We start from the raw sequence: 67,489 nt of genomic DNA, 5'->3' as shown, positions 1-67,489 counted from the left end.
GGCGTTGTCGTAGAAACTTCAAAAAAGACTCATTCGATTGGAAATTCAAAGAGCTAGTGGCCTTTTTAATAGTCGAAAGTGATTGGATGCCAAACTAACCCCCCTCTCACGCCCGCCTTTTCCCCAAACACATTCAATCAAAATTTTGAGATATCCATTTTATTCAACGTAGTTTTAAGTTCTGAAAATTTGGTCTCTGAGGATGACAACCCCCCCCCCCCCTAGCCCTCGAGGCAAGGGTTGTAAGTTATGGCCTGGGGGTATATAAGGTTATTATAGCACGCTTTGTCGTAGAAACTTCAAAAAGGGCTCATTCGATTGGAAATTGAAAGACTAGTGCCTTTTTTAATAGTCGAAAGTGATTGGAAGGCAACAACACCCCTTCCACGCCCACCATTTGCCCAAACACATTCAATCAAAAATTGGAGATAGCCATTTTGTTCAGCGTAGTTGATATCTAGATGAAAATTATGTTTTTGAGGAGGAAACTCCCCCACAGCCCTAACGATGTTGGCACAATGTTTTATTTATTATTTTTTCCTTTAGACCAGGGCACTTTGTATCCAAGAAGTTGTCGTAGAAACTTCGGAAAGGGCTCATTCGATTATAAATTGGAGTGGCTTGTGCCCTTTTTAATAGTCGAAAGTGATCGGAAGGTAACTACACCCCCTTCTACGCCCACCATTTCCCGAAACGCGCATCCAATCAAAATTTTAAGATAGCCATTTTGTTCAGCGTAGTTAATTTCATGATAGAAATTACGTTTTTGAGGAGAACACTCCCCCACAGCCCTCAGGGCAAGGGTTGTAAGTTATGCCCTGGGGGCATATAAGGTTTTTATAGAAAGCGCTGTCGTAAAAACTTCAAAAAAGAATCATTCGATTTGAAATTCAAAGGGCTAGTGCCCTTTTAAATCTTCGAATTTGATTAGAGGGCAACTAACCCCCCTCTCACGCCCACCTTTTCCCCAAACACATCCAATCAAAATTTTGAGGTAGCCATTTCGTTCAACGTCGTTGAAAGTTCTGGAAATTAGGTCTTTGAGGATGGACCCCCCCCCACAGCCCTCAGAGCAAGGGTTGTAAGATATGCCCTGGGGGCAAAAAAGATTTTTTAGAAAGAGTTCTCGTACAGACTTCAAAAAGGGCTCATTCGATTGAAAACTGAAATGGCTAGTGCCCTTTTAATAGTCGAAAATGATTGGAAGGCAACTAACACCCCTTCCACGTCCACCATTTCCAAAGACACGTCCATTCAAAATTTTGATAGCCATTTTGTTCAACGTAGTTGACAGTTCTAGCAATTATACCTTTGAGCAGGACAATCCCCCAACAGTCTTCAGGGCAAGGGTAATAAGTTATGCCTTGGAGGCATATAAGGTTTTCATTGAAATTTTTGTCGTAGAAACTTGAAAAAGGGCGCATTCGATTGGAAATTCAAAGGGCTAGTGCCCTTTTTAATAGTCAAAAGAGATTTGAGGGCAAGTAACCCCCTCTCAGGCCCACCGTTTATACAAACACATCCAATCAAAATTTTGAGATAGCCATTTTGTTCAACGTTGTTAAAAATTTAAAAAATTAGGTCTTTCAGAATGATAACCACTCAGAGCCCTAGGGGAAAGGGTTGTAAGTTATGCCCTGGGGGCAGATATGGTTTTTATAGATAGTGATGTTGTAGAAACTTCCAAAAGGGCTCATTTGATTGGAAATTCGAAAGACTTGTGCACTTTTTAATAGTTGAAAGTGATTGGAGGATAACTAAAACCCCTCTCACACACACCATTAACCCAAACGCATCCAATCAAAATTTTTAGATATCCGTTCCGTTTAATGTAGCTAAAGTCCAGAACTTGTGTCTTATAGGATGGCACAGACCTCACATCCCTCAGTGCAGGGGCTGGAAGTTATGCCCTTGGGGGCATATAAAGGATTTTTATAGAAAGCGTTGTTGTATAAAATTCAAACAGGAATCATTCGATTGGAAATTGAAACGGCTAGTGCTCTTTTTAATAGTCAAAATGGATTGAAGGGCAAGTAACCCCCCTCTCGCACCCACCATTTCCCCACCAACATCCAATAAAAATTTTGACATAACCATTTTGTTCAACGTAGTTGAAAGGTCCGAAAGTTGAGGATGAGAACCCCCTCACAGCCCTCAGGGCAAGGGTTGTAAGTTATGCCCTTGGGCATATAAGGTTTCTATAGAAAGCGTTGTCGTAGAAACTTCAAAAAGAGCTCATTCAATTGAAAATTGAAAGGGCTAGTGCCCTTTTTAATAGTTAGAAGTGATTGGAGTGCAACTAAACCTCCTCTCACACCCACCATTTCCCCAAACATATCAACTCGAAATTGGGAGATAGATATTTTCTTCAACTTAGTTCAAAGTTCTGCAAATTAGGTCTTTGAGGATGACAAACCCCTCACACCCCTCATGGGAAGTGTTGTAAGTTATGCCCTGGGGGAATATAAGGTTTTAATTGAAAGAGTTGTCGTAGAAACTTCAAAAGGGCTCATTTGATTGGAAATTGAAAGGGCTTTGCAGGAAAAAATATAGAGGAAAATGAAAAAGTTTGTGATACCTTGGATGTGAAGGAAGATTTGTCTTGTGAGGAGGAATTAGCACCTGTACTAAAAGGATTAAAGAATAATAAGGCTCCAGGTGCTGATAGGGTGGTAAATGAGTTTCTTAAATATGGTGGCTCTGAGGTTAGAAATAAGTTATTGAAGATTATGAATATGATTTTTGAAAAAAGGGAAGTACCTAACGATTTTAGGAAAACCTTAATTAAGACACTTTATAAGAAAGGTGATAAAAGTGAGTGTGGTAATTATCGAGCATTAGTCTGGCCTCTGTAGGTAGCAAATTGCTTAGTAATATGATACTTTTTAGACTGAGAGATGCCGTAGACAAAGTTTTAAGAGAAGAGCAGTGCGGTTTTAGAAAAGGTAGAGGATGTGTTGACCAAATTTTCACTCTTAGGTTAATAATTGAGAAGTGCCTAAGTTTTCAAACACCTTTGGTCCTCAGTTTTATAGATTATGAGCAAGCGTTCGATTCAGTTGAAAGAGGAGCTTTAGTAAAAGTTTTATCCTTGTATGGTATACCAGACAAATACATCAAAGTGATTAGTGCTATGTACGAGAATAGCACTGCTGCGGTTAAGGTAGGAAATGAGGTTAGCAGCTGGTTTTGTATTAAATCAGGAGTTAAGCAGGGTTGTGTTCTATCCCCCTTTATATGGATTATTTTGATGGACTTTGTCTTAAGGAGCACAGGAAAGGCAATGGGAGACCACGGAATCAAATGGGGAGGAAAAGTCTCCTGGACTTGGATTATGCTGATGATTTAAGCATCCTAGATGAAAGTGTGAGCAAAATGAATGAAGTTTTAGAGGTTTTGCGAGTTCAGGGTGCTAGTATTGGTTTGAAAATTAATGTTAGGAAGACTAAGTCACTAAGGCTAGGAATAAGTGAAGATGAAAAGGTGACGTTGGGTAATGAAAAGATTGATCAGGTGGGAAGCTTCACTTACCTTGGTAGTATTATTAGTAAAGATGGTGGGAGCAGTGAAGATGTTAAAAATAGAATAGCCAAGGCTCAGGGTGTTTTTTCACAGTTAAAAAAAGTCTGGAAGAATAGGAAGATAAGTCTGCAAACCAAGATTAGAATCTTAGAAGCTACAGTGATGACAGTGGTCAAATATGGCTCTGAAGCATGGACGCTCCGAAAAGCGGATGAATATTTGCTAGATGTTTTCCAGAGAAATTGCTTAAGGATTGTTCTGGGTACCCGGCTCACTGACCGTATTTCAAACAATAGGCTATACGAAAAATGTGGTTCAATACCGCTTTCTAGGTCTATAATGAAAGAAAGGGTGAGGTGGTTAGGGCACGTTGTGCGGATGAAGGATGACAGATTGCCGAAGATTGTTCTTTTCGGCCAACCATCTAGGGCTAAACGGAACGCAGGTCGTCCCCGTCTGGAGTGGGAGGCCGTCATAAAGAAAGATTTAAAGGAAATGGGAACTTCGTGGCGGGTGTAAAAAGGAGGCTTTGAATAGATTGGGGTGGAGGAGGAGCGTGCGTAGCTGTGTTGGCCTCAGGCGGCTTGGTGCTGCGATGAGTTGTTAGTAGTAGTAGTGCCCTTTTTAATAGTTAAAAGTGATTGGAGAGCAACTAGTGTTCCTCTCACGCCCACCATTTCCCCAAACACATCCAATCAAAATTTTGGGTTAGCCATTTTGTTTAACGTAGTTGAAAGTTCTAGAAATTAGGTCTTTGAGGCTGACAACTCCCTCATAGCCCTCAGGGCAAGAGTTTTAATTTATGCACTGGGGGCATATAAGGTGTTTACAGAAAGCTTTGTTGTAGAAGCTCAAAAAGGGCTCATTCGATTGGAAATTGAAAGGACTAGTGCCTTTTTTAATAGTCGAAAGTGATTGCAAGGCTTGACATTTTTATAGTAAAGATTGATGTGGGTACATTGTATTATTATTTTTTTTTGTTTTGTTTAGACCAGGGCACTTTTAATCGATAGAGCTGTCGTAGGAACTTCCAAAAGGGCTCATTCAATATTCTAATCGTGGTTCGTAGACTCATCTTTCTATTCTTCCAAACTTGTTTCAACTGTATAAACCCTGAGCCTTGGCTATTCTACTTTTAACTTCTTTGCTGCTTCCACCATCTTTACTAATAATACTACCAAGTTAAGTGAAGCTGCCCACTTGATTAATCTTTTCGTTACCCAACGTCACCTTTTCTTCTTCACTTATTCCTACACTTAACGACTTCGTCTTCTTAATATTAATTTTCATATCTATTCTAGCAGCCTTAACTCGCCAAACCTTTTAAAGCTCATTTATTTTGCTCACACTTTCATCTAGGATTCTTCAATCATCTGCAGTCCGAGAAATTTTTTCTCCCCCATTTGATTGCGAGTTCTCCCAGTGCCTTTCCTGTGCTCCTTAAGACACAGTCCATCAAAATGATCCATTTAAAGGACCCTGCTTAACTCATGATTTAATACCAAACCAGCTGCTAACCTCATTTCCTACCTTAACTGCAGCAGTTTTATTCTCGTATATAGCACTAATCACTTTAATGTATTGTATATTTTCTGCTATATCCTTTCCTGCAACTCTATCCGGTTTAGCACCTTCTCGAAATGTTCTGCCCGTCTCTCTTTAACTCTTTTTTTATCACTAAATGTGGCCGCGTTCCTATCTTTAACTGGTACAAATACCGATTGACTACTCCCTCTCAGTTTATTAACATGCCAGTACCATATTTTACTATTATATCGTCTAGCTGCATCCTCCAGATCCTCGACAATTTTATCCATGGTCTCCACTTCACACCTCCTTAGTTCATTTTTAATGCTTTCTCCAGTTTCTTTTATTTTCTTATTATTTTCACTCCTGTTTTCCTCTTATTTTCACTTTTTGTACAAGCCCCTTCCCCTCTCTATTAAACATAGTTTTTTCACTAATAATCCTAGCTGTGTTACGAACTTTCTTCCCTAAGACACCATCAGGAACTTCACAAATTATTTTACTAAAAGTATTCAATCCATCTTCTACATTGTCAAATTTTAAACTCTCTAGTTTATTATTCAACATTTCCAGGAAATTTCTCTTGAATTCTCATCCTGGAATCTACCAACGCCATAATTTTCCGGGAGGCTGTTTTCCTTCCAAAATTTCAGCGTTAAATCAACCCTCAGGCACTACTAGATGGTGATCTTTACTTTTAACTTCAATAGCGGCACTCCTATATACCCTAGTATCTTGTATTGATCCTGCCAGTCTTCGGTTTACAATTAGATAATCAATAGGGTTAGCTGTCTTACCATCACGTCAAAAGCATGTTAACTTATGGGCCATTTTATGACAAAATACTGTATTGGTTATAACTAGATCGTTATCCCTGTAGAATTGCTGCAGTCTGTAACCTGCATTACTGTTGCTGTAACCTGCATTGCTGCATTACTGTTTTCTTTTCTACACCTAGTTTACTTAGGCTAGGATACCCGCTATCCCTATTTCGACCAACCTAGGCGATAAAATCTCCTAATAAAAATAATATATTTCTACCTAGAATCCTGTTTATTTGTTCCTGTAGATGCAAGTAAAATTTATTTGAGTCACTACTATCTTCATCAGTCGGATCTACAGGGGCACATACTACTATAACTGATACCCTGCACTTTTTAGTCATAAAATGAGCGATTAGTATTTTTTTATTAATATCATTCCAGCATAAACAATATCTTGTTAAACTAGAGACCATCAGATTCGAAGTCTGATGCTCTCCCTACTGAGCTATTTTGGCTTGTATATACTCGTTTTTGAAACGGTATATCATAAAACAAATTTATAAGAAAAAAAATTGTTGTTAAGATACTATAATCATTTTTGCATTCAATATAAGCAGCTAAGTAAATCAAATATGGCACCATACCCCAAAAAAGCAACTTTTCAAAAGATGATTTTATTATATTAACTTTCAGTTACTACATGCCTTGGTTTGCTCTTTGCAAGTTCTCAGCTATGTCTAAAACCATGATAGCGATGAAACTTACATAATCCCCAATTTACCGTTAAATTGTCTGAAGAACTAAAGCCTGATTTCTCCTATATTAACATGTTGCTTATCATAACTAGGACCTTAATCCAACAAATGTACCTAGGAGTAATCTTCTCGGTTTTCCACACCCGGAATTAAAAAGCACCGTATAGCTGAATAGTCGTGCCGTAATTTTTTCTGTACACACTCATTTAAAGTTTAAATAAGACACCCCGTCCCTTGCACCACCATTACTTACCTCTCAGATCATTTTAAATCAACCATCGAGCCACTTATCCGGTAACTCAGTTGCTGCTGCTTTGTGATGTGATGGGGTGTACCAATATTTTGTGGCAGCCTCAAACTCATTTGCGACAATTTATTCCTAATGATATCGTTTGTTCTTAATTTAACAAGATGTTTATTATCTGCCAATCGGACAATTTTACGTGAACTTTTTTGGAAACAACGACTATTTTAGGGACCCCTGGGACTCTAGAGATCAATGCAAGGCCTTTGATATAAGCATGTATTTTAAAATGCAGATATATATGCATTTTATATATTGACTTTTAGCTTATATATTTTTGTGTAAAGTACACAATGGGATAAAACTCTTTAGTTTTAAGTCATGAGGTGGCAAATCAGCAAATTCAGTTGAATTAAGAATTTTGGCATGAATGCATCTTATAGGATTTGTATTCTCCTGAAGTTCATATTGCTTCTCGCTGTTGCTTCTCTTTTAACTTCAGATTTCGTTTACGATTCGATGTGATCCATGCTGTCGCTTTTCTTTTAACAGCTGATTTAGTCGTTTATCGTTTAAAACGCCAAATTTGCTGTTCATCATTTTTATTTGTGATGCTTATTATAGCATGTTTCCTAACCACATATCTCGCTGTGATTCATTTTCGTGCATCATTACTTCGGACGTTTTTTCTATGCTTTTTGCTTTAGCTGTTCGGACAAAGGATCATTTTGTATGACGTCATAAATACCAAAAATACTCAGCAACAACCAGGGATGTTCCATTGCACATACCTTCTGTATTGAGTAAACCTAAATTAGCAATTTATCGTGAAATTCTTCAGCTTTAGGTTATAGAGTGGCAAATCAGCAATTTCAATTGAATTAAGAAATTCCTATTTGCAAATCTCGTTGTCAATCACATTGCAACGACGATACTTGCCGAAAAACGGATGAAGATTTGCTAGATGTTTTCCAGAGAAATTGCCTACGGATTGTTCTGGGTACCCGGCTGACGGACCGGGTTTCCGTAAAGCCTACAGATATTAGGCTGTACGGAAAGTATGATTCAATCCCACTTTCTAGGGCTATAATGAGGGAAAGTTTGAGGTGGCTTGGACACGTTCTACGGATGAAGAATGACAGATTTCCAAATATTTTCTTTTTCGGCCAACCTTTTTGGGCTAAAAAGAAAGCTGGTGGTCTGCGGTTGGGGTGGGAGAATGTCATAAAGAAAGATGTAGGAGAGATGGGAACTTCCTGGGAGGGTTTGAAGAAGGAGGCTTTGAACAGATTGGGACAGAGGAGGAGCGTGGGTAGCTGTGTTGGCCTTAGGTGGCTTGAGGCTGTGGTGAGTCGTTAGCAATAGTAGTAGCTCCGATCTTAAATAAAGCTCAATATACCAAACCAGAGCAAAAAAAGGATTTGTGTGACTCCATATCTGTCGCTGATCTGTAGAGTCAATGTGATTTTATTTTTAAGAAAAAAGCAGTGCAAATGAAAGAAATCCACTGTTTTGTCCCATCCTGTCTATTTTTCCAATTTACTTTAAGACAGACCCACACACAAAGATGATGTAGAGGGGGTAATAGCCCAAAGATTGGTATGAAGGACGCTTCTCTTTAGAAAATTCTGGCATAAAATAACTATATTTGAGTTTTTGACCAGAGGGGGAAATTTTCTCTCTAACGCCATACGTATGCGCGCCTGTGATTAAAAGCTTTAAAAACAACTCAGTGTTTTTATTCGTTTAAAATTCGTCTAAATTTTTGTCAAAGTTTCCCTGCTTATAAAAGAATTCGAACAAGCGAACTCGTTTAAGTTAAAAAACACGTATAAAAGTTTAATCACGGGCGTAACGGTGCCATTCCAAGTTTTGCTCTGATCGCATTGGCTTCTGCAATTTCATCAGCAATATCTCTTCGTCGATTACTTCGGTCTTCTCGTCGATCTTCTCTGTTACGATCGCTTCTATCGCGTCTGTCACTGTGACGGTCTCGCCTCTCCTTTTCCTGTCGGTATTTATCCCGATCGGATCGATTCCTGGAAAAAGAAACATGTTTTATACGACAGAATAAAATCGGATAAATTAGTGGTAACAAAAACCCATACAAAATATTTTCATTGTAAATTTTTCTGTCATACAGTTTCAGTGGCAAGAATATTGATGACAATAGACAAAGGGGTTCTTTGGATCTCAAAGAAACTTCAGTAAGAATCTTCAATTTTTAATGATACTAGTGCCTGTATTTTTTTTCTTAGGTTTATCTAAAGCTTTTCTAAATTTTAATGTAATTACTAAATTACAAACCAAATAAAAATCAAATCGAAATAAAAATAAAGAAAATTTCACTTCATTAAATTAAATACAAAACAAAACTTTACAGGAATGTGAAATTTTTCGTGTTGGTCTAAGATTTTTTCTGAAAAAGAAATAACACGGAAATACTGTCCAAATATCCAGTATAATTAAAACAAAATCGAATAAATAACACAGTAAAAGCTAAACTTGCGAGGAATAACGAGAAAGAAAAACAAGGCAAAAATGTTTTTTTTTTAATTGTAATAGAATTCAAGATTTATGGAGTATGTAGAGCCATGTATTGAATTAAACGTATATGCAATCAAAACAAACATAGCATTACGTTTCCTGATCCTATGAACGATCCTAAGACCGGTGAGAGATAATTGTTATCACAATAGAAAAACTCAATTCGACTTACCTCTCTGAATAGTCTCGATCTCTTCTTTCATGTTGACTCCTGCTTCCTCGATCTTCCCTCCTTTCGTGCCTACTATCGCGATCTCTATCTCGAACTCTATCACGATCACGGTCCCGAACTCGATTACTTCGTTCCTCTCGGTATTCTCTGTAAGATAAGAAATAACAAATGTAAATAATGGTCAATAACAATAATAACCATGTAAATAATCAAAATACGAAAATGAAAAAAAAAAAAAATAAATTAAAAGGAGTGGAAATGGCTAAGAATCCAGCTTAGAGAACATATTCTTCTCTAAAACATTACGATTGGCCATATTTGTTTTATTGGCAAAATTCAACTATTTAACAGCAAATTTAACAACTCTTTTCAACTATTTTCAGTTGGTTTTTGGGAACGCACTTGATGAACAAAGCTATTGACAAACTGAAAATTATTGGCTAAATCATTACTTAGAACTGCACACGCACACCTGCTGCGTATTTTCTTTGTCCTGTTTTTCCAGTAGGCCTGAAAACAGAGTTAGTCAACTCAATGTTCTGAAAAGCTAACGGAAAACAGGTACATTAGCGGCTATATAAAATCCTCTCCTCTCTCTTGGACAAAGAAAAGAAAGTCGTTTCCTGGAAAAGTCACCAATTAGACGAGAAATAACCCCAGCAAGGCAATTAAAGATATAAAGTTAAAAATAAATATATAAACATATAGTAATGGATATTAGCCAGTAATGGAAATAGCCTTGAATATTTAGTTTTCGCATTAGAAACCTTTAAGAAAAAAAGGAGAAAAAAACGAGACCAAAAACAACTAAAAGATAAACACAAGTAAAATAACTAAACTAGAAACCAACCAAAAAATCAAAGAAGAAATTTCTATTTCACATCCAAGGCATTCAAAATTTTTAGATTGAACACTCAGCATTAATGTGGAACAAGTTCATATTTTGACAATTTCAGATAGCCGATACTCAAATACAGTGTAACTAACGTAGCAAAGTTAGCAGCTCATATTAAGCATTTTTAGCACTGCGATATACATTGACAAACTAAGTCCAAAATCGTATATTGAACAAGATATTTTTGAAGATACTAAAAAGGTGCTTAAGAGGGCCTATTATCGAAATTTGCTTCTCTACAAGGCTTACGATTTGCGGCTTCAAAAAGCACATTCGTATGCATGTTTTCACCTTTTTTTGCATGAGAAATTCGCTTCAATGCAATTGTATTGCACAAGAACAAAATTCCACGACAACTTGATGGGGAGGGGTCCACAGAAAAAAACAGACCTAAAATTTATTCCTGGCTGGTCATTTTTATCGGGTGATTTGGCTCTTGAAATTACTTCATTTTTTCTATCTTCTGAAGACCGATCTTCTTTCATTGATTTTACGGCATTTAGTTCCATAGCCTATTTACCCAAAAATCAGAGTTGAGCTAGGAAAATAGTAGTGTTTTGCGCCACTATTTTAAGGACTCATTTTTATACCGACTGGCTGAATAGCACGGACCTAAAATTTATTCCTGGCTGGGCTGGCCAGGAATAAATAAAATTTGTAGTTTCTTATATCTTATCTTATTTCGTTTTTTGTAGTCTAAAATTTATTCCTTATGTCGTTTTTTTTAGTTTTCTATAGTTGATGAATAAAAAAAACCAACATAATGCTGGAGCCAATTCATTTTCCACGGACCAGATTCGAAAATCTTAAATTTCGATGACTCCGACTCCAAGGCATTTATTCCCAACAGCTGACTCTTTTGGCCGTAAACACAGTATATAAATAATAGACAGTAGGATCACGCTCAGTAATTTTTGGCTACTACAGTCTTGGTGCGTATAAAAGCTCCACCCATATACTCGTACGTCCTCGTCCAATAAACCGCTGATGGCAGATCAATTGAGAACCCTGGAATACGTATTTTCGCATAAACTTTCTCAAAATGCCTTTGAAACCAACTCAAGACTTCGAAACCTACTTGCAATTTCTAAAAACATGTAATAATAACATTGCATTACTAATTACCAATTTTTATATATGTACTGGAATAAAATAATTAAAAATTTGATTCTTTAAAATTTAATGTTACAAAGGTGAAGCCTGATGTTTATACGTTCTCCGGAACACTTGCATCTCGGCCCGGCTTAGTATAATGGTTGAGATAGGGAATGATCCTACTGTCTACAATTTATATTGTGGCCGTATAGGTAATTTATATGTGGCCGTATAGGTAATTTATATAGTGGCCATAAATTACGACCAACTATGACTACATAGCCCTGCTTTTCTGGGGTCGAAAACATTAGAGAACGCCTGAAAACGTTAAACGTGTCAGAAAACGTTATTGGCAACAATTACTGCTTGGGGCAGTCATGCTGTAGATCAGACCCTAGTTCAACTATAATATTAAACCCTGCACATAGTCTCAAGGTAGACCACCACTGACCTTCTCTCCCTCTCTCTATGTTCTACTCTTAATATTGGTGGAGGAGGAACTATCTCTTGATCTGATTCTTCTTCAGTATCTTCGGCGTCCAAATCTTCCTCTAAAGCTGAAATCCTTGGAAATAACTCACTTGCCTCTTCTAACAACCAGCGTTTCTATAATAAAAACAAAAAAGTACTTTTATGATAAACGCCCTACCTAATGTTTTTCATTCATTGACGCATAATAGAACTGGTTTTTTTTTTTCGGTAGTTTCTTTCAGCGTAGTGTAAGAAAGACAAAAAGAAGTGACAGAATAGATGGAAAATACATAATTTGGGCTATATATTTGTACATTAGGGGGGGGGGGAAGTATTTGGCCAGTCTGAAGTTAGAAAACAATTATTACTAAAGAATAATTGTACCTAACACATTAGGCATGCAGACCCGATATACTTTACCACCCCCCCCCTCATGTCCACATCTGTAGCCCAAATTTGTTTCTAAAGTATTATATTTTTATATTAATTCGTTATATTTAATTATGAATGATAATCAGACAAACATGTTAGAAAAACATTAATAAGGGCGTATATAATACAAGTACCTAAAAATTCAGCATGATTATGAGTCACTTGCCTCTATGTTAATAGTTATCTTAATAATTCTCTTTTCTAAGAAAAATTGGTTCGTTAATTTTAAAATAAAAATTTAGCAAGCGTTAAAAATATCAATTTTAATCAATAATTATTAATTATTTGTTATTATTACACCCCCCCCCCTTCAAAAGTGATGGAAACAATAAAACAAACCCCTTTATATATAGTCTTTTCTGCTGAGAGACCAGTCTGTAAATTCTGGACCGTTCCACTGGCAATCTATATCACTAAAATGCTGTCATACTGACAATTAGGATTAACAGTTTATACTATAGGCTGTGAATTTAATATTTTTGTTGGTAGGCACGATTGTAATTATAGATTTTTGATTTTGGCGGATTGTAAGTTTATCAATTTTACTGCTCCAAACCTCGCAATTCGACAATCTATTCTTATAAATCGGTTTCATAAACTTATTAGTTACACTAATAATTTTTAATCTTGTTTTAAGAATATGGCCTGTCAGTGGAAAAGTGACAAATATTCTAGTCACTTCTGCACTCATGGATAACAACAAACATCACATCACTAATATTTCATTATTGTTGGGAATATATTACTCGAAGGTGTTATTTGTTAGTGACCTCCAACAATACTGTTACTGTTTGGTTTCAGTTTGATTTTTGTTTTCGTTTTTTGGAGTGGGTGTATCCAGAATAGGGTGGAGCTTGTTTAGTTTTCGCTGGTAGTTGTTGTTATATCCTAAGCCATTTGTGATCCATTTTTGTTGCGATCCATCATTGTTATTATCACAAACATCTTACTATCACAGGATAATAAGAATGAATCAAAATTATTTGTTATCTAATGTCTCTGGACAAAAATAATAATAATTATATAATTTAAGGACACTCAGCTTTTGGAACACATCCACAGATTTTTTTGAGGAAGACATCCAAAAATGAGATAACATAAACACTAATCTTAACGGAACAAGCACATAAACACAAACAACATAATATAAACACGAAACTTGACGCCATTGCTACCAACGCCATTGCTACTAACGCCATTGCTACTAACGCCATTGCTACCAACGCCATTGCTACTAACGCCATTGCTACCAACAACTCATTGACGCACCAAGCCATTTCAATCAAACATAGATGCGCACACCCCGCCCTCAATCTGTTCAAATTTTTCCTCTTTACCCCCTCCCACTATGTTCTAATTTCCTTTAAACCCATTCTTTTAACCATTTTCCGAAAACTTTTGATGGAAACTTATATTCCCCAAAAAAGTCACGGATGCTACGAAAAATTCAAGAAAACCCCAAACCAAGCAAGTTAATCGAGGTTTTAATAACTTTTCCTGAATTAAATAGAAAGTATGACAATATTTTAACCAGGCATATACAATTTTTCACATTGATCCTACTAATAATTCCTTATTTTGCAGACTTGGTGAAATTTGATCCTCATGAAATACATCAAAAGTTCTTGGACTATAGAAGCTTAATCACAGATAGCTTTAATCACAAAAATGTAGGGATTGGGATACCGTGAAATTACTCCCTATAGTCAAATTTCAACCTTCAAGTCCACTGTGGCCTACCACCTTTATTTGAAATTTAATCCATAAAAGGTAAAAGACTAAAAGGGATTTAGGTCCGGACAGTGGCCATAAACTTAACTCAAAAGAATTGTGGCATAGAGAGAGAAACAGAGAAGATAGGGAGTTGACTTGAGTTGAGAGAGAGAATAAAGAGAAAGAAAACAGGGGGAGAGGGATGGGAGAAAAGAGAAAAACTATTCCATTTTTCCCTTACGATCTGAGGCGTCCAAATGAGCCGTCATGAGGAGTTATATGAAACCTTTAATACCCTACCTTGAGGTTTAACATAAATATATTTGTGTTACAAGTTCTATTTTCGTCAAAACTCAAAATCAATCATCTGGCTTACCTGTATTCTAGGAAGAATAACGTCGCAATATCTTTCTTCACGTAGCAAGTTGTCAACAAATTCATCGATATGAAGCAATTCGTATTCTAGAAAAGAACAACAAAAATTATAATTACAAGAAAAGAAAAACTAACACTCGTGAAAAATAGGTAAAAATCAAAGGAGAAAGTGTGGTATTGGTTTCTAATATAATCCTGCTCAAAGCAGGTACAAACCGCATTAAGGCCCTTTGCAGTACCCGTTGCAGCACCGTTGGAGTGTGGTATTGGTTTCTTATTTAATTCTGCCAGAAGCAGGTACAAACTGCATTAAGGCCCGTTGAAATACCCAGTAGAGGAAGCAAAATCCCAGTCAAACGGTCACACAACAAATTTCTTTCTCGTCTTCTTGTGATTGAAGCAGGTTCAAGGCACATCGAGGCCGATGTTTGGCGCAAAAGATGTCAACAACTCTCCCTACAACGGCCACAAACACTCATGAATAATTGCAGCCTCCTGTTCTTCCCAAGCTTTCTCCACTCCGTAGGACAACATGGCTTCAAACCTAACCACTCTTCCACATATCTTGTGCTCATCCTTCAAGTACTAGCTGAAGAATCCTGTGAATTATGACCCAAAATTTACGTGATACTCATTGATTTTGAAAAGTATTCGACTTGCTCCATAGAGAAAGCCTCTGGAAGATACTTTCCCATAATGGTATCCAATCAAATATAATCAAAATTAATTCCACTATGCATCTGAATACTGAGACTTATGTTCCTATATCTGGAGACCTAACTTGACACTTCAGGATTCTCTCAGGAGTAAAGTGAAACTGAATCCTATCACCGTTGATTTTAATCATAGTAATTGACTATATATTGAGAAACGGAAAAAAAAATCAGGTGACCTTGACTTCAGAGTCAGAAGGTGGAGACATTTGGGCCGCGTCCTACGTATCGATGACCAGACTCCCAAAAGCCGCTTTACACTGGCAACCACCAGAAACTCGCAGCCGGGGAAGACCCAGAAACACACTGCGCCGGAACTACCAAAGAGATCTACGAATCCTGCACACCTCCGTTCTACCGGAATGGGAGGACATCACTGCAGCAGCAAACATGAAGGAAGATTGGTGGCTCCTCCTTGATGCCCTTGACGAAATCACCACGAGGGCAAAACAAGTAGGGATCAAAATAAATACCAACAAAACTAAATGTGTTGCGACTTCCCATTCCCCATTCAGATCAAGTGCAGTGGCGACTAGTTTGAACGAGTGGTAAAATTCATATTCCTTGTAAGCATAACTGAAAACTTTTTACTCATTGGAGAAACAAGTCACGTCCCGTATAAGCTATAGAGCTTTCAACAGAATGAAGAGAATCTGGCGATCGAAAGTTTTCTCACTCAGACTTCTCCATAGTAATGTTCCGTCGATTCTGACGCAAGTATCCGAATCATCGCATATTAATTCAGATCAAGGGAGTCCAATCCTGGTCTTTTAAAATATACATTTCCAAAGAATCTTGAACATACACTGGAAGGATTGACCAACAAGCACACAAACACCAGAAAAAATGACCAGCATGCATCTTATTTATGATATCATTCCCCAACGTCTATTCATCCTGGCTATGTCTTTAGAAAGTGGACCTTAGAACTTTCAAGGCAACCTAAAAGATCAAGGAGGAGGGGTCGTCCTAAGAACCCTGACATGCCAGTCAGATCTGCGCTCCACTGCAACCCAAGTGGGATTTGTACTGGCGGCAGCGGAATACCATGAAGACTCCTTGTTTATGCCCTAGGGGCCTCTGGAGGCCCTGAAGGACCTAAGGTAAGGGCAACCACGTTAAGGCCCTATTCTTTCCGTGCTTTCTATTCCGAGCCTCTAATTGGTTATAGTTAGAAATATGTTTCGCAAAAGGTTGGCTTTTTGAGGGAATTTGCCTTTTCATAATTATTGAAGATCTTTTACGCATGTTTTCGTATAGAAAAAAGAACCTTAGCCAAACTTCAAAAATTTCAGAATTTCAGAGTGGATCCCAAATGCTATCACTCCGAATAAGAAAAAAACAAGTTTTCCAAAAAAATCACGAGCAATAAATCATAAAAATTAACGTCTCAGTCCTTGGACAGTAAGGTATATGTCAGTCGGCACAAAAATAATAACGTATTAGGGACAAACAAAAGTTACTCCTTCAGCACCTCAATGAAACAACGAAAAAGATACTATATACAATAAAAAACGATAGGAAACTCATGGCCTCGTTTATTTTGGATTCGCATCTTCCTGCAGTCACTAAACAAAGGCTTCAAGTATTTACACTATTGAAGTATTAAACTATCTAAAGTGTTAAAGCATTAAAGTATTTATCACTCTTAAAGGCTCCAAGTATTTGGCCTTAACGGGCCAAAATTGGCGAGTCTAGGAGAATAGATACAATATTGACGCAATAAAAAGGCGAGAGCCAATATAAAACGTTGCTATAGAAAAAATAAATAAAACAGGGGAGAAGTCATAGCCTTGTTTGTTTTGGAATTGCATCTTCCTAGTCGTTCAACTGAAGCTCCAAGTATTTAAATTATTAAATAGTTTGAGCTATTTAAAGTACTAAAGCATTTAAGTAATTAAAGATTTAAAGTATCCAATTTATTGGATACTTTAAATATTTAAATATTGGTATTCAAATATTTAAAATATCTAAAGGCTCCAAGTATTTAAACTACTTAAAGTATTTAAATGCTCAAAGTGCTGAAGGATTTAAGGTTTTTTACAGCAATAGATACAATAGATACAATATTGACAAAAAAAAGAACAAAATATACAACGACAATATGTTTAATAAAAAACTGAATAAAACGAAGGGGACTCACGGCCTTATTTGTTTTGGAATCGTATCTTCCTGTAATCGTTCAACAACGGTTCCAAATATTTAAAGCAATCAACTGATGTGCCAGTGAGTCTCATATAGTATGCACCAAGGGCTCGAACATACCTATAAGATTAAATTCGTTACGAAACATATCTACACTTCTTCATTCAGAACATTCTAGTTGGGCAGCTTCACAGAAGAAAATATCTAAATAAAACAAAAGTAATTGGATATCATTAGATTCCCTAATTTTTGTTCTTGTCAAATATGACGTTCACGTTTCTGTCAATGCAACCCCGCCCCCCAGTCTGATTGTACGAAACATTGCAACATGCACCAGGCACTGATTGCACCAAACATTGAACTAGGATATTATACGAAATTGGTACTTGTATGATATACCCCCTACCGCACAAGAAGCCAAGTTAGTTTAATCCTAATAAAATATACCCAAGTATGATAAAAATATAACACTTTAGAAACAAATTTGCGCTATATATTTTCACATTAGGGGGGGGGGGTAAAGTACAGTGGGTTTGCATGCAAAAATGGGTTAGCCACAATTATTCTGATATTATGAAGTAAGAGTTGTTTTCTGAATTCATACTGTCTAAGTACTTTACACTTAAACCCCCCCCCCCCTAGTGTGCAAATATATAGCCCAAATCATATATTTCTCACATGTTCGGTCACTTCTCTTTGTCTTTTCTCACGCTAAGTTGAAAAAAAGTAGCAACAGAAACCGGTTTACAGTGTGTCAATGCATGAACAACTTGAGCGGTAGGGGGTAAGTCGTAAAAGTACCACGAAATTTATTATATGAAAATAAAAGAAAACACAACAACAACAATATTCCAACTTTATAATATGCACCATTTTCCTATTAATCAGATTATCATGTTTCCTTCCATTGTTTTCCATATTTTAAATCATTTTAAAAAATATTCGATATAAACAGATCTTAAATTCTTTTGTAACTGAGAGGAATAATGCTGTTTACCTGTTAGCCAAGAAATATAAAGGAGAAATACAAAGCATCAAGAAATTTAAAATAACGGAGAAATATAGTTTAAAAAAATTTTACGGCATGAGATACGGAAACGCGATCAAATTTATCAGTGACTTGATCAGCTCCCAAAGAGTAATTATGCCAAAAGCACAAAATATGAAATAGAACAAGAAAAAAGTCGTAAGTGCACTAGAGGACTCAAAAACCAAGTTCAAGAGTGAAGTAACCTACTTAGTATGGGAATAAATCATTTTCTCACCATCATCCTCTTTACAGTACTCCTGGTACGTGATTCCCTAACGACATCATTTTTAAAGCATTTTAAGAATAGACGGCGATACTGCATAAACTGAAATTCCGAATTTCCAAATTTCCAATGTGTAAACGTTACGACAGTATATGCTTCTTGAATTTAGTAAGCTACGATTCAAATAACCATTATTTTAATCGAAACAATGCTAGTAGGTGCTGTTAGCTGGTGCATTGACTTCGATTTTCTAGGGAAAGATAATGTTTTTTAAACATAACAGATAACAGAGCAATGACATAGCCCCTAATTAATAAATAAAAAAAAAAAAAAAACAGTTCTTTTTTAACTGAAAATAAGGAGCGACATTCAAACTTAAAACGAACAGAAATTATTCAGTATATGAAAGGGGCTGTCCCCTCCTCAACGCCTCGCTCTTTATGCTAAAGTTTTTAATTGTTTAAAAAAATTAAGTTGTGAGACAAAGTCAAACTTTAGCGTAAAGAGCGAGGCGTTGAGGAGGGGACAGTCCCTTCCATATACGGAATAATTTCTGTTCGTTTTAAGTTTTAATACGCTCCTTATTTTCAGTTAAAAAAAAATTTTTTTTTTATTTAATTTCTGAACGTTTTGAATTAATGCTGGTTTTGATTTAGACTCACCGTACATGAATGATTAAAACGAAATTTGCATATTAATTCGAAAGCTATTCAATTTTATTTATGAACGTTTTTATTAGTAATAAATATACGTAACTTACGAATTAACTTACGTAACGAACCTCTATATTCGTATATTTTTATTACGTACGTTAGGGGATTCGGCCCCTAGTCAATAACTTGCTCTTTACGCTAAAGTTCAAATTTTGTTCCAATTCTTTAAGAATGACCCCTTAAATCACAAAGGCTGTTAATTAGAATAAATAGCTATGGTGAAAGTAGAAAAGAAACATTAGCGTAAAGAGCGAGGTAATGACTAGGGGCCGAACCCAATCATATACGTAATAATTTCTGTTCGTTTTAAGTTTTGATGTTGCTCCTTACTTTCTGTTGAAAATTTTTTATTTTTTTTATTTAATTTCTCATGTTTTTTTTTTTTAATAATGCTGGGAAATCCGGCGCCAACTTCATAGCAATGTCCCTTCCCCCCTGGAAAGATCCTCCTACGTAACCCCCGACCCCCCATCCCCAACTACCAGACAAAGTCCCCCCTGAAAACTTCTGTATACTTCCAATATACTAACCAATATTATATGTAAACATTGGGCAAGGTTCATAACTTGCAGGCCTTCCCCCGGGGACTGTGGGGGATTGAGTCACCCTCAAAGACGTAGTTATTGTATTTTTTGACCATGCTGAACAAAATGGCTATCTCAAAATTTTGATCGGGTGACTTTGTGAAACAAATGACCGTGGGGACCTAGATACTCTCCATTTTTTTATCCCTTAAAAAAGTCACTAGAACTCTTAATTTCCGTTCGAATGAAACCTCCCGCGACATTCTAGGACCATTGGGTCGATACGATCCCCCCTGGAAAAAAAAACACATCCGTGATCTTTCCTCTAGCAAAAAATGCAAAATTCCACATGCAGATAGGAGCTTGAAACTTCTATAGTAGGGTTCTCTGATACGCTGAATCTGGCGGTGTGATTTTCATTAAAGTTCTATGACTTTTAAGGGTGTTTCCCCCTTTTTCGAAAATAAGGAAAATTTTCTCAGGCGTGTAAATTTTGATGGGTAAGACTAAACTTGATGAAACTTATATATTTGAAATGAGCATAAAAATCTGATCTTTTTATGTATCTATTGGTATAAAAATTCTGATTTTAGAGTTTCGGTTACTATTGAGCCGGGTCGCTCCTTACTTACAGTTCGTTACCACGAAATGTTTGATAATGTCATTGTGCCAAAACAGAATTTTCTGACCTCTTGTATATTTAAAGGTATTGATTTTTCGCCAGCTAACTATGCAGATGACATCCTTGATATTAGTAAAACAGCCTTTGGAATAGAGGAAAATTTTCGAATTCTCGAAAGGGAGTATGAACATATTGGTATTCGGTTTAATGAAAGTAAGACTGAGTTCCTGGTGTTGAATCACTGCTCAGATTGCCCGACAAATATTCAGTTAGGTAAACATGTTATTAAGGCACAAGATACACTGACGTGTCTTGGTGTACCGATTGGGTCAAATCTTCGCGCCCTGCGTCAACTTCTGAAAGATTTTTTTGCCAGAAAATCTAGGAATGCGTATGGTTTACTAGTTGCATTAAAGTTTAAATTTAACAACCGTATCGTAGCGAGCGTTTATAATGCATTTGTTGTTCCGCATCTGCTCGCCCTTGCACCATTTTGGTCTCTTCTTACTGCTTCAGATATTAAGGATATATGGAAGTGTTTCTACAAGTATGCGAAATATTTGCTACGGCTGCCTCTCTGGACTAACAACAGCTCCCTATCCTCACGGTACGGAGTTGCTAGTCCAGCGCCCGCGCTACAGAAAAGAAATAAGAGATAATGGAGGCAGATTATTGGTAAAAACACCTCTGAAATTGTCCTTCGTTGATCATGCGTTTTTTTTTATTTATGACTGCCCTCATTTGTATTTATTTTCTCCTCAGTTCTTCTTTGTTTCGGTTTTGTTTGTATTTGTCAGACTTTATTTGTTTCTTTTCCTTTTCTTTCTTTATTTACTCCATCAGTGCTGTATCTTACATTTATGATGGACAATAAATTTATATTATTACTAATAACACAGGAAATTAAAGAAAATTGGATTTCGGATGTTATAGCATGGCTAATGTACGCATTCCAGTCCCACAGATAGTGCAATCTATACAGTCAACACTAGGAATAAAAGATGAAACTTTGAATAAACTGATAAGACTATTCCAGGTGAATTTGCTTCAGGATTTAAAGGGATATTAAATTAACCCCGGAACACTGTCTCTTCGTAAATTTTACAACCGTAAAGCTGTTTTTTTTTGTGATTCCTTTGTAAAAGGTAGTAATAGGCATAATAAAAGGCATGTAAAAGGCATAATAAGACATGCCTTCAGGTAAATCCCTTTTTTGAGACGGGAGTTATCAGGCAAGTTCAAACTTGAACAAATACCTGCTCGTTTCTAAAATATCAAGGACAAGTAGTAAATTTTATAAAGCGACAGTAATAGTGCATTTTTTGTGAAAATCAAAATTTGGTACTGGTGCCGTATATGGACACTTCTAAAAAGTCAAGTTTGGTTAATGCTAATGAAATAAAATAGGATGAATATATAATAGTTTATAAACAAATTTGGGCTATATATTTGCACATTAGGGGGGAAGGGAGGTAAAGCATAGCATATATTAAATACGTAACCTAACTTAACCTAGGTACCTTGCCCCCCCCCTAAACCCCAAAAAACAAGTTTAGATATCGTAAACGCAATGAAAACCACGCTTTGCATTAAATTTCTATATAGCAGTCTCTAGCAGTTAACCCGTCTGGTTTTCTTGTACCTGACCATATAACGCACCAGTACCTAAGATTTTTATATTTAGTTTTTTCTTGGAATTGTGTCAGTTTTCTTCTGACAAAAATTGTTAAAATTCTAATTTCAACATCTACTTAGGTAGGAACGTGCATGTGTCCTCAGGAGCCTGAACGTTAAAGACACTACACCCTTTCGTCTCTTTTTCCTTTTGTTTTCTTTTTAGATGGCTTATAGAAGGCTTAAAGGAAAACAAATCCAAGAATTACTCTATACAATGGACGAAAAGGATAACATCTCATCTCTTAGTGACTCTGACGAAGATCTAATTGGGGAAAATCTGGAGGATTCGGATAAAAGCAGACTCCGATGAAGATTATGTAAGAAAGGCGTTCTGAAGGGCGTTCTATGTTTAGATTTGACCAGGAGCTTACCATGGTTTTATGCGTCCCAAAACGAAACAAAATGGTCTTTCTATTGTCTACAATGCACGAAAGACTTTCTTTAGCCTACCCAAGTCAAAAACCAGATGTCTTCGAACACCACAACTCGACTAAAGGTTGGGTTGTTACCTTTGACCAAATGCGTAGTGGCATGTCCTGTTCGAGGAAAACTAAAAGGTAGCCCTTATGTGTATTTTATGGGTTCCTAAACATCACTCCCATTAACTCTTGTGTGGTATACAGCTTCAACAGCAGAAAGACTAGATGGAAACCTTCTACAAGGAAAGCTACATGAAGGACCTTTACCAATAGGTAGTGCAACCTCACGTACAGAAAAGGCTCTTAGGTAAAAATTTGAGCCGCTCACTCCGAGAACAAAACTCTTTAGGATCCCTCAAAACTCTGTCGGATAACGACCGCCTTCAGTACCAAGTGTGGCGGGACCATCAGTCCACAATACCGAACGTAGATGTGCATCCCTTGTGGCAGCAAGTTATGGATTTTGACTAATTCTCCCATTTTTGTATTCTTTCATATGTAGTCGATGCACTGTTAAAAAAAAAACTATTTGGTAACTCTGTTCCTTGATTTTTTCAGACATTCAAGGGCAGTGTCGTAACATTCACGAAGCAACAGCGTTAATGCAATTTTTAGGATGCGACAGTGTTCTAGGGTTAAGAGGGAAAGCTGACATACTAAATTTTACCATAATAATTCTGTATAATTCTTATTTAAATCACCGAACATTTTTTTTTTTTTTACCAGGCTGCCGACCCGAAAAACAAAACTAAGGGCATGTCTCTGTTGCTTTGCTCACAGTTACGTAATTATTTTAAGTGAAATGAACGTTTAGCATCCCTTGTTGTTTACCATGTTTTCTCTTATAGTTTCATACAAACGCCTACTTCTCAATTTCCTCTTTGGAAAACAAGGTTATCAGAAATATTAGGATGAGTATGAATACAAAAACACTGTAATAAACACATATTATAATACCAAGTTTCAGCCTTAAATAATATTGGGGAGTAGAATAGAGATTCCAAAAACAAATTGCAATATCCGTGGCATGACTTAACCGGGGGTAAGGATCACATGCCTTAAGAATTTTTTTTTTACCAGCGTCTTTAAGACCTTCGACGTTTGAAGGTAATCATATGAATGTAGTCCTGTATAACACACCGTTCAGTTCTTTAATATACAGATACATATATACTATATGTAAATTATAAATCTATAATTTAAATATATATAATATAAACCTATATAGTGAAGAGACTTACTTGAAATCTTCATTCTTAATAAATTCTACAACAATATCTTTTTCAGGTTGAATTTGAAGCATCTTCAGGACAAGGCAGAGGAATGGTGCAGGTTTTATATTGCCACCAAAAGCACCACCAACAGCTTTTAGTTCCATTGCTTTGTCAACAAGGAGTTCAGCTAGGAAAAAAAAATTAATATTCAGCATTTATGTACCAAGGACATTAAAATAAAAACATTTAGTTGGTCCCAGAGACTTGACTTACGTTTTGTCTATTTATACCTGAAATTTTATTTTTCTAAGATTTAACAACCCTTTGGTTGTTTCAAAAATGATGAAGTTTTTAGGGCAGTACCACATTTCCGTCAGTGTTGCCACGTTGAGGTGTGAAAACAAATAAGCAAAACAAAACTACTAAAATTGAAATAATATTTTGTCTCAACTGACAATCTGTTGATTCCCATAGACAACTACACATTCTTAAGCTATTTGGTCCCAAAAGTTTTTAGCTCATTTTTTGCTGATTTTTCACCCACGTTTCATCTTTTTGTATTTGGCCCTACCTACTACTGAGAATTTTCATTAGAAATTAGAAACTTTCATTTTAAATTAGAATTCCAGATTTTTCATTTTTTTTCCAGATAAATATGGTTGTTAAGAAACAAATTCAACAATCATATTTTATTGTTATTGTCCTTAGTATTTGAAGGTCTTAGAATCTGTTGCCCAATCATAGAGAGGATTCCCCTGGTGCAAAACTATTATTCAATTTAAATAAACTTAGCGTTTTTCTGTTATCCGTTCTAAGAGAAAATTCGATAGTCCTTTACAGAACTAAAAGACAATATTTCCCTCTATAATTAGGTTGAAGATGGCATAACATCCTTCCCTGTAAGAATATACCATCAATGAAAAGATAAAATTAAAGCCCCATCATTTGTGTTTAAATCAAGAATAGGCTATTTCTTACATAATTTGACTCCTTGAATAAAAGAAAGAAAAATTTTACAGAACACCGAAACCACAAAACAAACAGGAAGAAGAAGAAAAACTGTGTCCCCCAAAAATTTGAATTCAAGAAGTTGACGTTGTAAAAAAAATACAGAGTCCAAAATTTGAAGGAATTATGCAAATTAGCAAGGTATTTCAAAATAAAATTTAATAGGAGTTTATAATGAATTATCTACTGTTTCGTCCAAATTCCAGATTTTTATTAATTAAATTCCAGATTTAAATTTCACATTTTTTTTATTTTTTTTACAGACATATATCGGTGTGTAAGTTCCCACTTACTAAATTCGACAATCAAGTTTTATTGTCATTGTCCCGAGTATTTTAAGGGCTCAGAATCTGTTGCCCAATCATAGTGGAGATTCCCCTGGTAGAAAACTATTTTTTCAAATCTGAATAAATCAAATCTTCAAAGATTTGAATTCAAGCACTTGATGTTGTAAAACAAGAATATAAAGAGTCCAAATTTGAAAGAATTATGCAAATTAGCAAGCTATTTTAAAATAAAATTTAGTAGGAGTTCATAATGAAATATCTTCTATTTGGTCCATGTCATTGAACATTAAACACAATTTTATTTAATGGCTTGCTTAATTTTATCCACAAAAAGGTAAACTAATTTTTTCCAATGAATTTTCCAATGAAATGTTGCAGTAATGAAATAAGACCAAAGAAGCAGTTAAAACAGGGTAACTTATAAGAAAAAAAATAATTTAAAACAGTCCGAACGCTGACAAATTAAAATTTATTGATGAATTAAAACTAATAACTGCACAAAGCTGTTAAGATCCTAAGCTGGGTCCAAGTACTCATAAAAGTTCAAAACAGCTGTCTGATGTACTGTATGGCAACTTTCAACCAATCATATTCAATACAATTTGTCATAATAAGACCCCATTTTTAATTCAATGCATTTGAACAAGTTCAAATTTCTTTCAATTTGCCGCAACTTGTTTTAATTTTTCTTAAAGCTGGGTTTTTAAATAGAAAAACTTTTATGTTGTGAAACAAAATGAAATCAGCACAAAGAATCAAATTAGTTATAGGGCTGATTGATAAGTCCATTAGTAGCTCAGATCCGTGGAGCCAAATTACCTTTGTCCGTGAATTTTAAGTGTCACATATTTTAGCTGACCCCCCCCCCCAAAGAAAAAGGATTTGGAACAATATGAACTTAAAAATACTATTCATTTTGCATTTGATTGCATGCATCAAAAACCCATGGTTCCTGTTCTTGTCTCTGCTAATGTGTTCTCAGACTTCTCTCCATAAAAACGGAGTTATCCCCAGGTCCAGGCTCCCCCCCCCCCCCTGATGGTTCCACTCCATTTTCCCCCAGAAAATTTCAGATGTTCATTAATGGACATCCTGTCCTTTTATTACCCCTGAGGACACCTGATCGACATTCTGAGGTAACTACTTCGTAATTTCTCAAGCTGCTCGATTTTGCGTGTGGGGGAATTTTCCAGGGGAAGGCGATACCTGTTGACACTATGGATGTAATCATCTCCATGAAGTTTCTTTTATCCGTCTATAATGACCATGCAACTGTCCAGAGCCAGTCCCTTCCACGACTTTTGGTTAACTTCAAACTGTAATTATGCATTGAAAGCTGACTTTACCCCCTCTTAGTCAGTCGAGATGCCTCCACAGTAGTCAGGATGCCTCTAAAGCAGTCAGAATACATCCACAGATGTTGTGCTATGACTTAAACATGACATGATTCCCAAAATAACAGCACTAGATCTACCTAACTTGCATTTATAAACATGCCAAATTTTTAGAAGGGGCAATGGGATTCATCCAATAACAAAGGGCAGAAACATGCTTAAAAGTGCGCTTGTAGCGCGTTTTTTAAGAGGTGTAAGGAGGAGGCTTTATAATAATCCCAGGAGAGGAGGGGCTTTTAAACAGATGTGGGAGGAGGCACTATTCTCCCCTATTTTCTGCATAACCATGATATACCAATCTGAACCATAAATTACCTGGATTTATATTACAACAGAGGGCAGAAACACAGTTAAAAATGCCCTTTTACCACGTTTCAGGGGGTGGGGTGAGGGCTTTAGATTAATCCCAGGAGATGAGACACTTCTTTCGACAAATGTAGGAAGAGACACTATTCCTCCCCTATCTTGTGCATATTCATGATATAAAAATCTGAGCAATAAATTACCTGTTAGGGCAAAGCACTCTTCTTTCCAATATTTTGAGTCATATATACGAGATCTAATTATCTTTTCCACTAAATATTGGGGATTTGTTCCTTTGACAGACACTGCATCTTTTACTGTCCTGTTTGCCATTTCTTACCTAAAAAAGGACATATATTTCTAGCATATTATGAGCACCTTTCTTGCACAATAATCTAATAACCTGCTGTTAGAGATGTACACATATAGGGTAGTAGTACTACCCACAAGAGGTGAGAGGGAGACTAGAAAGGCCTTAAAAGTCAACTTGAATTTTATGTTGAAGATTTGAAACCATTATGCCTATTTTTGTAATGAACTAATGCTTCTGAATTGGCGCCTCCTGAGATAGAATTAGTGGACATTATTTTACCTTGTTCAAAAATTAAATGTAAAAAAACAGATTTTTTTCTGAATTGGCACCTCCTGAGATTGAATTAGTGGATATTATTTTACCTTGTTCAAAAGATTAAACATAAAAGAAACAAGTTTTTTCTGACCTCCTGAGATCGAATTAGTGGACATTATTTTACCTTGTTCAAGAAATTAAATATAAAAAAACAAGTTTTTTTATGAATTGGCACCTCCTGAGATCGAATTAATGGACATTATTTTACCTTGTTCAAGAGATTAAATATAAAAAACAAGTTTTTTTCTGAATTGGCACCTCCTGAGATCGAATTAGTGGACACTATTTTACCTTGTTCAAGAGATTAAATATATAAAAAATAAGTTTGTTCAACTGAAATTAAGAAACAACAGTATTTTATATATGAGGGAGGCTGTCTCCTCAATACACCGCTCTTTACGCTAGAGTTTGACCTTTGGTTATAATTCTTTAAGAACAACTCCCGAAACACAAGGGCAGTTTAATTAGAATCAGAAGCTGTTTAGAAGCCCTAAAATATTTTGGCGTTAAAAGCGTGATAATGAGGAGTTGTTTTAATGTGGCTCCTTACTTTCAGTTGTTTTTTTTTTTTTAAATTTAATAGCTACCAAAAACGCTAAATAGTTAAGGTTAAGCATAGCAGCTCTCCAGAAGGAGACATATTAGAATTTTTTTTTTTTTTTTAGATTGTTGATTTTATGGTTTAGATCACATTTTTGACGACCCCCCCCCCCAAGTGGCCTCGTTTAGCTCTTGGCTATACAAAAAAAAATACAAAGAAATTCTTACTTCATAACACGCAGGATATGTACATTAATCAAATTACCCTGACACCAAACTTTCCAAATTTACAATTATTTTTTCCATGACTATACTTTGAGTTCATTCTTCTCTTTGTTTCCGAGCCATTTGAGTTCACTCTTCTTTGTGGTGATTAATGCTCGCTTTAACTTTGACTTGATTATTCATTGAAATCATTAATACCCCTAGGGGTTTCGTTTAGCTCTTGACTATACAAAAAAAAACAAAGAAATTCTTACTCTATAACCTATGGTAGGCTATTCATTTAAAATCTACCAAGAAAATTAATGGTAAAGGTTAAGCAAAGTGACTCTCCAGAAGGAGACATATTGGAACAGAAAGAGAGGCCACAACAATAATTATTTTACACCCCTGATATGGTGTTACTAATCTCATGGTTTTGTTCACATTTTTAACGATCCCCCCCCCCTCCCAATGGTCTCGTTTAGCTCTTGACTATACAAAAAAATAAAAAAACATACAATGAAATTCTTACTCTATAGCCTATAGTAGGCTATTCATCTAAAATCTACCAAGAACATTAATGGTAAAGGTTAAGCAAAGTGACTCTCCAGAAGGAGACATATTGGAACAGAAAGAGAGGCCACAACAATACTTATTTTACACCCCTGATATGGGGTTACTAATCTCATGGTTTTGTTCAAATTTTTAACGACCCCCCCCCCCCTCCCAATGGTCTCGTTTAGCTCTTGACTATACAAAAAAAAAAAAAACATACAATGAAATTCTTACTCTATAGCCTATAGTAGGCTATTCATCTAAAATCTACCAAGAACATTAATGGTAAGGGTTAAGCAAAGTGACTCTCCAGAAGGAGACATATTGGAACAGAAAGAGAGGCCACAACAATACTTATTTTACACCCCTGATAAGGGGTTACTAATCTCATGGTTTTGTTCACATTTTTACCGAGCCCCCCCCCGCCCCCGGGGCGCGGTTAGCTGTTGACTATACAAAAAAAATAAAAAAAACATACAATGAAATTCTTACTCTATAGCCTATAGTAGGCTATTCATCTAAAATCTACCAAGAACATTAATGGTAAAGGTTAAGCAAAGTGACTCTCCAGAAGGAGACATATTGGAACAGAAAGAGAGGCCACAACAATACTTATTTTACACCCCTGATAAGGGGTTACTAATCTCATGGTTTTGTTCACATTTTTAACGACCCCCCCCTCCCAATGGTCTCGTTTAGCTCTTGACTATACAAAAAAAAAAATATAAAAAAAACATACAATGAAATTCTTACTCTATAGCCTATAGTAGGCTATTCATCTAAAATATACCAAGAACATTAATGGGAAGGGTTAAGCAAAGTGACTCTCCAGAAGGAGACATATTGGAACAGAAAGAGAGGCCACAACAATACTTATTTTACGCCCCTGATAAGGGGTTACTAATCTCATGGTTTTGTTCACATTTTTAACGATCCCCCCCCCCCTCCCAATGGTCTCGTTTAGCTCTTGACTATACAAAAAAAAACAAAAAAAAACATACAATGAAATTCTTACTCTATAACCTATAGTAGGCTATTCATCTAAAATCTACCAAGAACATTAATGGTAAAGGTTAAGCAAAGTGACTCTCCAGAAGGAGACATATTGGAACAGAAAGAGAGGCCACAACAATACTTATTTTACATGGTTTTGTTCACATTTTTAACTATCCCCCCCTCCCAATGGTCTCGTTTAGCTCTTGACTATACAAAAAAAATAAAAAAAACATACAATGAAATTCTTACTCTATAGCCTATAGTAGGCGATTCATCTAAAATCTACCAAGAACATTAATGGTAAAGGTTAAGCAAACCGACTTTCCAGAAGGAGACATGTTAAAACAAAACGAGGGACCTCGACAATACTTGTTTTACACCCCTGGTATGGAAGATCATATTTGGAAAGAGTAGAATGAGGAACTGAATCGTTTTTAGACCAACTCTATTACTATAACAGTGTTGACACAAAGAGGGAATTATTGTGCACAAATGGTCCTCAGACAATCGAAATCTCTAGACGTGATTCAAAAGATCAGTTCCATTCCCAAAAGCAGCGCAATCAATCAGGGAAGGGGGGGAGGAGAGGACGTTTGTCCTATTAGATTCCCCTGCTAGATTTTGAAACACAAGTGTCCCAAAACATAAACTAGAAATAAAAAATACGAACAGATTTTATTCATTTACTCTTTGCATACAAGGCAACTAAAAAAAGAAGTTTTTATACTTTCCATTTGACACTGTATTGACACAGCTGTCAAATAGACCACAGATTAACTTCTAAATTAATTCTTCATCAGTCCAAGTAACACTATATTATCTTTGAATGGTCACTATAAGCAATCTGATGGATATCAAAATATTAAAATTTCATCTTACTTTCAAAACAAGAATTTAAATTAGAGCTTGCAGTTTTTTGCATAAAATCTGTAGAATAGTCAAAACCGACATCAAGATCAAGAAGAACCAACGGAATATTAAGTATTTTTAAGCCCTTTTAATTTCAACATAAGACATTAGATAAAATGGTCAATTAGAATGAAAAAAATTGAACCTTAACCTACTTTAGATTAGAATTTCTAATTGTTATAAGTAGAAAGCTATCTTATACTCCCATTGCCCACCCCTGCTGCCATCTACAATTTAGTCTAATGCTGACAGTTTCCGAGAACTTGATTGCGTAATCGATTGGGAATTTGGAACACATGTGCTGTCGACCTCAATTCACCTATCGTGAATCAATAATTCCCCTTAGAAACAACAAATTAATTTCCCCTTTCTTGACAGATCAATCAATCAATGACATCATCTGTCAGACTTTAAAAATTTTCGCCTAGAAACAATTCTCCAGGAATAGATCCAAGTCAATAATGTCTTTGCCTCGGGAACAACTCTTTTGGTCGAACTCCAAAAGAAATTAATAACCAAAGGCCATGGAAACAGTTCTCCATGAAACATCTTAGCGATGAATTGTTTTAGCGCGCGAAAAGGTTTCTTATTAATTTGAAATGCATTAGCGCAGAGATACCAAAAACAAAGGGAACACGATGAATTTACGTTTAGGGATTATTTGGGCGAAACTGTTTTAGACAGGTTATGGAACTATTTCGGCGAAACAGATAGAGACATTTTAAAAGAAGATTTTTGAAGAGATTTTAGAAGAGAATTTAATGGTGAAACTCTATGGTCGTTATAATACACAAGTTTCATTTGAACAGTGTTTTGAGGTCCTCTAACCCAACCTCAAAGGGTTCAGATCCTCCTACCCCAACCCCGAAGGAAGCCCCCGGAACTCCAAGGCCCCCCCAGCCCCCCAACGGCCACATGCGCCCCCAAACGCCTTCATCCGACCCGCAAAGGCCCACCTCAGGTCCACAAAGGGCCCCCGGACCCCAAAGGGCACCCCGGACCCCAAACGCCCGCCCCCGGTCCTCAAAGGTCCCCCGGGCTCCCAAAGAGCCACCGGCGCCCCCAAAGGCCCACCCAGGCCCCCAAAGGCCATCCCCGGTCCTCAACGGCCCCCAAGCTCCCAAAGGGCCACCGGAGCCCCCAAAGGCCCTCCCCGGGCCCCCAAAGGCCCTCCCCCGGTCCCCAAAGGTCCCCCAAGCTCCCAAAGGGCCCCAGCCCCCCAAACGCACTCCTCAGACCCTCAAAGGCCCTCCCCTGGTCCTCAAGGGCCCCACAGACCCTCAAAGGCCCTCCCCTGGTCCTCAAGGGCCCCCCAGACCCCCAAAGGTCCCCCGGACCCCAAACGCTCTCCTCAGACCCTCAAACGCCCTCCTCAGACCCTCAAAGGCCCTCCCCTGGCCCTCAAGGGCCCCCAGACCCCCAAAGGACCTCCCCGGGCCCCCAAAGGCCCTCCCCCGGTCCCCAAAGGTCCCCCAAGCTCCCAAAGGGCCACCGGAGCCCCCAAAGGCCCACCCAGACCCCCAAAGGCCATCCCCGGGCCCCCCAAATGCCCATCGAGCTCCCAAAAGACAACCGGGCTCCCAAAGGACCCCCCGAACCCCCGAAGGCCCATCAGGCTCCCAAAAGACCATTGGGCTCCCAAAGTGCCTCCCAGACCTCCAAAGGTCCTCACCCGATCCCCAAAGGTCCACCGGGCTCCCAAAGGACCAGTCGATCCTCGAGTGCCCCCTCAGACCCCCAAAGGCCCTCCCGGTGCCCCAAAGGCCCTCCCTGGGCCCCAAAGGCCCTCCCTGTGCCCAAAAGGCCCTCCCCCGGCCCCCAAAGGTCCCTCGGACCCCAAACGCTCTCCTCAGACCCTCAAACGCCCTCCTCAGACCCTCAAAGGCCCTCCCCAGGCCCGCAAGGGCCCCCCCGCCCCCCCAAGGCCCGACCCCGGCGCCCCAAGGCCCTCCCCCCGTCCCCCAAGGTCCCCAAAGCTCCCAAAGGGCCACCCGAGCCCCCAAAGGCCCACCAAGACCCCCAAAGGCCATCCCCGGGCCCCCCAAAGGCCCATCGAGCTCCCAAAAGACAACCGGGCTCCCAAAGGGCCCCCCGAAGGCCCATCAGGCTCCCAAAAGACCATTGGGCTCCCAAAGTGCCTCCCAGACCCCCAAAGGTCCTCACCCGATCCCCAAAGGTCCACCGGGCTCCCAAAGGACCAGTCGATCCTCGAGTGCCCCCTCAGACCCCCAAAGGCCCTCCCTGTGCCCCAAAGGCCATCCCTGTGCCCCCAAGGCCCTCCCCCGGCCCCCCAAGGTCCCCCCGACCCCAAACGCTCTCCTCAGACCCTCAAACGCCCTCCTCAGACCCTCAAAAGCCCTCCCCTGGCCCACAAGGGCCCCCCAGACCCCCCAACGCCCTCCCCGGGCTCCCCAAGGACCACTCGATCCACGAGTGCCCGCTCAGACCCCCAAAGGCCCTCCCTGTGCCCCAACGGCCCTCCCTGTGCCCCAAAGGCCCTCCCCCGGCCCCAAAAGGTCCCCCGGACCCCAAACGCTCTCCTCAGACCCTCAAACGCCCTCCTCAGACCCACAAAGGCCCTCCCCTGGTCCTCAAGGGCCCCCCAGACACCCAAAGGTCCCCTGGCCCCCAAACGCTCTCCTCAGACTCTCAAACGCCCTCCGCAGACCCTCAAAGGCCCTCCCCTGGCCCTCAAGGGCCCCCAGACCCCCAAAGGCCCTCCCCGGGCCCCCAAAGGCCCTCCCCCGGTCCCCCAAGCTCCCAAAGGGCCACCGGAGCCCCCAAAGGCCCACCCAGACCCCCAAAGGCCATCCCCGGGCCCCCCAAATGCCCATCGAGCTCCCAAAAGACAACCGGGCTCCCAAAGGACCCCCCGAACCCCCGAAGGCCCATCAGGCTCCCAAAAGACCATTGGGCTCCCAAAGTGCCTCCCAGACCCCAAAAGGTCCTCACCCGATCCCCAAAGGTCCACCGGGCTCCAAAAGGACCAGTCGATCCTCGAGTGCCCCCTCAGACCCCCAAAGGCCCTCCCTGTGCCCCAAAGGCCCTCCCTGTGCCCCAAAGGCCCTCCCTGTGCCCCAAAGGCCCTCCCTGTGCCCCAAAGGCCCTCCCTCGGTCCCCAAAGGTCCCTCGGACCCCAAACGCTCTCCTCAGACCCTCAAACGCCCTCCTCAGACCCTCAAAGGCCCTCCCCGGGCCCACAAGGGCCCCCCAGACCCCCAAGGACCCTCCCCGGGCCCCCAAAGGCCCTCCCCCGGTCCCCAAAGGTCCCCAAAGCTCCCAAAGGGCCACCGGAGCCCCCAAAGGCCCACCCAGACCCTCAAAGGCCACCCAGACCCTCAAAGGCCATCCCCGGGCCCCCCAAAGGCCCATCGAGCTCCCAAAAGACAACCGGGCTCCCAAAGGGCCCCCCGAAGGCCCATCAGGCTCCCAAAAGACCATTGGGCTCCCAAAGTGCCTCCCAGACCCCCAAAGGTCCTCACCCAATCCCCAAAGGTCCACCGGGCTCCCAAAGGACCAGTCGATCCTCGAGTGCCCCCTCAGACCCCCAAAGGCCCTCCCTGTGCCCCAAGGGCCATCCCTGTGCCCCAAAGGCCCCCCCGGCCCCCAAAGGTCCCCCGGACCCCAAACGCTCTCCTCAGACCCTCAAACGCCCTCCTCAGACCCTCAAAGGCCCTCCCCTGGCCCTCCAGGGCCCCCAGACCCCCAAAGACCCTCCCCGGGCGCCCAAAGGACCAGTCGATCCTCGAGTGCCCTCTCAGACCCCCAAAGGCCCTCCCCGGGACCCTAAAGGTCCACCGGGCTCCAAAAGGACCACCGGTATCCCTTCCCCCACCTTTTAAAATAATTTGAATTTTTTAACATGGTATTTTTTTTTAACTTTTTTACGTATCTTAAAATGACATGAAATATGCTTACGGCTCTACCAATCGTACTCTGTGCTTGTTCAAAGACACGATGTGGCTTTCTCACTGGTACTCTATGGTAGGTTATCGACACTACCTAGTTTATTGCATGCATTAAATCAGTATTTCTTACGCAGTGGAAGGATAAACACAACTCATATCTGTAAAAAAGTGAAGATGAATTATTCGACGAAAGTATATACACATGAAGAAATCGTCGTCTTATTGAATGCAGACAATGAAAAATACCTGAACTATGAAATGAGTGCAAATGGTAGCACTATTGGAAATGTATGCATGCGTTGTCATGACAGCGAGACGTTAGATTTCTTTGGAGTACCCAAGAATTTCAATCGTGCAAATGGCGGATATGCAAGAGTAACATTACCAGAGAAATTAGTGCTCAAAGAGAATGTAAACTTAAAAATAATTGTCGATGATCGGGGGCAACTCCTTGCTACGGCTTCTGGTAACACATTACCTGTTGATAAATCCTATCATCCTCTTTCCGGTATTAGCATTTTAAAGAGAACAAGAAGAAGACAAGCATACTCCTGCACCAACATCATAAATCATATCTTGTCAATGTGTCAAAACTGCCATCTATGTAAAAATAATGTGACAATAGACAGTAAAATCGCAGGCAGAATAAAAAGGACATTAGCAGACAATATCATCAATGAATATAAAGATGAATTGACGGAAAGTGAAGCGCAAGTGTACTAATAATTTTTAATAATGTATTTAACGTATTTTTATATTAATATTCTACATGTCTTTATTTCATTAAAAATATTTTATGCATTATTTTGTTAAGTGTTCATTATTTTTAGGGTTTGGCAGAACGTTAACGTTCAGAATATCTATTAAAAAGGTCAAAGATGAAAGAAAAAAGAATTTTTAGAGATAGAGATGCTACTAGCAGACTCAATTTTTCACGGAAGATAAAAAAGTTCAAGTTCACGTCGGAATTTTATCAAAGAACACAATTCATTTCTAATTTCTACAGAGAAAATAAAAATCTTCCACATCAGTTCTTTATTTCACAAAGACATAAAGAAATTTAAAGTTCAATTCCAAATTTTTCGGTGGAAGATAGAAAAAGTAATACCATACTTGTGAATATTTTCATGGAAGATAAAAAGTTCTAGTTCAATTTAAAATTTTCTCAACGAAGTGAAGAAAATTTCAAGTTCTCTTCTGAACTTTACTAAAGAACACGCTTCAATTCTAATTTCCACAGAGACAACAAAAATCTTCCACTTCAGTTCTTTATTTAACAAAGACATAAAGAAATTTAAAGTTCAATTCTAATTTTTCGGTGGCAGATAGGAAAAGTTATACTATGATTTTGATTATTTTCTATGAAGGTAAAAAGTTCTAGTTCATTTTTAAATTTTCACAACGAAGTGAAGAAAAGTTCAAGTTCTCTTCTGAATTTTACCAAAGAACACACTTTAATTCTAATTTCTCCAGAGAAAGCAAAAATCTTCCACTTCAGTTCTTTATTTCACAAAGAGATAAAGAAATTTAAAGTACAATTCTAATTTTTCGGTTGGAAGATAGAAAAAGTAATACCATACTTGTGAATAGTTTCATGGAAGATAAAAAGTTCTAATTCAATTTAAAATTTTCTCAACAAAGTGAAGGAAAATTCAAGTTCTCTTCTGAATTTTACCAAAGAACGCACTTCAATTCTAATTTCGCCAGAGAAAACAAAAATCTTCCACTTCAGTTCTTTATTTCACAAAGACATAAAGAAATTTAAAGTTCTATTCTAATTTTTCGGTGGTAGATAGGAAAAGCAATACCATACTTGTGAATATTTTTACGGAAGATAAAAAGTTCTAGTTCAATTTAAAATTTTCTCAACGAAGTCAAGGAAAGTTCAAGTTCTCTTCGGAATTTTACCAAAGAACACGCTACAATTCTAATTTCTTCAGAGAAAACAAAAATCTTCCACTTCAGTTCTTTATTTCACAAAGACATAAATAAATTTAAAGTTCTATTCTAATTTTTCGTTTGGAAGATATAAAAAGTAATACCATACTTGTGAATATTTTCATGGAAGATAAAAAGTTCTAGTTCAATTTAAAATTTTCTCAACGAAGTGAAGAAAAATTCAAGTTCTCTTCTGAATTTTACCAAAGAACACACTTCAATTCTAATTTCGCCAGAGAAAACTAAAATCTTCCACTTGAGTTGTTTATTTCACAAAGACATAAAGAAATTTAAAGTTCAATTCTAAATTTTTTTCGATGGAAGATAGAAAAGGCAATACCATACTTATGATTATTTTCACGGAAAATAAAAAGTTCCAGTTTAATTTAAAATTTTCTCAACGAAGTGAAGAAAAGTTCAAGTTCTCTTCTGAACTTTACCAAAGAACACGCTTCAATTCTAATTTCCCCAGAGAAAACATAAATCTTCCACGCCATTTTTAAGTTCACCAAGACATGAAAAATTTAAAGTTCAATTCTAATTTTTCGGTGGCAGATAGGAAAAGTTATACTATGATTTTGATTATTTTCGATGAAGGTAAAAAGTTCTAGTTTATTTTTTAATTTTCTCAACCAAGTGAAGAAAAGTTCAAGTTCTCTTCTGAATTTTACCAAAGAACACACTTTAATTCTAATTTCTCCAGAGAAAACAAAAATCTTCCGCTTCAGTTGTTTATTTCACAAAGACATAAAGAAATTTAAAGTTCAATTCTAAATTTTTCGGTGGTAGATAGGAAAAGCAATACCGTACTTGTGAAATATTTTCACGGAAGATAAAAAGTTCTAGTTCAATTTAAAATTTTCTCAACGAAGTCAAGGAAAGTTCAAGTTTTCTCTTCGGAATTTTACCAAAGAACACTAAAATTCTACTGTCTCCAGATAAAACAAAAATCTTACACATCATGTATTTATTACAAAAATAAAATCTGAAATTAAATCTAAATATTAAATTTTTTGATGGGAGATAGAAACATCAATAACATACATGTGAATATTTTAAAGTACGATAAAAAGTAGTAATTCAATTTAAATTTTTATCAACGAAGTCAAGGAAAGTTCAAGTTCTCTTCGGAATTTTACCAAAGAACACGCTACAATTCTAATTTCTCTAGAGAAAACAAAAATCTTCCACTTCAGTTCTTTATTTCACAAAGACATAAAGAAATTTAAAGTTCAATTCTAATTTTTCGGTGTCAGATAGGAAAAGCAATCCCGTACTTGTGAATATTTTCATGGAAGATAAAAAGTTCTAGTTCAATTAAAAATTTTCTCAACGAAGTCAAGGAAAGTTCAAGTTCTCTTCTGAATTTTACCAAAGAACACGCTACAATTCTAATTTCTCCAGAGAAAACAAAAATCTTCCACTTCAGTTCTTTATTGCACAAAGACATAAAGAAATTTAAAGTTCAATTCTAATTTTTCGGTGGAAGATAGAAAAAGTAATACCATACTTGTGAATATTTTCATGGAAGATAAAAAGTTCTAGTTCAATTTAAAATTTTCTCAACGAAGTTAAGGAGAGTTCAAGTTCTCTTCTGAATTTTACCAAAGAACATGCTACAATTCTAATTTCGCCAGAGAAAGCTAAAATCTTCCACTTCAGTTCTTTATTTCACAAAGAAATAAAGAAATTTAAAGTTCAATTCTAATTTTTCGGTTGGAAGATAGAAAAAGCAATACCATACTTGTGAATATTTTCACGGAAAATAAAAAGTTCAAGTTTAATTTAAAATTTTCTCAACAAAGTGAAGAAAAATTCAAGTTCTCTTCTGAATTTTACCAAAGAACGCACTTCAATTCTAATTTCGCCAGAGAAAACATAAATCTTCCACGTCATTTTTAGGTTCACCAAGAGATAAAGAAATTTAAAGTTCAATTCTAATTTTTCGGTGGCAGATAGGAAAAGTTATACTATGATTTTGATTATTTTCTATGAAGGTAAAAAGTTCTAGTTCATTTTTTAATTTTCTCAACGAAGTGAAGAAAAGTTCAAGTTCTCTTCTGAATTTTAGCAAAGAACACACTTTAATTCTAATTTCTCCCGAGAAAATAAAAATCTTCCGCTTCAGTTGTTTATTTCACAAAGACATAAAGAAATTTAAAGTTCAATTCTAAATTTTTCGGTGGTAGATAGGAAAAGCAATACCGTACTTGTGAAATGTTTTCACGTACGATAAAAAGTTCTAGTTCAATTTAAAATTTTCTCAACCAAGTCAAGGAAAGTTCAAGTTCTCTACTGAATTTTACCAAAGAACACAATACAATTCTCATTTCTCCAGAGAAAATAAAAATCTTCCACATAAGTTCTTTATTTCACAATGACATAAAGAAATATAATGTTCAATTCTAAATTTTTCGGTGGCAGATGGAAAAAGTAATAACACACTCGTGAATATTTTCCCGGAAGATAAGAAGTTCTAGTTCAATTTAAAATTTTCTCAACGAAATGAAGAAAAATTCAAGTTCTCTTCTGAATTTTACCAAAGAACACAATTCAATTCTCTATTTTCTTCAGAGAAAATAAAAATCTTCCAATTCATTTCTTTATTTCACAAAGACATAAAGAAATTTAAAGTTCAATTCTAAATTTTTCGGTGGCTGATAGAAAAAGTAATACCATACTTGTGAATATTTCCCCGGAAGATAAGAAGTTATAGTTCAATTTAAAATTTTCTCAACGAAGTGAAGAAAAGTTCAAGTTCTCCTCTGAACTCTACCAAAGAACACACTTCAATTCTAATTTCTCCAGAGAAAACAAAATCTTCCACTTCAGTTCTTTATTTCACAAAGGCATAAAGAAATTTAAAGTTCAATTATAAATTTTTCGGTGATATATATAAATATTAATATCATACTCGTGAATTTTTTCACAAAAGATAAATACCATCCCGGTGAATATTTTCCCGGAAGTTAAAAAGTTCTAGTTCAATTTTAAATTTGCACAACGAAGTCTAGTTAAGATCAAGTTCTCTTCTGACTTTTAACAAAAAACACGCTTCAATTATAATTTCACCATAGAAAACAAAAATCTTCCACTTCAGTTCTTTATTTCACAAAGACATAAAGAAATTTAAAGTTCAATTCTAATTTTTCGGTGGAAGATAGAAAAATTAATACCATACTTGCGAATATTTTCACAGAAGATAAATACCATACATGTAAATATTTTCCCGGAAGATAAAAAGTTCTAGTTCAATTTTAAATTTTCACAACGAAGTGAAGAAAAACTCAAGTTCTCTTCTGAATTTTCTTACAGAAGTGAAAAAAGTTTGCCCAATTCTGACTTTTACCAATGAAAATGAAAAAGCTCCCACTTCAGTTCTTAATTTCTCAAACTAGGTTAAGTTAGGTTAGGTTAGCCCACGTACGCGTCACTTAGGTTAGCTTAGGTTAGGTGAGAGACAGGCAAAAAGTTAGGTGTATGATTAGGTTAGGTTAGGTTAGATTAAGTTAGCTTAGATTAAGTTAGGTTAAGTTAGGTTAGCCTACGTACGCGCGCGTACGTAAGCTAGCCTAGCCTAGCCTAACCTAACCTAACCTAACTTAATCTAAGCTAACTTAATCTAACCTAACCTAACCTAATCATACACCTAACTTTTTGCATGTCTCTCACCTAACCTAAGCTAACCTAAGTGACGCGTAAGTGGGCTAACCTAACTTAACATCGTTTGAGAAATTAGGAACTGAAGGGGGAGCTTTTTCATTTTCATTGGTAAAATTCAGAATTGGGAAAACTTTTTTCAATTCTTTAAGAAAATTAAGAAGAGAACTTGAGCTATTCTTCACTTCGTTGTGAAAATTTAAAATTGAACTAGAACTTTTTATCTTCCGGGACAATATTTACATGTATGGTATTTATCTTCTGTGAAAATATTCGCAAGTATGGTATTACTTTTTCTATCTTCCACCGAAAAATTAGAATTGAACTTTAAATTTCTTTACGTCTTTGTGAAATAAAGAACTGAAGTGGAAGATTTTTGTTTTCTCTGGGGAAATTAGAATTGAAGCGTGTTCTTTGGTAAAATTCAGTAGAGAACTTAAACTTTCCTTGACTTCGTTGAGAAAATTTAAAATTGAACTAGAACTTTTTATCTTCCGGGAAAATATTCACCTGTATGGTATTTATCTTCGTTGAAAATATTGACGAGTATGATATTAATTTTTCTATCTCTCACCGACAAATTTAGAATTGAACTTTAAATTTCTTTATGCCTTTGTGAAATAAGGTACTGAAGTGGAAGATTTTGTTTTCTCTGGAGACATTAGAATTGAAGTGTGTTCTTTGGTAGAGTTCAGAGGAGAACATGAACTTTTCTTCACTTCGTTGAGAAAATTTTAAATTGAACTATAACTTTTTATCTTCCGGGGAAATATTCACACGTATGGTATTACTTTTTCTATCAGCCACCGAAAAATTTATAATTGAACTTTAAATTTCTTTATGTCTTTGTGAAATAAAGAACTGAATTGGAAGATTTTTATTTTCTCTGGCGAAAATAGAGAATTGAATTGTGTTGTTTGGTAAAATTCAGAAGAGAACTTGAATTTTTCTTCACTTCGTTGAGAAAATTTTAAATTGAACTAGAACTTTTTATCTTACGGGAAAATATTCACAAGTGTGGTATTACTTTTTCTATCTTCCACCGAAAAATTTAGAATTGAACTTTAAATTTCTTTATGTCATTGTGAAATAAAGAACTTATGTGGAAGATTTTTATTTTCTCTGGAGAAATTAGAATTGTATTGTGTTCTTTGGTAAAATTCAGAAGAGAACTTGAACTTTCCTTGACTTGGTTGAGAAAATTTTAATTTGAACTAGAAATTTTTATCTTCCGTGAAAATATTTCAGAAGTACGGTATTGCTTTTCCTATCTACCACCGAAAAATTTAGATTTGAACTTTAAATTTCTTTATGTCATTGTGAAATAAACAACTGAAGTGGAAGATTTTTGTTTTCTCTGGAGAAATTAGAATTAAAGTGTGTTCTTTGGTAAAATTTCGAACAGAACTTGAGCTTTTCTTCACTTCGTTGATAAAATTAAAAAATGAACTAGAACTTTTTACCTTCATAGAAAATAATCAAAATCATAGTATAACTTTTCCTATCTGCCACCAAAAAATTAGAATTGAAATTTAAATTTCTTTATCTCTTGGTGAACTTAAAAATGACGTGGAACATTTATGTTCTCCCTGGAGAAATTAGAATTGAAGTGCGTTCTTTGGTAAAATTCAGAAGAGAACTTGAATTTTTCTTCACTTTGTTGAGAAAATTTTAAATTAAACTAGAACTTTTTATTTTCCGTGAAAATATTCACAAGTATGGTATTGCTTTTTCTATCTTCCAACCGAAAAATTAGAATTGAACTTTAAATTTCTTTATGTCTTTGTGAAATAAAGAACTGAAGTGGAAGATTATAGCTTTCTCTGGCGAAATTAGAATTGTAGCGTGTTCTTTGGTAAAATTCAGAAGAGAACTTGAACTCTCCTTGACTTCGTTGAGGAAATTTTAAATTGAACTAGAAATTTTTATCTTCCATGAAAATATTCACATGTATGGTATTACTTTTTCTATCTTCCACCGAAAAATTAGAATTGAGCTTTAAAATTCTTTATGTCTTTGTGAAATAAAGAACTGAAGTGGAAGATTTTTGTTTTCTCTGGAGAAATTAGAATTGTAGCGTGGTCTTTGGTAAAATTCCGAAGAGAACTTGAACTTTCCTTGACTTCGTTGAGAAAATTTTAAATTGAACTAGAACTTTTTATCTTCCATGAAAATATTCACAAGTACGGTATTGCTTTTCCTATCTGCCACCGAAAAATTAGAATAAAACTTTAAATTTCTTTATGTCTTTGTGAAATAAAGAACTGAAGTGGAAGATTTTTGTTTTCTCTGGAGAAATTAGAATTGTAGCGTGTTCTTTGGTAAAATTCCGAAGAGAACTAGAACTTTCCTTGACTTCGTTGAGAAAATTTTAAATTGAATTAGAACTTTTTATCTTCCATGAAAATATTCACAAGTATGGTATTGCTTTTCCTATCTTCCACCGAAAAATTAGAATTGAGATTTAAATTTCTTTATGTCTTTGTGAAATAAAGAACTGAAGTGGTAGATTTTTGTTTTCTCTGGAGAAATTAGAATTGTAGCGTGTTATTTGGTAAAATTCAGAAGATAAAACTTGAACTTTTCTTCACTTCGTTGAGAAAATTAAAAATGAACTAGAACTTTTTATCTTCCGTGAAAATATTTCACAAGTACGGTATTGCTTTTCCTATCTACCACCGAAAAATTTAGAATTGAACTTTAAATTTCTTTGTGTCTTTGTGAAATAAACAACTGAAGCGGAAGATTTTTATTTTCTCTGGAGAAATTAGAATTAAAGTGTGTTCTTTGGTAAAATTCAGAAGAGAACTTGAACTTTTCTTCACTTGGTTGAGAAAATTAAAAAATAAACTAGAACTTTTTACCTTCATCGAAAATAATCAAAATCATAGTATAACTTTTCCTATCTGCCACCGAAAAATTAGAATTGAACTTTAAATTTTTCATGTCTTGGTGAACTTAAAAATGGCGTGGAAGATTTATGTTTTCTCTGGGGAAATTAGAATTGAAGCGTGTTCTTTGGTAAAGTTCAGAAGAGAACTTGAACTTTTCTTCACTTCGTTGAGAAAACTTTTAAATTGAACTAGAACTGTTTATTTTCCGTGAAAATATTCACAAGTAGGGTATTGCTTTTCCTATCTTCCATCGAAAAAAATTTAGAATTGAACTTTAAATTTCTTTATGTCTTTGTGAAATAAACAACTCAAGTGGAAGATTTTTGTTTTCTCTGGCGAAATTAGAATTGAAGTGCGTTCTTTGGTAAAATTCAGAAGAGAACTTGAATTTTCCTTGACTTTGTTGAGAAAATTTAAAAATGAATTAGAACTTTTTTATCTTCCATGAAAATATTCACAAGTAAAGTATTGCTTTTTTCTATCGTCCAATCGAAAAATTATAAATGAGCTTTAAATTTCTTTTACTCTTTGTGAAATAATGAACTCAATTGGACGATTTTAGTTTTCTCTGTCGAAATTAGAATTGAAGCGTGTTCTTTGGTAAAATCCCGAAGAGAACTTGAACTTTCCTTGACTTCGTTGAGAAAATTTTAAATTGAACTAGAACTTTTTATCTTCCGTGAAAATATTCACAAGTACGGTATTGCTTTTCCTATCTACCACCGAAAAATTAGAATAGAACTTTAAATTTCTTTATCTCTTTGTGAAATAAAGAACTGAAGTGGAAGATTTTTGTTTTCTCTGGCGAAATTAGAATTGTAGTGTGTTCTTTGGTAAAATTCAGAAGAGAACTCGAATTTTTCTTCACTTTGTTGAGAAAATTTTAAATTGAATTAGAACTTTTTATCTTCCATGAAAATATTCACAAGTATGGTATTACTTTTTCTATCTTCCAACCGAAAAATTAGAATTGTACTTTAAATTTCTTTATCTCTTTGTGAAATAAAGAACTGAAGTGGAAGATTTTAGCTTTCTCTGGAGAAATTAGGATTAAAGTGTGTTCTTTGGTAAAATTCCGAAGAGAACTTGAACTTTTCTTCACTTCGTTGTGAAAATTTAAAAATGAACTAGAACTTTTTACCTTCATAGAAAATAATCAAAATCATAGTATAACTTTTCCTATCTGCCACCGAAAAATTAGAATTGAACTTTAAATTTCTTTATGTCTTTGTGAAATAAAGAACTGAAGTGGAAGATTTTCGTTTTCTCTGTGGAAATTAGAATTGAAGCGTGTTCTTTGGTAAAGTTCAGAAGAGAACTTGAATTTTCCTTGACTTCGTTGAGAAAATTTTAAATTGAACTAGAACTTTTTATCTTCCATGAAAATATTCACAAGTATGGTATTACTTTTTCTATCTTCCATCGACAAATTTAGAATTGAACTTTAAATTTCTTTATGTCTTTGTGAAATAAAGAACTGAAGTGGAAGATTTTTATTTTCTCTGTAGAAATTAGAAATGAATTGTGTTCTTTGATAAAATTCCGACGAGAACTTGAACTTTTTTATCTTCCGTGAAAAATTGAGTCTGCTAGTAGCATCTCTCTCTCTATAAATTCTTTTTCTTTCATCTCTGACCTTTTTAATAGATATTCTGAACGTTAACGGTCTGCCAAACCCTAAAAATAATGAACACCTAACAAAATAATGCATAAAATATTTTTAATTAAATAATGACATGTAGAATATTAATATAAAAATACGTTAAATACATTATTACACATTATTAGTACACTTGCGCTTCACTTTCCGTCAATTCATCTTTATATTCATTGATGATATTGTCTGCTAATGTCCTTTTGATTCTGCCTGCGATTTCACTGTCTATTGTCACATTATTTTTACATAGATGGCAGTTTTGACACATTGACAAGATATGATTTATGATGTTGGTGCAGGAGTATGCTTGTCTTCTTCTTGTTCTCTTTAAAATGCTAATACCGGAAAGAGGATGATAGGATTTATCAACAGGTAATGTGTTAAAAGAAGCCGTAGCAAGGAGTTGTCCCCGATCATCGACAATTATTTTTAAGTTTGCATTCTCTTTGAGCACTAATTTCTCTGGTAATGTTACTCTTGCATATCCGCCGTTTACACGATTGAAATTCTTGGGTACTCCAAAGAAATCTAACATCTCGCTGTCATGACAACGCATGCATACATTTCCAATAGTGTTACCACTTGCACTCGTTTCTTATTTCAGGTATTTCTCCTTGTCTGCATTCAACACGACGACGATTTTTTCATGTGTACAAACTTTCGTCGAATAATTCATCTTCACTTTTTTACAGATATGAGTTGTGTGTTTATCCTTCCACTGCGTAAGAAATACTGATTTAATGCATGCAATAAACTAGGTGGTGTCGATAACCTGCCATAGAGTACCAGTGAGAAAGCCACATCGTGTCTTTGAACAAGCACAGAGTACGATTGGTAGAGCCGTAAGCATATTTCATGTCATTTTAAGATACGTAAAAAAGTTAAAAAAAAATACCATGTTAAAAAATTCAAATTATTTAAAAAGGTGGGGGAAGGGATAGCGGTGGTCCTTTTGGAGCCCGGTGGGCCTTTAGGGTCCCGGGGAGGGCCTTTGGGGGTCTGAGAGGGCACTCGAGGATCGACTTGTCCTTTGGGAGCCCGGGGAGGGTCTTTGGGGGTCCCTTGAGGGCCAGGGGAGGGCCTTTGAGGGTCTGAGGAGGGCGTTTGAGGGTCTGAGGAGAGCGTTTGGGGTCCGGGGGACTTTTGGGGGCCGGGGGAGGGCCTTTGGGGCACAGGGAGGGCCTTTGGGGCACAGGGAGGGCCTTTGGGGTCTGAGGGGGCACTCGAGGATCGACTGGTCCTTTGGGAGCCCGGTGGACCTTTGGGATCGGGTGAGGACCTTTGGGGGTCTGGGAGGCACTTATGGGAGCCCAATGGTCTTTTGGGAGCCTGATGGGCCTTCGGGGGTTCGGGGGGCCCTTTGGGAGCCCGGTTGTCTTTTGGGAGCTCGATGGGCCTTGGGGGGGCCCGGGGAGGGCCTTTGGGGGTCTGGGTGGGCCTTTGGGGGCTCCGGTGGCCCTTTGGGAGCTTGGGGGCCCTTTGGGGACCGGGGGAGGGCCTTTGGGGGCCCGGGGAGGGCCTTTGGGGGTCTGGGGGGCCCTTGAGGGCCAGGGGAGGGCCTGTGAGGGTCTGAGGAGGGCGTTTGAGGGTCTGAGGAGAGCGTTTGGGGTCCGGGGGACCTTTGGGGGCCGGGGGAGGGCCTTTGGGGCACAGGGGGGCCTTTGGGGCACAGGGAGGGCCTTTGGGGCACAGGGAGGGCCTTTGGGGGTCTGAGGGGGCACTCGCGGATCGACTGGTCCTTTGGGAGCCCAGTGGCCCTTGGGGGATCGGGTGAGGCCCCTTGGGGGTCTGGGAGGCTCTTCGGGAGCCCAATGGTCGTTTGGGAGCCTGATGGGCCTTCGGGGGTTCGGGGGGCCCTGTGGGAGCCCGGTTGTCTTTTGGGAGCTCGATGGGCCTTTGGGGGGCCCTGGGATGGCCTTTGGGGGTCTGGGTGGGCCTTTGGGGGCTCCGGTGGCCCTTTGGGAGCTTGGGGGACCTTTGGGGACCGGGGGAGGGCCTTTGGGGGCCCGGGGTGGGCCTTTGGGGGTCGGGGGGGCCCTTGAGGGCCTGGGGAGGGCCTTTGAGGGTCTGAGGAGGGCGTTTGAGGGTCTGAGGAGAGCGTTTGGGGTCCAGGGGACCTTTGGGGGTCTGGGGGGGCCCTTGAGGACCATGGGAGGGCCTTTGAGGTTCTGGGGGGCCCTTGAGGACCAGGGGAGGGCCTTTGAGGGTCTGAGGAGTGCGTTTGGGGGGCTGGGGCTCTTTGGGAGCTTGGGGGACCTTTGGGGACCGGGGGAGGGCCTTTGAGGACCCGGGGAGGGCCTTTGGGGGCTCTGGTGGCCCTTTGGGAGCTTGGGGGCCTTTGAGGACCGGGGATGGCCATTGGGGGTCTGGGTGGGCCTTTGGGGGCGCCGGTGGCTCTTTGGGAGCCCGGGGGACCTTTGAGGACCGGGGGAGGGCCTTTGGGGTCCGGGGTGCCCTTTGGGGGTCCGGGGGGCCCTTTGAGGACCAGAGGTGGGCCTTTGAGGGTCTGAGGAGGGCGTTTGGGGGCGCCGGTGGCCCTTTGGGGGCTTGGGGGGCCTTTGAGCACCGGGGGCTTCCTTCGGGGTTGGGGTAGGAGGATTGGAACCCTTTGGGGTTGGGTTAGAGGACCTCAAAACACTGTTCAAATGAAACTTGTGTATTATAACGACCACAGAGTTTCACCATTAAATTCTCTTCTAAAATCTCTTCAAAAATCATCTTTTAAAATGTCTCTATCTGTTTCGCCGAAATAGTTCCATAACCTGTCTAAAACAGTTTCGCCCAAATAATCCCTAAACGTAAATTCAGCGTGTTCCCTTTGTTTTTGGCATCTCTGCGCTAATGCATTTCAAATTAATAAGAAACCTTTTCGCGCGCTAAAACAATTCATCGCTAAGATGTTTCTTGGAGAACTGTTTCCATGGCCTTTGGTTCTTAATATCCTTTGGAGTTCGACCAAAAGAGTTGTTTCCGAGGCAAAGACATTAATGACTTGGATCTATTCCTGGAGAAATGTTTCTAGGCAAAAATTTTTAAAGTCTGACAGATGATGTCTTTGGTTGATTGATCTGTCAAGAAAGGGGAAATTAATTTGTTGTTTCTAAGGGGAATTATTGATTCACGATAGGTGAATTGAGGTCGACAGCACATGTGTTCTAAATTCCCAATCGATTACGCAATCAAGTTCTCGGAAACTGTCAGCATTAGACTAAATTGTAGATGGCAGCAGGGGTGGGCAATGGGAGTATAAGATAGCTTTCTACTGTTATAAATTCTTTTCTTTAGAAATAACAATCCTTATCTCGAGCTTAAAGCTCCTATTTCTCATAATATCGAAAAAAACATAAACAATATTATAAGGGCTTACAGGTTATGAGGCAAGGGTAAGGGCAAGATTATAAGGGGTTATAAGGGCTGTAGAGGGGGGGGGGGGTCGCCATCAGAAAAATACATAATTACTTAACTTTTCAACTTTTGATTGGATGTGCCTGGGGACTTGATGGGCGTGGGTGAGCGGCTGGTTGCCCACCAATCTCTTTTACTTTTAAACAGGGCACCAGAACTTTTGATTTTCAGAACTTTCTAAGATATTGCTGATGCGTCCCTCTGGCAATCTGTATACACATACTATTTCCTATTTAAGATCGACTTTCCGCTCAATATTTCCTCAAATTTTCACTTCAATATCCTCAGCCTTCTCCTAATGTTCCTATTTCTCATAACATCACCCCCCTAAAAAAAACATCACAACCAAGATTATAAGGGCTTATAGGCAAGATTATAAGGAATTATAAGAGCTGTGGAGAGGGTTGACATCACAAAAGACATAGTTACTTCACTTTTAAACAATGCTGAACAAAGGTTAGCTAAAAATTTTGATTGGATGTGTTTGGGGAATTGATGGGTGTGGAGGGGGGCTGGTTGTCCTTCAATCACTTTTGACTCTTGAAAAGGGCAATAGAATTTTTAACTTCCAATCAAATCAGTTTCAATTTTCAAAGATATTGCTGATACCAGGGTCGTATCCAGGACTTTTTTCGGGAGAGGGGGGAGGGTTACAAAAAGATTATTTTCGGGGAGAGGAGGGGCTACTACAAAGAAACTTTAAAAAACATATCAAAAATTTAAAAATCTTAGTTTTGACTATCCTTTGTCTGCAATTCCAGAATCTGTGAAATATGCATGCCCTACTTACAATTATTAGAAATTTGTGACACTAAGGAATTTAAAATTTTTCACTAGCATTTTAGGTGGGATGAAGTCTATGAAAACGGGAGTGGATTTCAAGAATTTTTTAAAGTTTATTGCCATTATATTTGACTTTGTGGAATTTACTTTCATGCGTAAATCCTTAGTTTCATCCAAAAAATGGGTAGGATTTTGAGGGGGTCACTTTTAATGTTTTATGACATTCTTCAAGGATCAGCAGGTCATCTACATATTAACACCTTTGAGTGAATCTCTTACTAATTTCATTAATCAATACTAGACATAAGAGTGGCCCAAACTAGGTTCCTTGAGGAATTCTACGCTAAGCAGGGAGGGGTTCAGGGAGAATATTTTTGTATTTTATAACTTGGGATCTATTTGAAAGAAGAGATAAACAATTTTTTTTAAGGGAGGGTCTACTTTAAAGTTATGTGACATATGAATTAGGGTGTTGTGATCAACCAAGTCAAATGCTTAAAAATATGAACAAGGTATGAGGCGAAGCGGCAGCTCCTCAGATGATCGAAAAATCTAGCATCAAATCAGTAAAACTACGATTAAAAAAAACTTTTTTAAAATGTTTTTTCATGTGAAATATTATTAGAAATAATAACTTTCAAAATCTCTTGTTATTGAGAAAGTACCCGTAAATTCGACAACTATGTTTTCGTCAGAGGACCCTTGAATTTTCGACACCAATTGTTTCTTGTCTGTTTTACATGTTCAATGAAGTCTCGACAGAGTCGCCTATATTTTGACAAGACCTGTTGCTGTCTGTCAAAAATTTTGACAAGGTTACTACAAAGTATTCTCAAAAGAAATGAATATCATGACAGAAGCCAATATCTACGTTTGAATTTGGCTGAAGGAACATTTTTAGTTGGCCTGGTGTTCCACTACATTAGACAAGAATTTTCGACACTTGGAACATAGTTTTGTCAATATAATATTTGCTGCCATTTTAATTAAATTTTATCAAGAAAAAGCCAACATGGCTACATTTTACAGAAGATCAGATGCATCTTGACGCATTGGAGCTGATCCCAATTTCTTTGAAAAAAAAAACAACAATAAATAAAAAAAACAAAAAAAAAAAATTATGACAGTTTGAACATTACATAGTTTAAAAAATTGTTGTGAGCTCATTTTGTGTTGAAGACAGGGAACTGATTGAATTGATCTTTCTTTTCTTATCTGGGCGTTTTGGACATAGTGTCCACATTTCACATTGTCAAAATATAACAATGGCTTCAAGAGATGGTATTCCAAGTCATGACTAGGCAGAGTTATCCTGTTTTGAAGGAAAATTTGGACAGAGGTTCCAAAATTGCTCTGTCGAATCATCGGTGCCTTTACCCTAGTAGTAGGTTTAGTAGCTGTAGTAGTAGTAGTAGTATTGTTGTAAAAATAATGGTCAACTCATCATCCCCCTTGCCATTTCCCGAAAGTTCCAAATTAATACACTCAGTCATTCTTGAGTTACATCCTTTTGGAAAACCACACGCACATAACGAGTTTTGATTAAGTTCAGCACTCCCCTAAATAATCTCTGAAAGGTTTACCTGAATGCCTTTCATCTTTTTGGACATTAAATGTCAAACAAACCAACCTTTCTCAATAACAAATACTATATGTAAACAAGGGGCGAATTGCATAACTTACAGGCCTTACCCCGAGGGCTATGGGGGTTGATAGCCCAAAATACATGTTAACTGGACTTTTCAACTATGCTGGACAAAATGGCTATCAGACTATTCTAAACAAAATGGTTATCTAAAATTTTCGAGTGGATGCATGTGGGGGGGGGGGGGGTCGGTTACCCTCCAATCATTTTTTACTGTTTCAACCAATTCTGGCAATAAAACGAAGGTCAAATGGAATTGGGTCTAAGCTATAAGGTGGATGTGGCAGCAATTACCACTGAATCTCACTAAAAATGTCTTTTGAAATGCATGATAAGATAAGCAGTGACGTAATATCGTCAAAATCCTGGGAGGGGAGGGGGGGTGGGAAAAGCCGGAGCCAATTTTCCCAAATCAAGTGAAAATGACATTGACAAAATGAGCCATATAGTACCATACAGGCAAAGATATACTAAAGAAAACTGACCTGTTTCTCTGGATGTTTGAATTATGTTGTCTAATATTAGTTTTGACAAGATTAAAAAAAAAAAACTAAATTTCAGCTGGGGGGAAAAACTGGGGTTTGGCGAGGCAAACTGGTGTCTGGAGGGGGTAGTCAGCCCTCACCCTGCCCTATAGCAAATTATGCCCCTGAAGATAAGAGAGAGAGATAAGATGACATCTATTTTCCAAAGGCTATCACAAGGTCTACTACAGTCGAATTTGCTCCAAATGTTGGGTAAAGAAAATTCAAAACAATAGATACAGCATGACAAAAGTTAAAAACATAAAACAAACATGAAAATGGTCAATAGAAACTTAACACATATTAGTAAAATATTGCAAAAAAAAATCCAGGTCCAAGAACTAAAATTCACTTAATGCAAATTAATAGACAAAAAACAGATAGGAGGGGGTGTAAATGATAATACATTACATTATGACAAACAACTATCACAGGCTAAAAGTAACTAGCCAAATTTGCCAACCAAGTCAAATACTATAAAATTAAAAACAATTGAAATAAAAATACCAATGAAATTTCACAAAGAAATGTTTACAATTAAAGCCAGCAGAACAAAAATTTTATTTTAGCCAGATGAGTTAGGAGTAGGTTAAAGTGGTAACTAGCCCTTAGGGGGAGGGGCAAAGTGGAGACTGGTTTTGCATAATTTTGATAGATTGGTGCTTATTAAACCAAGAGTAGTGTTGCCTTTGGTAGTTAATACTTTGACAAAATTTTTAAATTAAAAGTATTACAGGTAGATTCAAGTTTTAATTTGGGAAGACTACAGGAAGATTCCAGCATTAGGGTATTTTGATAGTACATTAACAGTATTGGTATGTGATTATTCAATCAAATTTATTTTTTCATCAAATCTTTGATTAGAGAGTAATAAAAACAACATATGATAATTAAATTGAAAGGGCATGGTAAGATTTTAGGTCAAACACACACCCTCATCATCTCATCAAAAGGCGCTAAGTACGGAATTGAGATTTCAGTTGGATAAAAATCATTAGCAACAAAGAAAAGAATTGTGCCACCTATTTTTGGGTCTGAGTTTAATAAACTGGGAGAAATTATTAATTTTTAACATGTGTGAATTTTGAGCCTGTACTTTAGTAACAGCAATTATATCTGATCTATATATTTTAGAAAGGGACTCTTAATTCATACGTTTTTCATAGTTAAGACTTTCAGCATTGCTTAACGAAAGTGTAGGGAATTGAAAACGAATTGCAAAGGTACCATTTCTATACTTGACTTTTTTATATCACAAATGGAGCAAGGGGATCTTGAACCTTGAGAGTTGGGAAAGAGACAAGGATATAGGGGAAGCGTGATCAGGAAGGTAAAGCTTGTCTTCCGGCACCCAACCAAAATTACATGAAGTCAATACCAATTTCAAAAGATGGCTGATGATGGTAATCAATTGATTGTTTGTATTCTGATTTTTCTAAAGCTTTTGAAAGAATTTCATATGGCCTCTTACTGAAGACATTGCATCAATACAATTTGGGTATGACAACCCAGATATGAATTATGATTATCAAAGAAATTAAATAAAAAAAAGTGGCAGTTCACTTTCATTGTCATCTGTAGTCACAAGAGAAGTTCTTCAGGGTACCTTGCTTGGGTCCTATTGTATTTTTTGTAAATGTAAATAAATTGTCCTGAAATTACAAATTTAAAAATGTTTGCATATGATGTGAAGCTTTAATACTTAATTTCTACACCAACAGCTGCATCCCTATATCAAGTAAACAGAAACAAATTGAAGTCAAGGGCCCAAAATTACTTCATGTGTGTTGACCAAGTTAAATTTTCATGGGTTAATTATCTACAATTTATAATTCTCTATCCAAATACCATATAGGGTGGTTGTATAGGATCAAGTAAAATATTTTTATCAGTATTTTCATTTTAAAAAAGGAAGAAAAATTACACCTCTAGATTTTTCAGGATACTTTTTTTAATCTTGATTTAAAAATCTTTCCCCATCCCCACCCCTATCTAATGCTGGAATCAAATGGTACTATTCTTTTCTTACTATTGTGTTTCCTTCACAAAAGGAATCTTGGTGCATAATAACCCAAGAATTTTCAGACATTTGGAAGTGAGGGGATCATTTACTAAGCCAATACTCCATTGCTTGAATACTTCTATGTATATTTTGTGTTTGGGCCAGTGGAGAGACATCATAGCAATATTCAGGGTAATCATCTATGAACATTCTACCTGTGTAGAAGACACTATACTAGCAAAAGAGCAGAGCCACCTGAGTCCCTATTCAACACTCTTTCCAAATATAGTGGTCACTACCCTGACATATCACCCTTCCTAATAGGGTTACATATTACCCAAAATAATATACTTATCCATTGCTATCATGCATTGATAAAATCATTGTATCTCTTTTAAACATGCGTTTTATTTTTTACTACCCTATACCATTGTGTTATGAAATAGTATTGACAATTGGATGAATGCATTATTAAAATAATTGGAAATCATGGAAAAAAGTAGAAGAAAACATGAAAATTTTATAAACAAAGACACTCTTACAGGCTATAGTTAATTAAATTAAAGTCTCTCTTCTAAAGTTTTGTGCAGCCTGGGGCTATATCTGGCCTTGCTAGAGAGAGAGGGTGGTACATTACAATAGCAATAATATATTTGAATAGAGTATAGAATGCTATCAAACAGTTCAAAATCAAACCGGCTCAATAGTAACCAAAACACCATCTAAAGACAGTGAGAGCAGTGAAGATGTTAAAAATAGAGTAGCCAAGGCTCAGGGTGTTTTTTCACAGTTAAAAAAGTTTGGAAGAATAGGAAGATAAGTCTGCAAACCAGGATTAGAATATTAGAAGGAACAATGATGACAGTGGTCAAACATGGCTCTGAAGCATGGGTGCTCCGAAAAGCGGATGAAGATTTACTAGATATCTTCCCTAGAAATTGTCTATGGATTGTTCTGGGTATCCGTATGACTGACTGTATTTCAAACTCTAGGCTGTACAACAATGTGGTTGAACCCCACTTTCTAGGGTTATAATAAAAGAAAGGTTGAGATAGCTAGGGCAAGTTCTGTGGATGAAGTGTGACAGATTGCCAAAGATTGTCCATTTTGACCAACCATCTAGGGCTAAACAGAAATCCCGTCGTCCTTGTCTGGGGAGAGAGGATGTCATAAAAAAAGATTTAAGGGAAATGAGAACTTCCTGGGAGGGTGTAAAGAGGGAGGCTTTGAATAGACTGGGATGGAGGAGGAGGAGCATGCTTGGCTGTGTTGGCCTCACGTGGCTTGGTGCTGTGGTGAGTTGTTAGTAGTAGTAGTAGTAGCTTGGGTTAGATTAGCTTAAATTTTTAACCCATTTCTAACCAAATTTAACCTGACTCAAATTTAACATAGCCTACCTCTTAACTTTACCAGCATAGCTTGCATAAGACTGAAAAAGCTGACTTTGCAAAGCTAATTGAATCTATGCTGAGAAAAAGGAATTTCGGGCATTCACTCGTGAAGGTCGAACATTAACTAGATTTTGGACATTCCCAGTGACATATACACTAAAGCCCTTTGTGCTTCAAAGCACAAGAAATATCAAACACTTCATGCTCATAAACTGTAAGTAAGGAGCGACTTGGCTCAATAGTAACTGAGAATCTAAAAAATGGAATTTTGATACCAACAGATACATCATAAGAATCAGATTTTAATGCTGATTTCAAAGATATAAGTTTAGTATTACCCATCAAAAGTAACGTGCCTGAAAAAATTTGCCTGATTTTTGAAAAAGGGGGAAACACCCCCTAAAAGTTATACAACCTTAATAAAAATCACACCATCAGATTCAGCATATCAGAGAACCGTACTGTAGAGGTTTCAAGCTCCTAGCTGCAAAAATGTGGAATTTTGTTTGTTTTTTTTGCCAGAAGAAAGATCATGGATGTGTGTTTATTTGTTTTGTTTTCCCCAGTGGTGATTGTATTGACCCAGTGGTCCTAGAATATTGTGGGAGGGCTCATTCAAACGGAAATTAAAAGTTCTAGCGCCCTTTTTAAGTGACCAAAAAAAATGGAGGGCAACTAGGCCCCGTCCCACACTCATTTTTTCCAAAGTCACCGATCAAAATTTTGAGATAGCCATTTTGTTCAACATGATCGAAAATATAATAAATATGTCTTTTAGGATGACTTAATTCCCCAAAAACCCCAGGAGAGGGGTGAAAGTTATGAACTTTACCCAATATTTACATATACTATTAGTTATTGGGAAGTATACAGACGTTTTCAGGGGACATTTTTTCTGGTAGTTGGGGGGGGGGGGGTCGGGAGTTATGTTGGAGGATCTTTCCAAGGAGGAAGTTTTCATGGGGGAAGGGACATTGCTATGAAGGGGGTGCTGGATTTCCCAGCATTATTAAAAAACAGCCAGAAATTAAATAAAGAAATAAGTTTTTCAACTGAAAGTAAGGAGCAACATCAAAACTTAAAACAAACAGAAATTATTACGTATATGATTGGGTTCGCCTTCTAGTCAATACCTTGCTCTTTAAGCCAAAGATTTTTTAGTACTTTCATAAGAGCTATTTATTCTAGTTAACAGCATCTGTGATTAAGGGGTCAATTTTAAAGAATTGGAACAAAATTCGAACTTTAGTGTAAACAGCAAGGTATTGACTAGGGGACAAAACCCCTAATTTACGTATTAAAAATTTATGAATATAGAAGTTCGTTACGTAAGTTTTACGTATATTTATTACTAATAAAAACGTTCTTAAATAAATTTTAACAACTTTCGAGAAAGCCATTTAACCTAATAAAAGTAAAATTAATATGCAATTTTTTTTTTATTATTCATGTATGGTAAGGCAAAATCAAAACCTGCATTAATTCAAAAACATTCAAAAATTAAATAAAAAAAACAATCTAAAGTTAGAACTCATTCTCACAATGCTATTTTTTAAAACAATAAAAACTTTAGTGTAAAGAACAAGGCGTTGAGGAGGGGACAGCCCCTTTCATGTAGGGAATAATTTCCGTGTGTGTTAAGTTTTAATGTTGCTCCTTACTTTCAGTTAAAAAAACTTGTTTTTTTTTTATTTAATTATAGGAATGGGTACTGTTGAACCAAAAATAATGAAAAATCAAAGCTCATTTCTGGTGTTGTTCTTTATTTCATACCTTTTCACAATTTTGGTCAACTCAAATTCTCTTACTAATGACAAGCTCAGATTTTGCAACAATACTGATTTCTAGAACTACCAACTGATTTTAACAGCATTAGGCTGCACAGCAAGAATCTAGTAACAACCTTAAATTGCAGCTTAGAGGAATCTAAGCATTGTTCAACTTTGAAACAGCAAATACTCATTTATCTCAACAGCAAAAGTGTTTTAATTGACTCACCCTCCTATCCTGATGAATATATACCATATAGAGCCAACTATAAGAAATAAAACTATATTTTGGAATAGCACAACTCTTTTTTTAGCTGATTCATTAGCACTTGTGCACTGTGAAGATTTTAGAAACTGCACCAAAATTCCGATTCTTTGGGAGGGGAGGGAATATACTTTCTCTTAATTTTCCCTTCAGGTTCCTTATAGTTCTCAATGAGGTTTCACAACTTAGATAAAGTAAGATTTTGGTTTCAAATACATATGAAATATTAATTTTGACCATGAGTTTAGTGATTTCTCTGTGATGAAGTCAAAAGAACAAACAGATGTATTTTCAGAAAAGTTGAACAAGCACATTTTTGTTACTGCCCAATAAGTTTTTAAAAATTTAAGTTAATAATAATTAGCCTATTTAAATATGACTAATCTGGTTCAAGACACTTGCCTTGGACATAATCTGAAGTATTATCTATTATAGTCACTTGTGTATGTTCTTGCTTATATTGCTTGCTTGTGTTTATTTCAACTTTTATTATAGTTGCTTGGGTCTATCCAAGTTTGAGTCTGTATATGATTTAGATACTTTGTTTTGACTTTAAGACCATATATCCAAGATTATATTTCATTTTATAAGATTAGGCTCAAGCTTTAAATGCATGTCCAAGATTAGGGTCCACAAGTGACTATCAGCACATTTAGCAATATTCAGTAATTAAAATATTATTCAAGGATAAAATATTCAAGCTAACCTTATTATTATTAGGAAAACCCAAGCAAGTCCAAAGGTGAACAAATCAACTTTTTGGGTGGTATAATTGAGATTTTACAATTAATTATTAGCTGAAGTAGAGATTAGCTGTCTGAGTTCTAAGCATCTTACCCTAGGCATATTTTTAAATTTAAGAAAAAACTTTAGCATGACTTAAAATTCTTCTGAAATATAAGGAATTGCATTGTGAAAAACTAAAGCCAATAAAAAAGAAATTATAAACTCAAAATATTTGAGGATGATCCTTAGAGTTATTATATTTGTGCATAAGAAGGAGGGAAGTTCATTTCGGGTGCAAATGAATGTTATATTTGGATTCAGGATGAAATTTGGATTCAAAATGTAATCTCTTTTTTTTATTTATTAGACTAACTTAGGGTAAAATTCTAGACAAGCTACTTTTTGCTACCTTGGAAAGTGGTTAGGTTAGAAAAATGAAACTTTCAGGGATGGATCTACAGGCTAAAGTATGTCCAGGGAAGGTACTTTGAAGTACCTGCCTCTACTTTTTGTCTCTCTAGAGGGCACTGACCTTGTGATGATCTCAAAAAATCTTTGTGTTACAAAAGTGACACTTTGCAAAATAGTATTTTGCTTAAGTGAAGTACAAGAAAAGTATCTTCAGCTTCACAACTTTGCTTAATCTCAATTTATGGGGTTTCAAAGCTCTGCAAATACACTTCCTAAATTTGAAAAAAAAAAACTTGTTCATATGGCCTAAAATTCAAAACTAAAACCAAAGAAAAAGAAACTGAAAACTAAGGTTGTTTTTTACAAATTCCAATAGGTATAGGATCTGTCACATAGGCAAACTTCCAAATCAGAAGGGGGTTAACATAGTAGTTTGACAAAACCTTCCCAGAGTATACTGTAGGCCCTGGATTCATTACTGAAAGTTTTATTTTGCTAACCTAACCACATTCCAAGATAAGAAAAAAGTAGCTTGTCTAAAATTTTACCAAATTTTCTATTTGCCTATTTTGACAACTATTGAATCAATATGAAGAAAACAGTAACTTATAGAGAACTTAATGTAGGGTAAAGGTACCAATGATTTGACAGTTTTTGTAAAAAAAAAAAAAATCTAAGTGTTTGATTAGAAGTTTTAAGTTTTATCATAAAAGAGTACAAAACTCTGATTTTCTTAAATTGGAGCGTTTTCACCTACAAATTTGGCAGAACAAAACAGTTACCTGTTTTGATGTAAGTTGGAACTCAATTTGACACATGTAAAAATACCTTGGGAATACTTGTGGGTGGATTTGACATACCTATTCTTTTTACTTTAGTTCTTTGTTTATCCTCAACTTTTTTAAATGTGTAAATGTATAAAACACTATTCAGACAAAGGAAGCAAAAAATTTGAAAAATTGCCTCAAGCATAGGGACGAAATTGGATAATCATATGGGGTGTAATCGTGTGACCTAGGTCTCTATAATATAATGTATGATATAGGTTTCTTTATAAACGCTATCTAGAATCGCCCACTTTCTCTCAGCTTTAATGGTCCAGCAAACATTTCTTTGTTGTTTAGTGAAAATGTTGTCAACATTTGGCTATTTCAAAGTTAATCTACCAGTTTAAACCACATTAAAAATTTTAGTTTTGACTATCCTTTGTCTGGAGAGTCCAGAATTCTTGAAATATACATGTCCTACTTAAGATTATTAGAAGTTTGTGACACCAGGGAGTTTAACATGTTTCATTAGTATTTTAGGTGGGATATGGTCTAAGAAAACGCAAGTGGATTTTGAGAATTTTAAGAAGTTTATTGTCATTATATTTAACTTAGGGGGATTCACTTTCATATATAAATTCTTAGTTTTATCCAAAATATGGGTAGAATTTTGATGGAGTCATTTTTGATAGTTCTATGACATATTTCAAGGATCAGCAGGTTATCCACATATTAACACCTTTGAGGGAATCTTACCAAATCAATATTACATATGAGTGGTCCTAACAGAGTTCCTTGAGGAATTCCACACTAATTAGGGAGGGGTTCAGAGAGAACATTTTGTGTTTTACAGCTTGGGATCTATTTGAAAGAAAACATATAAAAAAATTTACTAAGAGAGGGTCTACTTCAAATTTATTAAGTGATAAATGAATTAGGGTGTTGCAATCAACCAAGTCAAATAGCCTACTTATACCAAATAGCATCTACCATCAAATCATTAAAACTACAAGTTAAAAAAAAAACTTTTCTTATTATTATTAATTTTTTTTTTATCTTCTTCCCATCATGAGAAGTAGGCCTAGTTGAGTTGTGTGAATGATACTGCTTTGTTTAAGATGCTTAAAGGTGGAAAGAATAGTAAATTTACCTTGTCTCTATACCTTAGTTTAACCCTTTCCAGCACAAATTATGAAAGTTGTCAGAAAATTCCACTTTTTTGAGTTTCCTATGTCCCTGGAATTAGAAACAAACAAATATTGAACGAAAAAAAAACTATTCCAACTATGAAATGAAATATAAGGTGGTATCTGGTACAAACCACTTTGACACATGTGCAGATAAAACCTCACTTCTAGTGAAAAGAACTAAAGCAGTTCTTCATGTAGTTTGTGGACAATGGAACTTTGCAAACTGAACACTGCCATTTTGTGCAATGGGGCTCAATCTTTGTAAAATACTGAGCATGTCTTCTTGAAGCACCCTGAACAGGTAAGTGTTTTGATTGATCCAATCTCTTTTCTTGAGAAACATAAGGCTTGAATTTAGGGATAATTTCCAATTTCTGGATGGCTAACCTCTCTCACCCTTGCATGAATAACCTCAAACAAAACCAGTGACAATACAATATCTAAAGTCCTTCAATGTCATCTTGTTAGCATTTGGTATAGTGGACAACTTGAACAAGACAAAGGCATTGACCATTGTAATGTTGATAAAGTACCACAGTAGGCAGTACCACCACTTTCTGCTTTTCATGTCTATTGCATAGAGAGACTTGAACATATCAGCTTTATTCATGCAACCCATAAACTTGTTGCACTAGATGACCAAGTTTGGGCATGTAACTTGGGTAACAGATCCATCTTTGTCCTTCCTACCAATATGTGTCACTTCTCCTCCTTTATGAATCATCAAATGAAGTTGTATACATCATTTGGCCTTCCACTTGTAAACAGTGGATTCCATCTGACCTCACAGCATCATCTGAATCACCTCATCTAAGCTTTTTTGGCTTTGAGTTTGGGTAGACCTTTATTGTTTGTGCAAACTGTACCACAGCAGCAGAGCTTGTTGTTCTTCATTTTTTCCATGAGGTTTACTAAACTGATAAAATTGTCAAAATAAATGTGATATTTTTTGCCTTCTAATCCTGTTGTAAGATCTATAACTACTCATTCTCCAAGTCTAAACTTGGCAGTGTCAGATGGACTTGGTGAAGGGCTCAACATCTTTGACTTCAAATGTCTTACTTCACTTCTTCTCTATGAATTGAAGGGGAAGATAATCTTAGTTGTTGCTTGATTCTGGCTTGTCATTTGCTTCTATTACTCTGTCCACTTGATTAGGGGTTTCTTTGTTACTTGATGATAGCTCTCTTGCCAGTAAGTTGCTCAGTGATTCAGCATTTTAAACTGAAAGGTCTGGCAGCCAATCATCAGCATCATCCTCTGATAACATGTCAAGTTTGGATTCTAGATTTGAAGGTATGTCATCAAATAACTTTGATATATCCTGTGTCCACCAATGACAGCCAGCCATAACAAGTTAGCTGAAAAAGAGCAAATTTAATTTGATATTTCAGATGCTAGACCCAGTCTTCTGGAAATTCCTTGGGTTTCATTTTTTTTGTTGAGCTGGCAAAGTGGTCTCAAGCTTAAACCACTCCAAAAGAAAACAAGACACAACTTTTCAGCATATGTTGCAAGGGGGTCATTGGTGATAGCCTCTCATGTCCAATAGCTTCTTATTGTGCTTGTATCTGAAACTGTGATGTAACTAACTTGTACTCTACTACACAAAGAACAAATTGGAAGGAAGACAATATTAAAGATATAACAATTAACAAGTATTTTCAACTTTCTAACTTTTTCTTAAAAAACAGCACATGGCTGCATTGAAAGGACATTCACCATATGACTAATATGGAAATAAAGTTCATTGGTGATGCAAATGGATGTTATATTTAGATTGAGGATGCAATTCTAGGAATATATTTGCACATTAGGGGGATGGGGGTATATATTCTGTGAATATATAGGCTGTAAGAAATTCATGAATTTCTTAGAAGAACTGGAAAAACAAGGAAACGAGTGAAGATAAAGGCTCCCCCAACAAAATGTGCTAACTACGATTATTCTGCATATTATGTAGCAAGAATTGCTTTCTTAATGTTTCCTTATGTCCAATTGGACTTCTAGGCATAAAATACTGGTTGGCTAATTTAAAAATTTGTATATATATATACACTGTCAAATTGGTAAAGTTCTACAAAATCATATTATTGAGTTAGGACAAAAGTGAATACACCATTTGATGCCTTTTTTTATGCTGATTATGAACATAATAAGCATTTCTATCGGAAATGAATTTCATCCCCTCCCCCCTATATGAGCTTATTCCGGGTTAGGTTAGGGTGGTTTAGGTATAGCCTATATAGGGGGGGGGCTGAAATTCATTTCTGATAGAAATACTTAGGCTATTAGGCTATATTCGTAATCAGCATAAAAAAAAGGCATCGAATGGTGTATTCACTTTATTCCTAACTCAATAATATGATTTCGTAGAACTTTACCGTCAAATTAGCCATCTGGTGGTATCCTGCATTGAAATACTGAGCTATGTCTCAATAGGCTATATGTTGATTAGGCTGTGCATAAAAATTTGCCTGTCAGATAGCATTGCTAGGCATATGCTAGACCAATGGTTTCTTATTTTAATCACATAGCCTATGTTTCATGGAAAAAAATTATGAAAAGGTGGTTTCACTGAAGAACCACTTCCTCAGAGAGGGTTAAGATGCTTCTCTCAGCAAACAAATATTCTTCTTCTTCTTCAATTATAGGCTTCGGATGAATCCATTTAACCTTTTTCGTATTGTATGATTATGTCAGGGGTGTCCTGGGAAATCAAATATAGAGATTAGACTATTATTATTCAATAATAGGCTTTATACATCATTGATGAAACCACCTATATTAAGGCAGTTAAAGACAGCTTTGAACAATTCAGCATCATCAGTTGAAGAATGTCTCCTTTGTGTTAGTTGGTCAATATTAGGAGTTAGCTCGAGGCGCTTGAATATAGCAGATAAAGTTAGCCATTCTTTTTTATGGTTGAGAGTTGCCACAGGGCAACCAAAAAGAACATGGTTGATGGTCTCATCACAGATTTGACATAGGCGGCACAGAGGGATCATTACTATTGGAATGGTTGTGTTTTGATAGTGATAAGTTTGGCTCTTAAGGCCAGTAGCATTTGATCGTATTCTGTGGTACATCTTTGAGTCTTTCCGGGATGTAAATGGAGAAAGGTTTGGTGGACATTGGTTTGCTAGATAAATTTTTAGGCGCCAATGGTTTACATCTCTTATTGGGATAGGTCTTCCAGAAATTATTTCAAGCTGAAGGGCAGATTTAGCTATTACATCTGCCTTGTGGTTCCCTTTTATACCCATGTGACTTGGGATGTACTGGAATTTTGTGGATATACCTTGTTTAAGTAGTTGGTTCAATAGTACAAGAGTGGTGGAGGTATCATTGTCTGGGTAGTCTGAATGTTCTAGTGATATTGAGGCAAGGGCGGATTTTTAGTCTGAATAAATTATAAGCGGGGTGTTTCTTGGGGGGTTTGGCATCTTTATAATGGTTTCCAATGCAATGTTGATGGCAGCTATTTCAGCTGTCATGATACTCACATCATTTTGGAGCCTTTCAGCAGCTGCTGTACCTAAAGATGGGAAGTGGACTCCACAAGCAGTCCTGAAATCTGTTTTTGAGCCATCCACAAAAATTGGGAGGTGGTGGATATATCTCTGAGACTCAAATTCATGAAATAATGATTTTACATAGGCAAGGGAAAGGTCTGTTTTAATAGCTGGCGCAAACAAAAGGTTCACTTCTGGGTAGAGGTTAGCCCAGGAAGGTATCCGGGGGTAAATTTGAAATAAAGAAGATGAAGGTATGGGGTAGGTCATTTGGGTGGTTACAAATTCCCGTGCAAGGCCCCTAAAAGCTCCAGGGTTTCTTAGCCAGTCATGTAATCTCTGGGAACTGTTACCTTCAATTTTTGTGAAGTAGCGGGCAAGTAGGATGTTTCTTCGCATGGTAACAGATGTGAGACCACTTTCACTGAGGAGGACGTTGCGTTTGGTGTGATTCCTGAGGCCAAGTATAGTACGAATCATAGTATTCTGGACAGTCTCCATACTGCATAGTAGGGTATTTGAGCATGAGCCATATACAATTAGTCCATAATCAATCTGAGATCTAATATAAGTCTTATAGAAATTTATTAGAGTTTTTTCATGGCAACCCCAAGGCATATTGAGTAGCCTTTGTAAGATACGCATTTTCCTGAGGCATTTTATTCTCACATTTTCAATGTGGAGCCTGAAGGTTAGTTTTTGATCTAGAGTGAGGCCAAGATATTTGATGTGTTGTTGCTCTTGGATGACAACACCATTTAGGGTTAGTAGGGCAGATTGGGGATTTCTCTTGTTATGAAACTGTACTATAGCTGATTTTGATTGGGCGGTGGGTAGGCATGAATTGTTGGAGAAACATTCAAAGGCATAAAGCGACTTTTGTAACTTGGATTGGGCTAGTTCAAAATCGTTTGAGGTAGACCATAGGACTATATCATCTGCAAACTGAATATTTGTTTGGGGTAGGTTCAGATCCCATAAATATAGTGAAAACAGGAGACAGCTGAGGACAGCACCTTTGGGAAGGCCCTTGGAGGCAGAATTTTTGGAAGAGATGAAGGAATTTACTTGGGGAAAAAAAGAGCATTCAGATAGGTAACTTTTAAAGAAATTCACTACAGGTATTGGAAAGCCCATTTTTGCAGTAGGAGTGGATGTTGGATATTATCATATGCATTTTGGAAATCCAAGAAGGCTGTAATTAAGATTTGGATATCGTTCAGACACTCAGATAAGGCATTGGTTAGGTGAACATATGCATCAGTGGAAGAATGATATTTCCTAAATGCTGTTTGGGTATGTGGGATGAGGTGGTTAGACTCAGCAAACCAATACAATCGGGAGTGGATTATCTTCTCATATAATTTTCCCAGAACTGGGGTAATCATAATGGGTCTGAAGGAGTTGGGGTCCTATTTTGGTTTATTTTGTTTTAATATGGGGATGATGAGTGATGTTTTCAAAGCAGATGGAAAGAAGGAATTGCTCCAGGCGTTGTTGAAGAGAGATAAGAGTACTTTTTTAAACTCTCTTGGAAGGTGTTGGAGCAAAGATGGATGGATCTGGTTGTGGCTGCAAGTTGTTTTGGGTTTGATTGAATTGATTGCTTTATTCAGCTCAATCATTATAAAATCTTGGAGTAGATACTGGGACCCAGGCAAGTCAAAATGGGGTGTTAGGCTGATCTGAGGTGGATTATGAGAGGTGTTTTTGAATTTTTTCTCATAAAAATCTGCTAAAAATTTAGCCTTTTCTTCGTTGGTTTCCAGCTGCTGACCATTTAGAGTTAGCTGGTAATGGAAGGGGTTCTGTGTGGAGAATTTGCCACACATCTTGTCTAGGAATTTATGAATCTTTGACTCTTGCGTTTTGTGGGACACTGATAAGAGAAAGTTTTTGCAAGCCTCTTCTTTTGCAAGTTTAATTGTTCTCTTAAGTTTTGCCTCTGCTTGTAGCTTTGCAATATATTTTTCAGTGGATGGATTTCTCTTGAAGGATCTGATGGCATTCCTTTTATTGTGCCAAGCCTCTTGGCAAGAGGATGTCCACCATGGCTTAGGGGGTGTGCTAATCTTCAGTGTTTTAGGGCATTGGGACTGGGGTATGGTAAGTTTTGAAGCATCAAGAAGTAGTGATGTGAGATTTTTGGAGAGTTGGTTTGGGTCAGTGGAGAGTGAAGAGTAGTCGTGGTTTGAAAGAATGTGGGAGAAGTTTGGTCAGTCTGCTTTTTGCCACACATAGTGGGAAAGGAAATTGTCAATGATGGCTGGGTCACCAATTTTTGTGCATATGGCAAAATGGTCAATCAGGAGGTTGTCTATTCTGTTGACAGTAGTTTTATTTATTAAACTTGATGAAACTAATTGAAGATCAATAGTTGAATAACTCCCACTTCTTTTGCTGAAGTAGGTATTTAGGTGTCTAGGAGTCGCTAGTACTATATTGGTAAAATTGGTGAGGAATTCCTCTATGTATTTTCCAGCATTATTTTGAGATGAATAACCCCAAATAGAACTATGGGCATTGAAGTCCCCAACAACCACTAGATTTGAATTTGAGAAATTATTAGAAATAAAATTGAAAAAATCATGTCCATTGTTATTGCCATTTGGGTTATATAAATTAATAACAATGACCTCCATGTTTGCCAGCCACAACTTTACACCAATTGCATCAATGTCATGACTGAAATCAGGGAGGCTTATACCACAGAATTTGAGGTGAGATCGTACAAGGATGGCAACTCCACCACCAATTCTATTGGAAGATCCGTCTTTTCTTAGGACATCATAACCAGGAATTTTTAGATTAACTGATGAGTTTAAATGGGTTTCTTGAAGGCATAGCATGTCTATGTTGTGTGAAGAAGTATACTTAAGAAGGTCAGTGATTTTATAGTCATTTAATGATCTCACATTCCATTGCAAAATTGAGGAGGATAGGGGTAACTGAGGGTTAGCCATTGATAGATAGATTTAGTTTATTGAGTATAGTTCTGAAATTTGTATTGGCTGTGTCCTTAAGATTTTTTGGGAAGTATGTATTAGCCATCTCTTCTAGAATTGAGGATTTTTGATCTTCTGTGAGGGATGTTCTGGAGAGTGAGTTGAAGTTGAATATGTAAAGGCATAAGTTTGGAAGTAGATTTGGATTTTCTTCTGATATTTCCTTTGGCGGTTTTGATGAGGGTCGTTTTGTAGGTTTACTTATAGAAGATTCAGGGTCTTGGTCTTTGGCTGGAAGGGGGGGAAAGTCTAAGGTCTTAATTCCAGGGACTGTTTTTTGTGGTTTGGTCCTTGTAGCTTTTTGCTGTAGGGTTTTTTGATGAGATGGTGTGTTTGGTTCAGAGAATTCAGGTGTATCTGCATTGTGCAACATGAGTTTCATTTTTGCAAACTGAAATGGGAAATTTTCTTTTTCAGACAACCTGAGAGCCATTGATCTTGCCTTGTATTTTGGGCATACAGATTCTTTCCTCTCTTTCCTAATATTGCTTTGAATTCTTCAACAAAAAGTGAAGCAAGACCGCCATAATGTTATTGTGCCAGTTTGTCAAAACGAGCGAAAAGGTCACTTAGTCATCCAAGAAAAAAGATGGGTTTAAAATTTCTTCGGCTTACACTGTCGTGGCATTTCCAAGTTTGCCCAAAACGTTTTAATTATAATATATGTAAAATCACTTTATATCCCGTGTGTAGGTGGTCAAACTCTTTTTTTTCATGCTAATAAACACAGAGTAATACATAAACGAAAATTACTAACTCTAAACCGCAAACAAAATAAATGTAATACAGACGACCAACTGAGGGTTCCATAACTATAACTATATTGTTCCAATCGATTTGGTTTTTGTAATTGTCTATCCTCAGTTTCTCAAGCTTCTAATATGAGCGAACGTCATCATACATAGCCGAAAGACAGCCGGATACCCTATTCTTTTCTAACATTGTAAGATAGGGCCCATAAACATCTATATTATATATTTTTTTTCTATGCTCTAAACTCAGGAAATCAGACATTTTAGCCAGTATGCAAAGGACCAATAACCCTTAAAAAAGAATATACTTAGTTTAAAAAAGTACCATGGAGTTCTGATGAAGTATTTCGGCAAAGAATGACCGCCCAATTATATTCTGAACTTTTCACAAATTGTGAGCATGAAGAAGAAGCTTAGTCAAAGCCAATTAGAAAAATTGGCGGTTGAACCATACATCCTTATGCTAAAATTAGCACCTAGACTGTCAGTTTCGAAGTAAAGTCGGGCTTTTGTAGTGGTTACAGCTTAAAACTAAAGCGGAATATTCGCATAACTTATCCATTCTGCTTTACAAATATGCTAATTTTGAGCCTGCAGTTCCTGAGAACAAGCTATGCCATAAAAGTATCAGCCGAGGAGTTAAAAGCTTGAATCACCTGTATGTTG

At 37.0% G+C, this 67,489-nt stretch overlaps 1 protein-coding gene across 1 annotated transcript; it reads right to left on the bottom strand.

Annotated features, from left to right (window-relative positions):
• Positions 1-8,535: 8,535 nt before the first annotated feature.
• Positions 8,536-59,610, bottom strand: Prp38 (pre-mRNA processing factor 38). Its single transcript, XM_089100244.1, is given in 8 exon segments — positions 8,536-8,851; positions 9,532-9,678; positions 11,973-12,127; positions 14,514-14,599; positions 17,369-17,490; positions 23,820-23,979; positions 26,988-27,124; positions 59,512-59,610. Coding segments are annotated over 7 exon segments (996 nt in total). The 5' UTR covers positions 27,118-27,124; positions 59,512-59,610; the 3' UTR covers positions 8,536-8,655.
• Positions 59,611-67,489: the final 7,879 nt, after the last annotated feature.

This window comes from Artemia sp. Qi Xiang Cuo, chromosome 14 (assembly GCF_049724085.1).
Source record: "Artemia sp. Qi Xiang Cuo chromosome 14, ASM4972408v1, whole genome shotgun sequence".
NCBI classification, from domain to species: Eukaryota; Metazoa; Arthropoda; class Branchiopoda; order Anostraca; family Artemiidae; genus Artemia; species Artemia sp. Qi Xiang Cuo.
This window is presented reverse-complemented; position numbering and strand designations above follow the sequence as displayed.